General features: G+C 47.9%; 2 protein-coding genes and 3 non-coding genes across 12 annotated transcripts; 2 read left to right on the top strand and 3 right to left on the bottom strand.

Moving 5' to 3' along the window:
- The first annotated feature begins 14,924 nt into the window (after positions 1-14,924).
- On the top strand, positions 14,925-41,885 carry LOC122375705 (endoplasmic reticulum resident protein 44-like). Its single transcript, XM_043355205.1, has 10 exons — positions 14,925-15,174; positions 16,947-17,022; positions 17,778-17,930; positions 37,097-37,275; positions 37,696-37,811; positions 38,219-38,369; positions 39,120-39,261; positions 39,556-39,689; positions 39,946-40,343; positions 40,786-41,885. The coding sequence occupies exons 1-9, from the start codon at positions 15,142-15,144 to the stop codon at positions 40,165-40,167; spliced, it is 1,206 nt and encodes a 401-aa protein (XP_043211140.1). The 5' UTR covers positions 14,925-15,141; the 3' UTR covers positions 40,168-40,343; positions 40,786-41,885.
- Positions 19,235-19,316, bottom strand: Trnas-gcu. The gene has a single exon. It is a non-coding gene; the product is annotated as a tRNA-Ser (tRNA).
- Trnas-gcu lies at positions 27,164-27,245 on the bottom strand. The gene has a single exon. It is a non-coding gene; the product is annotated as a tRNA-Ser (tRNA).
- A 594-nt stretch (positions 41,886-42,479) lies between the features above and the next one.
- LOC122375704 (kelch domain-containing protein 4-like) lies at positions 42,480-61,660 on the bottom strand. 8 transcript variants are annotated; one of them, XM_043355199.1, is made up of 10 exons: positions 61,496-61,660; positions 47,225-47,391; positions 46,868-47,038; positions 46,101-46,348; positions 45,684-45,853; positions 45,209-45,358; positions 44,733-44,855; positions 44,100-44,192; positions 43,572-43,841; positions 42,480-42,810 (listed from the first exon to the last, which is right to left on the bottom strand). In XM_043355199.1, the coding sequence occupies exons 2-10, from the start codon at positions 47,333-47,335 to the stop codon at positions 42,614-42,616; spliced, it is 1,533 nt and encodes a 510-aa protein (XP_043211134.1). In that variant the 5' UTR covers positions 47,336-47,391; positions 61,496-61,660; the 3' UTR covers positions 42,480-42,613. The 8 variants fall into 8 exon arrangements, with proteins under 8 accessions (XP_043211134.1, XP_043211135.1, XP_043211137.1 ...); XM_043355200.1 differs by having other exon boundaries at positions 47,225-47,433; positions 61,496-61,648; XM_043355202.1 differs by having other exon boundaries at positions 47,225-47,406; positions 61,496-61,648.
- Positions 51,787-51,868, top strand: Trnas-gcu. The gene has a single exon. It is a non-coding gene; the product is annotated as a tRNA-Ser (tRNA).
- Positions 61,661-71,270: the final 9,610 nt, after the last annotated feature.

The following is a 71,270-nucleotide window of genomic DNA, read 5'->3' as shown; positions in this document are numbered from 1 at the left end:
GCAGAACGACTCTTATCAGCTTACCCCGCCGCCGGGTGAGGTAACCGGACAAAAAGTCAGAGGACAAAAAATCAAAAGACAAAAAGCCAAATGCAAAAAGTCAAAAGGGATAAAAGTCAAATGGAAGAAAGTCAAAATGTATAAAAGTCAAAAGTCAAAAGTCCAAAAGAGCAAAGAGTCAAAAGAGCAAAAAGTTAAAAAGGAGAAAAGTCAAATGTCAAAAAGTCTAAACGGATTAAAGTCACAAGCAAAAACTCAAAAGCGGAAGTCAAAACAGATAACAGACAAAATGTAAAAAGTCGAAATGGATAAAAGTCAAAATGTAGAAAGGCCAAAAGTCAAAAGTCAAACTGAAAATAAGTCAAAGAAATAAAAGTAAAATGACAAAAAAAGTCGAAGAGACAAAAGTCAAATGATAAAAAATCGTCAAACGTCCCCTGTTATTACGTGTTTTTCAGATAATTTTTGAAAACACATCAATATACCTTTGCCCTTCAACGTGTGCATCATGCAATTGTTGATCGATTAATGCCTTCCACTCAGAGGTCAGATGAATGTCACAATTCGTCGGACTGGCAATTTTCATATAATCCTGCACGGTATTTCCACAACGAGACAACGCGTCTTATCATTGGCGTCGAAAGCAGGGGGACGGGGGGATACATTCCCCAGTCGAGGGATCCGGGGGGGACGTCCCCTCCAAAAAAAATCCCCATAAATGTGTTAACCCGCGCACCGACGGGGGCGGATATCCGCCCCCCTGAGGTTTTTCGCGAATAGCGGGAAAACCGCGGCGCGTAGCGCCGCAAAATTTGGTACGACTATTTCCTCATCAATTTTACACATGGTGTGCAAGTTTGAACCTCCTACCTTTCAAGGTCAGGTCACCAGGTCACTTTGAATGACCCAACCTCAAGTCACTTTTTTGCAACTTTGTCACCGTGCCAGAGCTATAGTAGATGTCGGAGGCCTTTGAAAGTCGCAGGATGTTATTAGGTCATTAGTAGCTACAATTTGCATATCTCGGAATTTTGATATCGGTGACCTAAGGTCAGGTCAATTTTGCGACCTCCCCATTATAGGTAAGTCAATGGGGGAAAAATCAACTCCCTGTTTTTACCACTAAAACGGGTCGGAATGGCCCCATATACCATACATGACTTCATATACGATCAACCTTCGCTACCTTGAGGTCTGTTTTGCTGTTGGGCAGCTGTGAGGTCATGTGACGTCATCAAAGGTCACCAAAGGTTTTTGGCCAATAACTCCGTTCAGGAACAAGATACAGACGCGTGGATGGTCTCATTGTGTTCAGCTCGTCAAAACGCATCGAATGATATACATGATGACCTCGAGGTCACGTGACCTGAGGTCAACCTTTGACCTTGACCTTTCAAGGTCAACATATATATCATTCGATGCAGATTGACAAGAGGATCACGATGATGCCCTTAGTTTGTTCCTATCTTGACTAATTCGAAAGTTATTCGAGAAAAACTCTCTCCATATCTAGCGCCGCCATTTTGACTTTTTCGACCCCTGCGACGTCATCTTTGACCTGACCTGAAAATGACTTGAGTAAAAATTGTAGATCTTGACCGTGCGTATCCGATGCCGTTTACCGCTTGTCGCTATCTTGCTTCGTTCTCGAGATCTCAGGGGGGGGGGCGGTCATCCGCCCCCCCGTCGGTGCGAAGTTGGCGCAGACCCCCGTCGGTGCGCGGGTTAAGGCTTATAGGTTAGGTTAAGTTAGGTTTAGGTTAGTTTAGGTCAGGTTTAGGTTAGTTTTAGGTTAGGTTTAGGTGTTAGGTCAGGCTAGGCTAGGTTAGCTTAGCTTAGCTTGGGTTATGCTAGATTTAGGTTAGGAATTACCATTCTTCATATTTCTGCTATTGAAACGATTATTTGTTGAATGATGTTGAGGGTTTCTGTAAAAATTGTGTTGAGCCCCATTATGATTAAAAGATAAGCAAGTAATAGCCTTTGGCTCATTGTATAATTGACAAAAGAGATGGAAAAGAATACATGTGCGATATTTCGTGTTCGACACTTTTTCATGCACTCATTAAGACACATAAGGCTGCATGAAAAAGTGTCGAACACTAAATATCGCACATATATTCTTTTCCATTTCTTTTGTCAATTATACAATGAGCCAAAGGCTATTACTTGCTTATCTTTGAAACTATTATTTGGCTGTGTTAACCCGCGCGGGGCTGGGGTCTCCAGCCGACCGCGGGGCTGGGGGGGGGTAAATTTTACCCCCCTGTTATCTCCCGAACTAATGGTCCGATTTGGAAAATTCAAACGCAAATCGAGAGCTCTCATCACGAACAACTAAAAACATGTACTTAACTGAAAGTTTGAGGTCAAGGTCAAGGTCAGGTCAAGGGTACAAATTGCAAGTTTCTACAGTATCGGCCTTGCACCGTAGTTGCCGAAGAATGGAGTCATGGACTGAGACTGATTGCCCAAAAATTGTTCTTAGGCTACCAAGACAATATTCGTTGCATACAATATCATTCAGAGGTCAAGTTCAAGGTCAGGTCAGGTCAGGTCAGGTCACCCAAAAACAAAATATAGAAAAGGGCAAGTGCGACACATGTTTTATGGGTCATTTTACTCATAGAATTCAATAGGCACACTCAATAAGTGATATGGACCACCTCTGGATGAATTTCAGGTCGAGGTCAGGTCAAGGTCAGGTCAAGTGAGGTCAAATTTTGAAGTTGGTTGTTAAGGCCTAAAAAGGTGTCTATCTGATGCAGTTTTTCACGGAGAAACGAATGGTGCTATTTTTGTTTCCGTACGAGGTCTAGAACTTCCAAAAAAATCATTTTTCAAAATTTTTGTGTTTCGTGACGTCATAAAATTTTGAATAACTCCCACATTTTTGAACCGATTCTTCTAAAAATTGGTATGTAGGTGCACATAGACCACTTCTCTGACATATATTCCGGTTTTTCGATACACCCAAAATTTTGGATTTTATAATTATTTCCCAAAAAAAATCAGTTTTTTGGAAAAAAAAAATTGGGCCAAAATCCAAAACTTTAAAAACAACCAAGATAGCCATTTGATAGACAAAGTAGAATTACGTATAACCTTTTTTGTTACGTCTTGATTCCTTTAAAAATGAAGATGTTAGCGGCGTTGGAAATTGTGCCGTTTTTGAGGCGAAAATGGCGAACATGACGTCACTAAAACGTCAATTTCTCAAAAAAAAATTGCGACGGATTTCGCTCAAATTTTCAGGGAACGTGTCAAATTGATGTAAGAAAAGGTACTGAAAGTTTCCCCCCAGCCCCGCGCGGGTTAACCCTCGCCGGCCGAGGGGGGGGGGCGGGTGCCGCCCCCCCCATAGGGTTTTTTTCGCGATAGCTCCGAACACGCTGGCGATAGAGAGCTGAAACTTGGCATACCTGACCTTTGATCCAAGCCAGATCTTTTGACACCAACCGCATTTTTGGGTCAGGTCAGGTCACTGACCTATGACGTCATAAGTGAACCTCTGCACGGTCTTCAGATGTCGCAACTTCGCAACGCCCTCACTGCCAGAGGAGATGTCACAGGGAAATGAAACTTGCAGGATCTAGTATCCATTATGAGTCCCACAACTTGTATATCTCGGATTTTTCCTAAAGGTCATATGAGGTCAGGTCATTTTCGTGACCTCACCATTATAAGTCAATGGGGAAAAGTTCAAACTGCTATTCTGGCGCCGGGAACGATCTCCAACTATCTCAAGCACACAGAATCGTGATTTGATGCACTCCTTGCAAGGTTAGATGCGTCACTTTTGCAATGTTGACCTTGCGTGACGTCATTTATGACGTCATCAAGGTCAAATTAGTTTTTCGTCAATAACTCTTGATCAAATTGAGCTAGCGAGTCGGGAAAGGCACCAATGGACTCAGGAAGGCCTGCCGAATCGAATGATATGCGACATGACCTCTTTCGACCAACTTCGTGACCTGGGGGTGCTGACCTGACCTTGACCTGAGGTCAACACCCAAAGTTGACCTGACCCGGACAAAAAGTATATCATTCGACGCGCCTGAGCGAGGCGAACACGATGCTGCCAAAATCGGCGCTCTGCGGCCGTTTGTTGCGAAGTTATTCACCAAAAACTGAACCGTACCCTGGGGCACTTGACCTGACCTCAGAGGTCACCGGTTGACCTAGGACCTTAAAATCGGGTACCAATCTCTGCGTCTCGTAACGGCGCACACGCTCGTTTTTTCCGCGACGCGCTAGCTCCACCAGGGGCGAAACGGCGAGGGGGGGAGTCGTACCCGCCCCCCCCCCCCTCGGCCGGCGCGTATGTAGAAAACCAATAGGTCCGGCGAGGGTTAAGTCTCATGCAATTAATATTTTTGTAAATGACTTTTTGTATTCGACTTTTTTCCTTATGACTTTTAGCGTCTTTGACTTTTTTTCGTTTGAATTTCTGCTTTTGACTTTCTGACATTTGACTTCTAGGTATATTTTTGACTTATAGCTTTTTTGACTTTTTTACATTTGACTTTAAGCTTATTTGACTTTCGTATATCGTTGAGAGCTGCTGCGAGGAGCATAATAAATGTAGGAAGTATCATTAGAATATATGTCCTCGGAAAATGAGCAAAGAAATGAAAATGATTATTTATTAATGAATTGATGATATTTCGGTCACAGACCTTCGTCTAAATCGAATTCGTTAAATCGTACAATTCATATATTTCACTCTTTGCGGTTTTGACTTTTTGCATTTGACTTTTTGCATTTTTGACTTTTGCTTATTTGACTTTTTCCTTTTTGACTTTTTGTCTTTTCGCTTTAACCCATTTACGCCCTTCGTTGCGTTTTCGCAACACAAGCAAGCGTCGACGTGATCAAATCTTGAGAAGTGTATAATAACGTCTCACCGATGAGACAAGTTTCAGCGCGTTTAGCATGGATCTGCGCATGATGCTACGCAGTTACAAGTCTGTGCGGCCGGTAACTTACCGTCCAGAGCTCCCAGAGGGAAGTCAAAGGTCCCGTCAGTGATGACGTCACGAAAACCAAAATAAGTAGATTAAGTGATTAATTATATCGTAATGAATAATGTGTGAACATATTCTGCAGAGTCCCTACAATAGCTAGAATATACATTTTATTAACAAATTATGCTGCAAATAGGGTTTGTGACTATTTTCAAATATGACTACAGTCGTGTTGCGGTAACGCAACGTTGGGCACATCGGAAAGACAGGGGTGTTGCGAAAACGCAACGAGGGGCAAATTGGCAGGGCAGCGGAAGTATAGGAACATCAAATAGACTTCACTTGAGATACGGTGTGGGTTCTTTCCTTCTCTCCCCAATCTTCCTCCCTCTCTTCCACGCTCCCCCAACTCTCTCTCCTTCCCTCTCTCTCTCTCTCTCTCTCTCTCTCTCTCTCTCTCTCTCTCTCTCTCTCTCTCTCTCTCTCTCTCTCTCTCTCTTTCTCGTTTTATAGTCGTGAGGGATGTGTAGGTATGTAAAGTGCAAGGTGCATTTGCACGTGAATGTTGCGACACGTTTCACATTAACTCACTTAACCCTAGAACGCCTAGGGGGGGTGTATCAACCCCCCCCCCCTGAGGTTTTTTCGAAGTGCACGCTAAACGGCTTGTCGTAGCGGGCTGAAATTTTCAATACCCTCTGGGGCAACCTTTGCGCATCTTTTGCCGAAAAAAAATTGATCGGGTCATGTCAGGTCACGGAGTTATGACGTCATAAGAGGTACAGCCTCCGGCCGACAGTTACCAAACGTGTGCGCCGAATCCCTAGGTTTTCTGCCGGTGATACCCACATTGTTTGATGGATCATGATGAAACTTCCCATGCATGTTGGGGCAAGCATTGACTATCGTGTGGTGCAAGAAAATTGACCGGGTCAGGTCAGGTCACGGAGCTATGACGTCACAAGAGGAACAGCGTCCGGTACTATTTTTGAAAAGCGCCCGAACCACTATTTTGCTAATTCTTGTCACCTCAATGGGAATATGCAGCAATATTAGCTTCTATAGGGAGCAAATGGACCTCCCAAATCAAAAAATACAATCAGATTTCAAAAATTTAAATTTTGATTTTTCGAATTTCTGCCGCCGACTGTGACCTTGCCGACTTCCGGCGCTCCCAACGCGCCATTTTTAGAGCTAGGGAAACGAAATACATACCAAACGATAGAGAATTGATCAAGGAACACGATAGTGAAGGTTTCAAGTCGATATCTTCTACCGTTTTGCCGCAATCGCCGCAGAAAGTTGAAAAAGTTTGATTTTTTCGGAAAATTTGACCTTTGACCGGTCATAAGTAGGTCAAATGTTGACCTAGGACCAAAAAATATACCACCAATCGCGAGATCTCGTTGAGAGCAATCTGTTGGTTTTTTTCCGCTAAGCTCTACGACCTTCCGTTTCGAAACGCCAGGGGGGGGGGGCGTAACAACCCCCCCCCCCTGGTCGTTCGTGTTATGAGAAATGGCCTGGTCGTGCGAGGGTTAAACAGCTATCAAACACTCATTTCTTTTTCTCGCAGATTATCGGGCTATTCGAGCAATGGGTTTTCGAGCATCTGAAAATCGCATGGTAGGAAAAGGACCTGCATCAAACGCTCGGCGATGCTAACGGAGCTGAGAGATAGCCAGGTACTTTGAAAATTGGATCTACTTTGTACGAAATAGGGGAGAGCGGGGCCAGTTGAACCACTTTTTATATATTGACATGCACAGCGAGATCTAGTTGTCATATCGAAAAATGCCCAATGCCATGAAAAAATATGCTCTTTTGGCTTTATTTTAAGATATGTAAAATTATGTTTCAAACATATTTTGCTGCCAAACGCATGCTTATAAAACAGCTCTACGCCCGTTTCAAATGACCCCGATGCGAGGGTCAATTGAACCAGCCCATGGGGTCAATTGCACCTATCCTTAACAATGGGATGTTTTCCTCTTTAAGGCCACTTTCTTAAGGAGATATTTTGTCCGGTTTACTTCTCCAAATGCTACATTCAATAGGTCGTTGGAAAGCTAAAAGTGCAAAGTTCCTCATAATAGGTGACATAACGTACATAGACTATGGTAAAATGGGCGGATGAGGAAAATGAGAAATATCTCAGGCTATAGTGTGCTTTCAAGCAAAAGGCTGGAGAAAAAGGGGTCAAAATTGAGCTCTATTAAACTACTATTTCAGTTTAAAAGCTCACGGGCGTAGGAACGTCATGAAAAGTGGGTGGGCCACCCTGTCAAGGGGCCTCCTTTTCCAGGGGGCCTCCTATTTTCAGGGGCCTCCAACTTTTGCCTCGTCCTGCTCGCTGCTTTCAAGTATGACCTCCAAATCTAGCTTCTGAGCTCGGGCAGATGTACCCAGGGGCGTAACCGCTTAAGCGAACAGTGCGGAAAGTCCGCGCACCATTTTTAAAACTTATTCCCCTCCGATTTTTTTAGAATCTATTTGCCGCAAACGGCGCATGACCCCTGAAAACCCTTACACAAATGTCTTCCTCGTTTCCCAGGTGCCCCCATTAGCTTCATAGGCGCCCTCTTTGGCATATAAGCGCCCTATGTATAGTCATCAGAGACATCCCTATATGTCCCACAGTCGCCCCGTTGTCGCATACAATGTGCGCTTATCATAGACGTCTCTCTTTTATGGACACTTGAAGGCGCCTCTCTTTGCCATGCCGGCGCTCCTGTTTCTTATGAATGCACCCCCAGGCCCCATGGCATTGATCAATTGCAGTCTGCAGATCTCTATTGCATGTGGACGCCCATATATGTAGGCTTCAGAGGCGCCCCTCTTTCGCATTGAGGCGCCCCTATGGGCTTCATAGGCGCCCCTCTATTGCACGTAGGTGCCCTACTGTCTCAGAACCGCTCCCCTTTGGCATGCAGACGCCCATCTTTCGTACGGAGGAGCCGCTGTGGTTCTTAGAGATTAGACTTAGAGGTGCTCCCAGACGCAGATGGGGCTCTCGGAGTCGACAGTGTGGGACCTTCAGTCGCTGATGGGTGCCCACCAGATGTGGACCCTCGGAGACGCCGGTATGGGGCCCTCAGAGATGCCGGTATGTGGCCCTTAGAGACACCGGTGTGGAACCCTCAGATACTTCAGTGTGAAGCTCTTACAATTGCTGGTGTGGAGCTATGAATGCGCTGGCTTAAATCGCTCAGAGGCCGGTACATGGACATTAGAGCTCAGTGAGAGCTTGTGTGGTGCCTTCAGTGGCCTTGTGGAGCCGTTAGACATCAACATGGTGCTCTCAGGAGCCGGTGAGTCCTCGGAGTCACTGGGGGCCTTCAGAGCTCCGAGATACTGGTGTGGGGCCCTCAGAGGTGTCGGTGTGGGTCCTTCAAATGTACCTATAGAGCCTTGAGATGCACAGGTGTGGTGGCCCACAGAGGCGCCGGTGTGGGGCCCCCAGAGCCACCGATATAGGGCCCTAAGAGACACTAGTATGACCCTCAAAGGCGCCGCTGTGTGGCGCTCATAAACACTGGCGTGGAGCCACCACAGGCGGGTGGAGCCGTTAGAGGCCGGAAAGGGCCCTTAGATGCCTACAAGGAGCCTTCAGAAGCCGTCGTGGCATCCTTATGGGGATAAGCGTGTCTACTTAGGAGCCCTTGAGGTGCTCTCATGAGCTCTGTGGGGCCCTACCGAGCCGTAATATGGCCACGGCCAGTTGCCGCCGCATGGCTCTTCGGACTATCATTCTCAGGGGCCTCATCTGCCTAGTTTGAATAGAAGGGCCTCTCAGACCATCAGTCTCATGGGCCTCCTCTGGCTAGTATAAATAGAAGGGCCTGTTAGACCATCAATCCTAGGGGCCTCCTCTGGTTAGTATAAATAGAAGAGCCTCTCAGACCATTAATCTCAGGGGGCTCCTGTGGACAGTATAAATAAAAGGGCCTCTCAGACCATCAGTCTTGGGGGCCTCCCTAGAAAAGTGTAAATGTGGATAGAGGGCCCCCTCAGATTCATTAGGAGTGGACCTCTCTGACTATCAGTCTCAGGGGCCTCTTGTGGCCAGTATGAATATAAGAGTCTCTCAGACCATCGGTCTCAGGGGCCTCTTCTGACTAGTGTGGATAGAGGGCCCTCCCAGACCACCGCTTTCAGGGGCCTCCAGTGGCCAGTTATATGAACAGAAGGGCCTCACAGCCATCAGCCTCAGGGGCCTCTTCTGACTGGTGTGAATATGAGGGCCTCTCATACCATCAGTCTCAGGGGCCTCCTCTGCCTAGTGTGAATATAAGGGCTTCCCAGGCCATCAGTCTCAGGGGACTCTTCTGGCTGGTGCCGGATTGAGGGACCTCCTAGACCGAAAGTTTTGGGGGTCTCCTCTGGCCAGTATGAATAGAAGGGCCTCTCAGTCCATCAGTCTCATGGGCCTCTTCTGCATGGTGTGATTATAAGGGCCTCTCAGGTCATCAGTCTCAGGGGCCTCCTCTGACTACAGTGTAGATGGATAGGCCTCCCAGACCATCAATCTCAGGGGCCTCATCTGACTATTGCGGATAGAGGGGCCTCCTCTGACTAGTGAGGGTAGGGGGCCTCGGCTAGACCGCCAGTGTCAGGGGCCTATTCTGACTAGTGTGGATGGAGGGGCCTCCCAGACCACCAGTCTCAGACACCTGACTAGTGTGGATAGAGGGGCCTCCCAGACTGCCAGTGTCAGGGGCCTCCCCAGACCAGTGTGGATATTGGGGCCTCCTCAGATCCACTAGGGCCTCTCAGGCCATCAGTCTCAGGGGCTTCGACTGACAAGTATGAACAGAGGGCCTCCTTGGATCCATCACGGCCCCTTGGAGTCCGTGCGTGGGGATTCGTGGAACTTATTTTTACGGAGTTTGTTTATTCTCGAAGGTGACGACGTCCTCTCAAATCGAGACGAGGGGCCTCGAGTAAAACGTGGGTGGGCCAAAACACATGGTTGCCCCCCCCCACCTCGAAAAGTGGGTGGGCACTTGCCCACCTGGCCCCCCCTGTTCCTACGCCTATGTAAAAGCTCATTTCAAAGGTGGACTATTTCCTTTAATGTTTACAGCCCCTGAACAATAACCATTGCAAAGGTCACCGGGGTCCATTGAAACGGCCTGTGGCCCTGTTTCAACTGACCCTCAGAGAAGCGTTTCAATTGACCCCATCCGCTCCCGCCATCTCGCACGCGCCGTAAAGCACATGTCAAACGAGCTGGAGGGACGGCATCATGCTGAATGAAGGGCCAAATAAGGTGTTATTCCGGAGCCAGGAGTTCTTCTTTCAGCAAACAAAGGTATATGAGATATCACAAAATATTCATAAAAACGATTTCTTCCAAACGCCCCTCAAAAACACAAAAACAAGTGTCAAATCAAAATTACCGTCCGTTTGCCGCCCAAACGCCGTTGACAAAGAAAGTGGTCGAGCGCGGATGCGCAGTGGTGTCGGCAACGCCATATGTTGCATACTGTTGAAAATAAAGCCATGTTTCATCTGACCCCGTGTTTCAACTGGCCCCGCTCTCCCCTAATGGGTACGTAGTCTGGTATCAGACGACAGATAGGCATTGTCATTCTCTGGATGCAATCCGCTGGCCCTTACGTTAGAAAAGATAACTCCCAGAAGCGGCAAATGTGGGATATGCCCCCTCGGGGGGGGGGGGGGCAACAGACCCCTTCGGCAGGAGTGATGAGGGCGTCTGGAAAATAATAGATTATTTTTAGAATTCATGGTTTGCACGGATTGATAAGGTGGTTGATGTGAAGCATTGCTTGTTTGTTTACTGAGGGTAGGCCTTTTGTCTAATCAGACCATTTTAGAGCTAGAAGCATTATTGGAATTAGGGAAAACATTGGTCTGAGCGGGCATGGTGAATCGTCGAGGCTGAGCCCATCCATCCAGGCCACCCATGAACCAGCCCCCCCCCCTTCCCAAGCACTTTCTGTATCCGGCTACAGACCTGTGCTCCTATGGGAGCTGCTCGAATGCGATATACTTAGTTGCCCGTCCAGCTCGAAACAAAGGTTGAGGCATGGAGAAGGATTCTACTATCCTAAAGATGGAAAGGACGGATTGACGAAACACTTGGAAAGTGTGAACTGCGTCGAATCACCAGTCTGCCCTGGCATTGTCTCGAGAAAGAGGTTACAAGTGTGAAGGTCGCTGAGAGTGGGACAATGAAAATTTTGGATTAGGTGTAAAAGTGATAAAATGGGTGCTGGGAGACACTTTAAGCCGAGTTGTTATGACGCTCTACGCCTTACGCAGGTAATTTGTGAAAGCCGGATAGGTTCATTTTTTGATAAGAGTGTGCACGACTACCCTGCATTTGAATTTGTCTTTACTCCTAGGCGGGTGGTTAACAATGGTATTGCGGATAGGCGCTTAGGCGAGGCACTGGTTGACTCCCAATCCTCGGTTAAATTGTTTTCAGTTTGGGGTTCTCGTATGAGAGGGTAATGGGCTAATGGCTCTGTCTAACTTCCAAAAAGAAAGCACCGCCCAGGGTACGTGCCGACCACTAGGTACTTTAAATGGACAATTGTTGTTGATAATGACCGTTTGTTGCCATCTCCCCGTTCGCGAACCCTTAAGTTATGCTCCCTCATTGAGGCTCTTAGGCGGGTAATAAAGCATGAGGGATGTGGGTTCCGCATTCTCAAGCAATATTTTTCAACGGTTGGTGAAATATATATTAAAACAAACTAGCATATACGGCGGTTTAGTGTACTTTATGTCCGTCTGATGTGCCCGTCGTTGCGTTTTCGCAACGCTGATGGCGCCCGGTGTGCCCTTCGTTGCGATTTCGCAACGCACGTTTTTTACGTTTTTCTCGAAAAACTTTTGCTGCCGGCAAAAATTATTTTCGATTCCATGCAAGGCCCTGGTAGAAGCGTAACATATCTTGATTTCATCGATTTTCATGATGGTCAATATTCCTGGGCATAAATGGGTTAAGCTGATTTGACTTTTTGCCATTTGACTCTTATCTTTTTGACTTTTTGTCTTTTGACTTTTCGACACTTGACTTTTTGTCTTTTGCCTTTTTGTCATGTAGGTGATCGCCGAGTGGATCCCCCGCCGCCGGGTGGATCCGCCGCTGTCCGGCAGTACCCAACTCCCAAGTGAGAACCAATTGAGTTCCAGAAGCGGCCCAAATGGTTCCGAATGTTCACATGGGCGGCGATGCATTTGGTACCATAAGAGATCGATTTGGAACTGTAGTTGAAACTGCCCATTGTGTTCAACATTATTTGGAACTGATTTGGTAGGTACCTATACTAGGTATATCTATTGGCTATTGGTTACTCCAAATTGAGATAAGCACTCTCTGAGATGAGTGCATTCACCGTGTTTGCGAACAGTTCATGAACGTTTGCAAACTGTAGCCACTCTTATAAAGAAAAGAACGGAGGGACGCTCCGTCATTTCTGAGATTAGACGGAATTTGGTTATCATAAAAGGACGAAGACGGAAGACGGAACCCGTTCAAAGAACGAAGCCAGATTGACGCTACCCCCACCCAAAAGGACGCGTTTCCGTATCATAAAGAGACAAAGACGTCTCTGGCGACTTAAGACTTAACGTTGTTCGTGAAAAATAACGCATCAGAAATAGCGCTGCTCTTCAGCAGCGCTTTTTATGGCATTGGTACGACGTTTAGCTGTTTGCGAAAGAAACTTGTGCGAAATGTGTTTCAGGCTGCATGTTCTGTTCGCTTTTTCACTCAAATCACTCAAAATTGGCCGATGGCGTCATTTGTTCGCAAACACAATTGTTCGTGAATAGTTCGACTATGTTTGTTTATTTGGAAAAATAAACAAACACCAACCCCTGTATGGTGTTTTACTAGGGTCCTCGGCATGATTGAGGATATTGTCGGCAAAGAGTGCGTTTATGTTTGATGATTATCGGGTTTGCCTCGGCGTGACATCTGTTCACTCGCTAAACCCGACGGGATGACATCAGACAGGCATCGGCAGGCACATACAAGGCTGACATCGGTACGACTACTACGACATCAAGCCGCTGTAGACAGGCGGCGGAGGAATCGCGGATGGATGTCGGGCGGTCGTCGGCAAACCACCGGTAATCACAACGGGTGACTGTAGACGGACACAGGGTTAATGGCGGGGCTGCGTCGGGCCGGTGTCGGCACACGTCCAGCATTTATCGACCCGAGCTCTGAGTAACGGCTGGTGAACGTCGATGAATGAGGCTTGATGTCGGGCCCACATCGGCCCATTGTCGACTCGGAGGGCTCGCTGGTCTTCCATGCGGAGATACCGACGTTGGCACAACGTACCCGGCTGTATGTAGGTACAGCGGGGTGGTCTAACGCTAGGCGGACACCCGTAGATCCCCCTCATTCGAGGACATTGCCCATAGGCGGCGGGACGGGGAGGGCACCGGGGCACAGTGCCCCCTTTGATTTTGGCATTTTAACATTAGCCCTATGGGTGTTGCATGGAAAGAATGGGACCAAAAGTCGGCGGTGCCCCCCCCCCTTTATTGAAGGTGTTCCGCCGCTACTGTTCGAGGATCGCCGATAGCCATCAGAGTCTTAGCCGAGGTCGGCTGGCTGTCGGGCCTGTCGGGCCGACAGCGGCATGTTCATAAGTTGGTGATACTATATATTCAGCATTTTACTGACAGATTCTGGATCTAGACCTGAACACTCTGTAGAACTGGTGTCACAAATAGACAAATTGAGCAAGTTTTATTTATTCATTTGCTTATTTATATACGGATACCTCATCATTGATAAAATAGGGAGCATCATAGGCGCGGAAGCCGGGGGGCAGTGGGGGCAGCTTGCCCCCAAACTCTGGGGCCGTGGGGGCGATGCCCCCACAGCTTTGAGACGGAATACCTACCACACTTTTTTGCAAATGTTGTCTTTTTTGTTGAAAAAGCCAAGGGATGAAAAATAAGTGGCCTAAAACCGGTGAGAAAACTAGATTTGGGGGTACCCTAGGTTCATCTCTATTATGGTGTGCCCCCCAGGCACTGGAAATGCAGTGTAATTTAGCCTTTAGCTTAACAGTGTAAAACCCGCAGTATATGCGCAGTATATATGCGTTGTGTTTTGTATTACGTGCGCTACTTTCACCTAAGTGAAAAACTGAGACTTTTGTTAGATTTCTCTAGCTTGAGATTTAAATCTGCTTCACTTCACCTGGCGTTGCTGTGAGAAAAATAATTGGCGAAATTACAATTCGTTATTATCATTGTATGCATAGCTCTTTGACAGTAGAGTTGCAAAATTTCCCTACCGCACTACCGGCATGCCGGTAATTTTTCACTACCGCAGGTTTTTTCGTGGTATCTGACATGTCTTGCCGGTAGCATGCCGGTATTTTTGATTTTGCACACAAAAAAATTATCAGCATATGATTCAAACTTTGGACACTAAGAGGCTATTGAGTTGTAATAACAGCAATCTTAGCCACTGCAAAATACATTTTGTGGTAAAAGTTCCATATGCCGTATTAAAATTACCGCCAAATTACCGGTATGCCGGTAATTTGGCGGTTTTTTTTGCTTGGGGCGTGGTAGCATGCCGGTATCCCAGAAAATTTTTGTGGGGCGGGGCGGTGCCGGTAGCAGCCCATTGGGAAAACTTTGCAACTCTATTTGACAGCCCTGCGTAAAACCAGTGTGATAAGTTCCCGCTGACTGCGGGGTAATGCCGAAACTGGGTTAGGAAATACAGAAAATTAGGCATTGTCTTTTTGTTTCGTTCAAGATTGATCTATAGGATTACGAGTATATGAATATGCATTAAAACCGCGTTAAAACTGATTTCACTTTGAGTTCCTGATAGACTGACTGACTTGTATTTGGGGCTGGAAATTTGGTGTTATTTTTATATCTGGCTAAACATAACGCACAAATTACATCACTAACAGCATGAGGCAAGATTTACATCTAGGGCGAGCAAAATGTCGCTAGATGCAGAGACGTTTCTCTTGACTTCTAATTAGTAGCTTGAGATTTCATTTTGTACTGATGTGAGGTAGCCTTTAACTTGACCCAAATTTGTGCATTTCGATGTCGTGGCGGCTGGCTGTCAGTAACATCAGTCGCATCCGGTGCCGGCATCATTTTTTTCGCGTTATCACGCATACAATACTTTCGATTTATACGCAAAATGTTTAATACTTTTCACATCATCATCTTTCTGGTAAGTCGGATATAATTTTTATCTGTAAAACTTCAAAGCATTCGATGATGATGAAGGTCCTGGTACTTGATTGAATAATTTTCTTAATTATTTTTTTTAACGCTCATTCGAATGCCGCTTACCGTGTGTCACTACGTGGCCCAGGAGCTGAGTTAGACGGGGAGGGGGGTGTTGAGACATCCCCTGCCTGGCGAGGTTGGCGCCTCGGCGCGGGTTAAAGGTTAGGTTACGTTAAATGCAGGCCAGCTGGTAGCATGTCTGTTTCCTAACTTTGTGCCCAGTGGCAGGGAGTTAGTAGCATGTAAACTCACAAGTTGTTTGACCCACCCACCTTTCTATTACTAGCCAGGTAGAATCTGGCAAGAAAAGATCATGCTAAGCCTGCTAAAAGGTCATGCTTTAGACCTGGGAGGATCATGCCACCATCTACATTTGGTAACATAAATGTTTGATATAGCTTATCACCAGGTAACCTGATGGTCCGGTAGTTGGTTGGTGTCATTTGCAACAAGCACTGCTTAGGGGGCATCCGAGCCCAAAGCCACCGATTTGACCATATGTACATTTTTTCTAAAGGCTATGATATTTTTCAAATTTAATCACAGCCATGGATTAGGTATTCCTGGATTGGACACTCCGCCGATTTTCCGACCACCCGGCGGCGGCGGCGGATTTCCCGACGGCGAGGGCGCTGGCGTTATTTTAGCATTGCGGGCTATGGGCGGAGCGTGTCTTTTTGTATACTTTTGTCGTTTATTACTTACCTGTAACCGATTTTGATGAAAATTTTTGTGAACCTGGTAGAACAGGTGTTGAGGAATGTCATGGAAATATTCTTTTCCCAGTTTTGATATAAGAAGTTGCTTAAATTCTGCTGACAAGTGAGGGTTCGTGATTACAGCCGAAGAGCCAATGTTAGAATAAAGTGAAGTTTTATGCGATAACATGAAAATAAGTTGATATTTGTATTAAATCATCAATAGGAACTTGTTTGACTGCCGAGGAACGATGATATTTGATGATAAATTGCATCGGCAAGTCAAGAATACCGGCTCAGTTTATGGGCATCAGGTAATGATTCCGTATGTGATAGTGACTAAATGGAGCCATAATAATTATAAGAAAGAACTTAAAATATGTGTGAAGTCTCTTAAATCGTGTCTTATGAGCTAAAGTTCGCTAATTTCACCATCCATTACCGCGTTTTTAGCACGCACGCCAATGCGGCGGCCGCCGGCGCACTCGCCGCCGATGTTTCGGAGCTCCGCCACCAGGGCGGCCGCTTGGTCGCCGGCGCTAGTGTTGGGGAATAGGGAGTGTCCTATCCAGGAATACTTCATCCATGTCACAGCCATGCACCAGCATCCAGCAGTGCGAGCATTTTGCACCCTTGCAGATAATTAGTCACTTCTGAATTCTGACAACAAAAAGTCCTCTGGATTAGGAGCAGCTGGATGCTCTCCAAAGGACTGCTTTTGTTACTAGACTTCTAAACTTTTCTGGACTTTTTTTAATGAGATAAGACCATATGGCAAGTTTTTGGGAAATTGCATCACTGAGAGGTCACCAATGTGTGTGAAAAAGAACATTGACAAGAGTGGCTCCCTTGGAATACATATTCTGGTGACTAATTCATGTAAAGTAGGTAGCCAACACGTACTGATGACACTGAACTGATTAATTAGCTACTGTTTTAATTTTTAAAAGTGTTAAATGTCATGTAAAATGCTGGCAGATGCCACCCTGCTATAAATTGTTTTCCTTCTTTGCAGCCCCTGCTGGGACTGTTGAAATTTGCAGCTGGTGGTGCCCTTCAGCTGACTGCAAACAACTTTGACAAAGTTGTAGGTAAGTCTGATCACTGTGCACGTCTTCTCACTATTTTTTAGTTGGGTGATATACCTATGGTAGGTGCATTGAATAGGTATATAACTTCCACCTATGTTTTTTGCAGCTCAGGAAATTTTTTTATCCACTCAGGTTCTTTTCGAATTACTTGTAAATTTAGCTCATTGTTTGAATGGGCAAATTGACAGCACCCAACTTATGCTAAGCAGAACCATAGTTGTGTAGGTCCGATCCCTGCCTGATCGGCAATCCGACTATTCAAGAATATTTAGATGCTAGGTCTAGAGTGTCCATCAACTCTGGGCACAGTTCATCCTTCTCAGCAGACTTCAACTGGCTGCGGCTGCTCCACCAACCCCATACTATTCTCATCAGCACTCCTCGATCTTTAATGGCCGAGCGAGTCGAACTTTGGCCCTCACCACTGGCAGTCCAAGTCTCTACCAGCTGAGCTACTGGACTTGCATACATTCACACATACATGCATAGTTACATTGGGTCTGTTCCAGTCGCACTTCCTAACACCTCTAAACACCTCCAAGAGCAAGATAGAGGAGGTTGGAGCAGGGCCCTCTTGGCTTTGTAGGGGCTAGAGCTGCCACTGGAGCAGGGAAGCAATCTTGGAGGAGTTAAGAGGTGTTAGGAAGTGCGACTGGAACAGACCCATCGATACATGCAGGATGGATAGGATATTGACTGAGCTCCATTGAGCGTAAGTCTACAGCTGGCCACTGACGAGTGCTGCTGGCGTCCAGGGTCCACAGATCTGGTGTTGATCAACTTCTACGCCGACTGGTGCCGCTTCAGCAACATGCTGGAGCCCATCTGGGACGAGGGCGCCGACCTGGTGGCCAAGAAACTCGACTCCAAACGCGTGCTCATGGCCAAGGTGGACTGTGACAAGGAAGGTAAGCAGAAACTAGTGCTCGTGCATTTACCTGTCTTGCAAGATACCATGCCATATTTTTTGGCGAATTGAATGTCCGGAATATAAATATATTGGTATCGTGCTAAGGAGCTGTTATGTCTGATCTGGTGTTGTTAGCCACAAAAATGTGCATGGATCCGAGTGATAGATCTATGATCTCAGTGGATCTCACCTTAAATGATAAGCTAGGATTATATGATCCAGCGGGATCCTACGTGCAAAATACATATCCTGGATCTATGATCTCATTGGATCTGACGATAAATCAAGAAGAGGGATCTATGATTCGAGTGGACCCCACCATATGCAACCTGTGAAACCATGTTGCTATGTGATTCCATGTAAATATCTGCCACAAAACCATGAATTGTTATGTGCAATCACATAATATCTCTGAACAGAACCATTACGATTATGGTTACAAGTGTTCTCTGAATACTCCTATGCTGACAAAAATTTAGTAAGGATATGTGATCTTACCGGATATCTAGGCAAAAACATAGGCTCAGATCTATGATCCCGATGGATGTCAGGACAAATGAGAGTTGGATCTATGATCCCATCGGATCAAGGATCAAGATCCATGGGGTCAGCTCCGAGATCTATTTTCTCGGATCCGTGCACATGTCTGGCTAGCCATTGTATGAAAAAGGTGGCCGACAAATTATGATGCTATCCCTGTTTGTGTCTGACAACTGTCAAGTTCACTTCAAAAGAAATGACGCTCTTATTCTTATTCATGATTCATTCTTATTTTTATTCTTATTGCAAGTCAGTCTGTACCATAATGTATTTGTTATGTTTCATCGGTACGTTGTCGCTCGTGCCGCGGAAACTGTCGTGTACCTCTTAGTAGCTGCTCTCTTGCTGCGGCAAAAAGTCGCCACGATGCCGACTGCCAATGCCAACCGGTCCCGTTCGGTGCACCGGCGCGGGGGCCAGCGTGGCATCTCCCCTGTCCCGTCCAACCGGCGGAACCGGTCCGACACCAGCGAATCCGCCTGACCCGGCGCGGCTCTCACTGACCGATCCTGCGGGATGTGACCCCCCCATCCCCCCGCCTCAGTCGGTCGGTCATCCCCCCCCCCCCATTGGGTCTGTCAACCTATCCTTCCGGAGTGTCTGGCTTCGTCAAACCCACAAGCTGGGGCTGTCACAAACCCACAAGCTGGGGCTGTCACTTCTCCCCAGAACGATTGTCGACTACTATCAGTATGTGGGATGTGGATGCCCAATTATTGTCCATGTTTTTGTCTTGTTTTAATTCGCCTTGGCAATCAAAATCGACAAGGATGAGATTCGAACTCACGCGGGGAGACCCCATTGGATTAGCAGTCCAACGCCTTAACCACTCGGCCACCTCGTCACATACCAGGCTAGCGACGGGAATCACGCCGCCGGCAGGCGTTACTCCTTTCTAGAAATTTTCGCGTCACGCCCGGGTATTGTCCGCCGGTTCACGGTCACGATGGGGCTCAGCTGGTCTTGAGACCCCCGGTGAAAAAAGTGGGGGCGTTTAACGCCCCCCAGCAACTCGCGGGTTAACCCGCGCCCCGTTGTGGGGGGGGGGGCGGAACGGCCCCCTTTCCTTTTCATACGGTATAGCAGACATAGGCGGCGGAACGGGGGGGGGGCACCGGGGCACCGTGCCCCCTTGAATTCTGCAAGGGGGGCACCAATAGCAAGGTGCCCCCCTTAAATTTGATGTATTAGTACCAGGGGCGGATTCGGGAAAACTCCAAGGGAGGGTCATGAATCGAAGTGATGCTCCTACCTATACCCAAAGTTAAAACCTCAACGGATTTCGGCCACTTAATTTTGGTGGTGCCCTATTTTCAGTTTTTTTTCTTTCTTTATGTTTGGTTAGTCATGTGATGACTGGTGCCCCTGCTAGGCCGCTGGTGCCCCTAAGACTGTGGTACCTACCTACCCTGCCCCTGACAAGCCTACGGTGAGCCCTGACATGATTTAGGTGCCCATGGGCCCTAACAGGCCCGTGGTGCCCCTGACAGGCCTGTGGTGTCCCTGGGCCTTGGTAGGTCTGTGGTGCCCCTGGCGAGTCTGTGGTGCCCCTGTTAGAAGGCAGGTGCCCTTGACAGGTTTGTGGTGCCCCTGACAATCCTTTTTTTATAAATTTAGTCCGAATGGGTGGATTTGAGGAATCAGAGCCCGCACTAAGCATAGCTTGTTGTGCTGACCCTGACCCCACCACCCGATCGCGCAATTCCAGTTGTAAGGCAGATTTTGTCCGAACGTTCAACGTGCCCGAACGACTGGACACGGTCCCCTCCGCTCACTCACGTTACCTGGCTTCTGTGCGGCCACTGCCACAGACACGCACGCCATTACACGTAGGAGCTAAATGTGGCCGCCCGCACCGGGGCTTGAACCGGGCTCTCATTTCCGGCTAAGCGTCGAACTCCGGCGCTTTTATCCACTCGGCCACGGAGAAGACTCCCTATAATGCCAACGACAGGCTTGTGCTGCCCTGGCGAGGCCGGTGATTCCCCTGCGAAGCCGATAGTGCCCCTGGCAGGCCTCTGGTGCCCCTGGCAGGTCTGTGGTGCCCCTGGAAGACCTGTAGTGCTTTTGCTAGGCCGCTGGTGCTCCTGAGTCCTGACAGGCCTGTGGTGCCACTGACTGGCCCGTGGTGCCCCTGCTAGGGCTGTGGTACCCCTGGCGGGCCTGTGGTGCCCCTGTCGGCTGTCAGGCCTGTGGTGCTCCTGGCAGGCATGTGGTGACCCCAGGCCCTAAGTCATGACCTATGTGACCTCCCCCTGGGATTCGCCACTGATTAGTACTGCGATGGCTTCTTGGGAATTTGATACATGTAGGATAAATGGAATTTATCAAACGACAATAAGGAAGAGACAAACACATAGGTACTTGAGGATCAGCTTAAAGTTAACCATACATACGGGAGTGAACTGCCATTTTCGTTTAGTAAAAAAAAAAATCATCGTGTCAGGGCTGTGACGAAAAATAAGTGGCCTAAATCCGATGAGAAAACAGGATTTGGGGGTACCTACCCTAGGTTTGGCTCCTTGAGCTGGTGCCCCCCCCCCTTGTCTCAAATCGTTCCGCCGCCTATGATAGCAGATATAGCCACGAAACTTCCACGACCCCTCTGGGCCTCAATCAGGGGCGTAGCCAGGATTTCCTCCAGGAGGGGGCCAAACTTAGTTACAGGGGCCCAAGGTAAACCCCCTCAAAATAAAAAAGTCATCGGATTTCATCCACTCTTTTTTGGAGGGGGCCCAAATAAATAAAAACAAATATTTAAAAAATGAAAAGAATTGTTAGAACTGAGGGGCAAGCAGTCCATGGGTCCCCGCTAGATAGGCCCACGAATAGCTTCATAGAGTCACTCAGCCGGTTCTGAAGGCGGTCTTGAGGGCCCCGTAGGTCATTGAGGGTCCTTCAGACCGCCAAAGGCCCCTACAGCCCATGAGAGCCTCGTAAGCCCTGATAACTTGACGAGGGCACTCTAAGAAACAGAAAAACCCTCTGAATACACGACAGGGCCCCCTGAGCGCATGGAGGGGCCCCTGATCGCTTCACGGGGCCCTCTAAGCCACAGAAAGGCTCTCTGAGTACACGACAGGGCCCTCTAAGTGCATGAAGAGGCCCCTGAGCGCGCGTGACGGGTCCTCTGATCTACAGGAAAACTCTCTGAGCATGTTAAGGACCCCAAGGGGCCCCTGAACGCCTGACAGGGCCATGCGCGTAGCCAGGATTTTCCTCAGGGAGCCAATCAGACCGAAAGGGGCCCATGTGAGCGAAGGGGCCCAACATTTTCCTAATCTCATGACGTAGTTTTTTGCTTAACTACCTTCAAATTACGAAGGGCCCCTGCGAACCCAATGGAGAGGGCCCCGAGGGGCCCAGTGGCAAAGCCTCAGGCCCGAAGGGCCCTTTTATAACCAATGAAGAGGGCCCTAGCGGCAAGGTCTCAGGCCCGAAAGGCCCCCGCGAACCCAGTGGAGTGCCCCGAGGGGCCCTTACGCTACTTTTATTGTGCCCCTTACCGTACTTATGACACCACGATGGGGGCCCTTTGGGATCCAGGGGGGGGGGGCATGGCCCCTATGCCCCCCTTGGCTACGCCCCTGGCCTCAATTTTACACCTTGAAACCAAAATTTGTTCCAGAGCCAGTGATAGGTTGGCCGCAAATGACATCAGAGTGACGTCATGTTCTGCCATTTTCGACCCAAAAAAGGTTTTGCGGGACGAGCTGTCACGCCTACAGTTTTAGAGATACAGAAAAAAAGATATTAGGATAAAAAAGTGTATATCAAAGCTACAAAACTGCTATCCCGGGTTTTCAAAAATTTTGGATTTTGACCCCCAAAACTAAAGAAGGTGTTTTTAATTCAATACCCCAAACCAGGGCTGAGGAGTCGATGGATTTTAGGGTGGCTCCGACTCCGACTCCGACTCCGGCTTCAAAAATCGACTCCGCTCCGACTCCCGACTCCGGGCGGCTGTATAAAAATTCATATCATGATATTGAAGTTCATTATGGAGATGTTTTTATCTTGCCCGAAACGATCCTTTATGCTTTCCAATGCTTTGCGTTGCAAATCTATATTATGAATTATATGCATTAAAAATAACATGCAGAATTAAAAAGAAGGTTCTGGGGCATTCACCCACCGTCTTCTGCTTCTTTCCCTGAAAACGTTCGTCCAAAACAGCAAAATGGATTTTTTCGACATAATCTTATTTCGAGTGTAGTATCGTCAATCAAACAGGTGCGGTGCATGACGTTGAGCCATGCAGCGATAACTCCGACTCCGGAGTCGGAGTCAGCTGGGGGGATCCAGAGCGTCGTAAGCCTCGTCGTAGCTGCGACGTGTCGCAAGTTGTGTAGTAAGTCGTTTTTGAAGGGATCAATCGATGAGTAGCGTTACTTAACCCGCGCCCCGCTGGGCTATTCAGCCATACGCGCCCTGCTGGGGGGGGGGCATATTCTGCCCCCCCTGTCTAACTTCCGAACCGATGGTCGTAGAAAGACGGGGAAAACGGCAATCGAAAGCTCTCAACGAGGCGAATCTTTAGAGCTTAAATTTTTTTGCTTAAGTAGGTCAGAGGTCAGGTCAGGGTCAGGTCAAGGGTACAAAATGCAAGTTTCTACAGTATCGGCCTTGCACCGTAATTGCCGAAGAATGGACTGAGACTGATTGCCCAAAACGTGTTCTTAGGCTACCAAGACAATATTCGTTGCACACAATATCATTCAAAGGTCAAGGTCAGGGTCAGGTCAGGTCAGGTCAGGTCACCAAAAACAAAATATAGAAAGGGGTATATGCGACACATGTTTTATGGGTCATTTTATTCATAGAATTCAATAGGCACACTCAATTAGTGATATGGACCACCTCTGGATGAAGTTCAGGTCAAGGTCAGGTCAAGGTCAGGTCAAGTGAGGTCAAATTTTGAAGTTGGTTGTTAAGGCCTAAAAAGGTGTCTATCTGATGCAGTTTTTCACGGCGAGTCGAATGGTGCTATTTCTGTTTCCGTACGAGGTCTAGAACTTCCAAAAAATTCATTTTTCAAAAATTTTGTGTGTCGTGACGTCATAAAATTTCGAATAACTCCCACATTTTTGAACCGATTCTTCTCAAAATTGGTATGTAGGTGCACATAGACCACTTCTCTGATATACATTCCGGTTTTTTCGATACACTCAAAATTTTGGATTTTATAATTATTTTCCCAAAAAAGTCGGTTTTTTGAAAAAAATGGGCCAAAATCCAAAATTTTCAAAAAACCGAGATAGCCATTTGATAGACAAAGTAGAATCACGTATAACCTTTTTTGTTACGTCTTGATCCCTTTAAAAATGAAGATGTTAGCGGCGTTTGAAATTTTGCGATTTTTGAGGCGAAAATGGCGAACATGACGTCACTAAAACGTCATTTTCTCAAAAATTTTCCGACGGATTTCGCTCAAATTTTCAGGGAACGTGTCAAATTGATGTATGATAAGGTACTGAAAGTTTGACGTCGCTGGCGTAACGCGTTTAGAAGTTATTGGCGAAAAACGGGAGGGGGGCAGATTCTGCCCCCCCCCCAGCGGGGCGCGGGTTAAGTGACCTCTATGATGACCCCAAGCTAACCTCTGTGACCTGACGTGTCCCAGGTGACCCTCATGACCTCCAATAGAGCTCTGTGATGACCCCAAGTTGACCTCTGTTACCTGACGTGTCCCAGATGACCTCGATGACCTCCAATTGAGCTCTCTAATGACTCCAAGCTGACCTCTGTGACCTGACGTGTCCCAGATGACCTCCAATTGAGCTCTCTGATGACCTTTAGTTGACCTCTGTGACCTGACGTGTCCCATATGACCTCTGTGACCTCTAAGTGACCTCTCTGATGGCACCAAGCTGACCTCTGTGACCTGACGTGTCCCAGATGGCCCCAATGACCTTCAATTGAGCTCTGTGATGACCCCAAGTTGACCTCTGTGACTTGATGTGTCCCAGATGACCTCCGTGACCTCCAATTGAGCTCTGTGATGACCCTAGGTTGACCTCTGTGACCTGACGTGTCTCAGATTACCTCCGTGGTCTCCAATTGAGCTCTGTGATGACCCCAAGTTGACCTTTGTGACCTGACGTGTCCCAGATGACCTCTGTAACCTCCAATTGTGACCTCCATCTACAAATTTCTTACCTCTCTGTGACCTCAAACTCTCGGAACTCATTTCTTCTAAAGCATCGATTCTAGATGCCCTATAGCCACGAATCTCCTGTGATCGATCCCAAATTTTATGGCAAATCACGTGAGCGTTAGCAACCACAAGTCACCCAGTTAATACAAAGCTTCAGAATCAGAGAACTTGCTTGACCTTGCTGTTTCATAAGCTCGCAAACCAGGAAGGCGAATGTTCCTTTATGCGTGATAGAGTTTTCGACCTTACTGACGTTTACTACGGGATCAGCTGATCGTGTAGCATTTTAAATTCTCGAGTAAAGCGGGTATTTAACCCGCGCACCGACGGGGGGGGGCGGATATCCGCCCCCCCCCCCCCCTGAGGTTTTTCGCGGATAGCGGGAAAACCGCTACCGCCGCGGAATTTGGTATGACTATTCCCTCATCAATTTTACACATGGTGTGCAAGTTTGAACCTCCTAACTTTTAAGGTCAGGTCACCAGGTCACTTTGAATGACCCAACCTCAAGTCATTTTTTTGCAACTTTGTCACCGTGCCAGAGCTACAGTAGATGTCGGAGGCCTTTGAAAGTCGCAGGATGTTATTAGGTCATTAGTAGCTACAATTTGTATATCTCGGAATTTTGATGTCGGTGACCTAAGGTCAGGTCAATTTCGCGACCTCCCCATTATAAGTCAATGGGGGAAAAATCAACTCCCTGTTTTTACCACTAAAACGGGTCGGAATGGCCTCATATACCATACATGACTTCACATACGATCAACCTTCACTACCTTGAGGTCTGTTTTGCTGTTGGGCAGCTGTAAGGTCATGTGACGTCATCAAAGGTCACCAAAGGTTTTTTGCCAATAACTCCTTACAGGAACAAGATACAGCCACGCGGATGGTCTCATTGTGTTCAGCTCGTCAAGACGCATCGAATGATATACATGATGACCTCGAGGTCACGTGACCTGAGGTCAACCTTTGACCTTGACCTTTCGAGGTCAACATATATATCATTCGATGCGGATTGACGAGAGGATCACGATGATGCCCTTAGTTTGTTCCTATCTTGACTACTTCGCAAGTTATTCGAGAAAAACCCTCTCCATATCTAGCGCCGCCATTTTGACTTTTTCGACCCCTGTGACGTCATCTCTAACCTGACCTGAAAATGACCTCAGTAAAAATTGTAGACCTTGTCCGTGCGTATCCGATGCCGTTTACCGCTTGTCGCTATCTTGCTTCGTTCTCGAGATCTCAGGGGGGGGCGGTCATCCGCCCCCCCCCCCGTCGGTACTAAGTTGGTGCAGACCCCCGTCGGTGCGCGGGTTAAAGGGACCCTCCCACCTTCAAAAAAGTTAATGAATTGGCACGAAAGTGATGTCGCTCGGTTCAGAAAGAGCGAAAACGAATATCTACCAAATTTCATCGAAAAATATTCACCGGTTTTCAAGATATTAGACTTTTACTTTTGTTTACTTTTTGGGATCTCCGCTGTTCCTAGCGACTTTATTTGAAAGTGCGGCATTTGTTGCGCGCAAAGCAGCATATACCACCGCGTGCTACCAAACGTTTTAGTAAAAGATTTAAAAATCGTTAGATCCCCGCTGACGTCACAAATTCTAAGGGGGCATACCAATGCACTAGCCCCTTAGAATCCGAAAACTGCAAGTTTGAAATTCCATATCTCCGAATTAAAGCATTTGTCGATGTTGTGAGTGCCCAAACCGGTATTTGCAGGCCATGGCCACCAATTTGGCTATCTCAACTCAAAACTAATGTTAAGGTGGGAGTGTCCCTTTAAGCCTCGTCGCAGCTACGTTCTGTCGTATCCTCCGACAAACCCCTCTTTCCTCAACATCCCTCCTTTTCCGCTACGACACAACGTGCGACGCCCTGGATCCCCCCGGCCGACTCCGACTCCGGGCACTGGGCAGAACTGTCGACTCCGACCGACTCCAACTCTGACTCCGACTCCGACTCCGCAGCCCTGCCCCAAACTAAATTACATGCGGCACCCCGAAATTGAAACGATCTGACGAATAATGTGCGCTATGTCTAACATCCCTGAACCTGGGCCACTTTAACCTGCACTACGACGAAATGGCTGCAATATGACGAATATCGTGCCGCGATTAAACATATGAATGCACTATGCCGTACTTTCGAAATCGCCTGCACTATTACCGAAATGTGTGCACTGCCGCCTAAATTGGGCGTTTTCATTAAATTCATAAAAAATTAAGTTATTTCATTAGCAGTAAAATTTCAGTAATTCAGTAAAATTTTATTAGCAGCTTGTTTCAACGGCACTACGCTACACTTGATGAACAGCAAGAGCGTTGTCAAACATATTTTCTAGATGGGGCACCGAATTCACCTGAAGATTAACTAAATTGTTTTGCGGTCCGCCGAATACCAATGCATATGACGAAGCAATGCACTCTGCCGAAACTGAAATCAAAACTACTGAAAATGAATGCATTACTTTTTATGCTGTTGCGCGCTGCAGGTCATGTGCTCTATCGATTGAAAGGAAAAAGGGTCGACGAGGATGAGATTCGAACTCACGCGGGGAGACCCCATTGGATTAGCAGTCCAACGCCTTAACCACTCGGCCACCTCGTCACGGTAACCTCCTCGTGAGGCCTGTTTGCAGCTGACAGCCGGTGACGGCTCTTTCCTAAAACTGTCACGTCACGGCCTGACCGTTCCCACCTCATTCGACACTGAAAGTGGAAAAGTGAAAATGGAAAGCTGAGATATACAGTATACAGATTTTGTTTATTTTCATTTTTTTCATATCGGTGACCTGAGGTTAGGTCACAGTTCACGTTAGGTTACGTCACGTGCGCCTTTTTCCAATAGCTTCTCATTCTAAGAGCATAGAAGCTTCTGTGTGCCATCAATAGGTCTGTTTTGACTAGAATGATCGTTGATTAACCCAGCTACTATTTGACCTACTTGGGTCAATATTTGACCTTGACCTTATGTATATTTGACATCAGCTAAATAGGGTCATCATGGGTATCATGAGAACCGTCTCCTTGAGATGAAAATGATCTTGAGCTTACATTTGCAATACCTATCTCATATCGAGGACTTAGGGTCAAGTTAGGTCACTTTTTCTGATGTCATGTGATCATAATGTGTCTTTTGCACATTCATCATAGATCCCTCTTGATAGAACTGCGATAGAGACTTGGGACAGTTGTCAATGGAGCTGTCTCGTCAAGGCGCGTCATTTGGTCTGCATCACGATCTATGTAGGTCACTTCAGGTCATATTTTAACCCTCGCCGGCACAGGCCATTTTGCGTCCTTCGACGGCACAAGGGGGGGGGGTACGCGCTAGTAAGGGCCTCGCTCGCATTTGGCCCTTGATCGAGCTAGAGCTTCGCGGAAAAAACGAGCGTGCTGCTTGTCACCAGAGGAAGCCGATGATATCCAATTTTAAGGTCCTAGGTCATCGGGTGACCTTCCAGGTCAGGTCAATGTCCCGAAAATCGAAAAAATCGGGACCTGTTAGAAAGTCGTAAAGTGTGGCTGCTATGGGTTTTTCCGGGGTGCTGATCACGAATATCGTGTTAGTTTTGATTAGAGATGATGTCTTTAAGCATTTAGACCAGGTCGGGTCAGGTCAGGTCAGGTCAACCGGTAGGGGTCGTGACGGGTAGGGGAGAGTGGGGCACATTCGTGCATGGGGCACATTCGTTTTCAGCAGTTTATGGGAACACGAGTGACTGCACGAGCTCAAGGTAAATCATGGAAATATGTCTATCATTGCCGCCCTTCGTTCACCGTAGAAGACAACACTGTACGTACCTGCTGTCATGCTTGATAAAAACGCAAATCTGTAATATTCGTGAGCTTTCCAAACTTTTCTCATATCATCCATTTTCGTGATCCTGACTCGGAAATGTGGTTCAGCTTTTCAAAATTGGGAGTGAAGAAGCCCACTCTATTCACGGAACTGTTGCAAACTTGTTTGTTGAAAAAGTGTCATTTTTTCAAAAAGAAATTTTGAAATATATTACTAATAACGTTGTGGGGCAGGTTCGTGTACGCACTGCCTGGGGGCACATTCGTGCATATTTTTTTTTTTTAGTTTTTGCGATTTATGACTTTATCTGTAGTACCGGGGCATTCCACGTCAAGTGGGACAAAAAATGATCATTTTGAACCTCACCTCCTCCGATTTTTGCGAAACTTTGTGAAACTACTCATCTATATGTGAAAAGAAAGGAGACATATTCTTGTCAAAATATGACGTCACGTTTCCGAGATATACGTCATCAAACATTGACATAGGCAAGGCACATTATCATCTTTAAAGCGTCATAACCATTGAAGTTTTAGACATATCACCACGAGACAAAGTGTGAAATGGAGGGAATAGGTCAGGCTTTAATTTGAGGATAACAATATTGATGTAATTAACTAATTAGTGAACCTAATTAAAATTCAAAAAATAGATTTTGATTTTCCAAAAAATGGGTACCCTTCGATTTTGCTGATTTTTACATATTTTATTCTCCTATACATTAGCTACATCATATAAAAAATCCAGAATGGGCCGACGTCTACGTAACTGTCTTTTGGACTTCGTAATGTCTGGCACTCGCGTATTTCGTTTTAGCAACCAAGGAGAGGCGCTACCCGGAGATGCTTCTTTCTACCCCAAACCAAAGCAAACAAACCTAACCTGACCTGACGAGACCTGACCTAATCTAACACGCGTAAATATGTAACGCCCTCATGGCAGTTGCCGACTGTCCAATTTCCAAATGCTATACCTAGATACGAACATTAGCCCTCACGACAGTTGCCGGCTGGCCAGATGCTACTTAAAAAACAAATGCGTGTTAAACACTTGAGGCTGACCCGCTGCGAGTCAGCGACCTTTATTAGATTTCGAGGTGGGTACACTCGGCACACTAACTACTAAGCCACGAAGATACCTGGTCATCGTAAGCCAGTTTTTTAATGATGAAATTGGGCATTCTCCGGGCAGCGCCTCTCTTTGGTTGCAAAAAGAAAATACGCCTGACTCTCCCAGCGCTAGGGGAGAAAAGCCCGGTTTAGCCAAAAAAGGTATGAAAAAACGGAATTTGAATTGTAGATGGGGCGGTGGGGAACTTTATCGTGTGCCAATTTCATGCCCTAGATCAATATATTCAAGATCAAATGAGGTTAAACGTGATCAAATTTGCTATAGTGACTATTTTGCGTTTATACGCCTATAGCTCTAAGAGATACTGGCCGATTTTCCATACTGGCCGATTTTCCTATTTCTTCCTTTATATGACATTTGTAGTGTTATGAGAATCTCAAGTTACCAAGTTACAACTTACCATAGATTTGGCAGTTAGTGGCTTGCTAAGAGTAAGATGTCGCCGGCAGAGGCCGGGATCGGCCGACGCGGGAAACGTCATAGTCACATATTGTGTTTGCACCCTAAAAATTTAATTTTACCAGTTGATTTTCGTATTTATTTTAACATTAGATTGCCTGTACATTTTTAAGCCTTCACACAAAATTTGACACGAATCGATCATAATCAGCGGTAAGAAGCGCGGTGCAAAGATGGAACCGTCCCGCGCCGGCACAGTCTACCATTCAGGCGGCAACGGCCGGCGCCGGCCGCCGAGCCGCTCCGGCAGGAATGTTTGACTTTACACCGCTATTACTAGAAAAGTTGTGGACTGATTTACCTATTTCTTGCACGGGAGGATTTGCAATTCGATTCTGGACAGATACGTAAAGTTTGACTTTAATATAATAATTATGGCGTGAGTTATTGGCGATAAACAGGTGGAGTTGGCGAAATCGGCCCCTTCCACCGCCCGTGCTACGTTGCACTACTTGTTGCTATAGGTATCATCCGAAGTTATCGTTGGCCCACTCTAATTTTCTCAGCACGTGTGCCTTACGTCTAGTGGAAGACAATATCTAAATTTGAGCAAAATCGAAGGGTACCCATTTTTCACAAATTACATTTTAAGAAATAAATTCAAAATAAAATAAATTCAAAATCATCAAAAAATGTAAAAATTGTCAAATTTTACTAGCATAACTCCTTATGTACACGTTTCAGTTTGTTTGAAATTAATAGCTTCAAAAATGTTGAAGCTATAGATCTTTCAAGATTGCAATACACGTCCAATTCTGCTAAAAAAGCAGAAGTTTAGCGACTTGTATCTCTGTAGCCCGAGGGCATATGACAAAATCCTTTCACCCTCGGAGGTTTCACCCAATAGCCAATAAGTATACCAAGTTTGAACAAAATCGCAGAGGTGGCCGATTTTGGCTGTCCCGGTTGACATGGAATGCCCCTACCTAGGTTTCTCTAATGACGCTCGCCTGACTCAGTCTCGACTGCTTGCGACGTCGTGACGAGCAATTCACCCGAACTTGGCGAGGTCACGGAGGCCGGCAGTTGGCGCATTGTTGTTGGCCAGCCCATTCTTTCTACATTTGTTGTGCAATGCATTCTTGTCGAAAGGAATCAAGTGAAATGACCCCCTGCCAATTTCCTTTGGTAAATTTCTGGTAATGCCCGGTAATTTCTCGAATTTTGCCGGGTGAACGGAAGTGCCCCATCTCTTGAACGAATGTGCCCCATAGGTGGGGCAGTTTCGTGCAAATGTTCAGAGTTAATAAAAGTCATTTTTTCTAATGGAAGCAATAATTTTATAGGATAACTTTTAAAGAGGAAAACTATCTGCAATAGTTCCTTTCCATACTACAATCAACAATTTTGCCATTGCACTAACCAAAGAACAGATATATGGGTTTATCCATTTTTTGCACGAATGTGCCCCACTCTCCCCTATTCGTAATACGTGTCAACCGCCTCTGACAGCTTCGTAACATGTTACGAAGGCACCAAAACTGCTTCGTAGATGTTCAAATGTTTGCTAAATTCGAAATCAGCTCCAAAAACTAGCTTAGAAATATGTAAAACTCGAAAAAGTGAACCAAGGTCACCAAAGGTCAATGACCTGACCTGACCTTCAGGTGACCTTAACATCCACCCTAATGCATGGGAGCAATATCAAATCACATGTTTGAACGTTTGAAACCACGAAAAGCTTGCAAACGCGCGGCTAATGCGAGCCGACATACGCCGAATCACGATTCCGGACAAACATGGTCTCGGAAAGTAGGTCACAGGTCAAAGGTCATTTGGGTCAGGGTCATGAAATCTTCAGGGTAGGTGTAAAATTGATCAACGTGAGGGTACTGAAAGTTTTGTCGCGATCGGCCGCTTTTTACGCGAGTTATTCGCGAAAAACCTTAGGGGGGGGAGGGTCATCGACCCCCCCCCCTGTGCCGGCGAGGGTTAAGGTTACATCTTAAGGTCTTCTTACACATTATTCGTTTCGGCTCGACGAGAGGAACACGGTGGTGCGAGCATCGCTATATTTGAAAAGACGTCGAATTTATTCGATAAAACGTTGCTGAAAATACACCATCTTTGATGACCTCTGGGTCTCTAACAGTTGACCTGACGTCAAATGTGACTGCAATAGGCAATTGCATGGGCTATCCTATCCTAACGCTTTTTAGTCTTGCTATTTATATTAGTGACCGAGCTAATTGAAGTTCTCTGAATGAAATCATGTTGGTTTTCTTTTAAAAAATGATGGGTATGTTTACACTTTTTTGGACCCTTGGGCTCTCAGTTTTGATTTGGGGTGTGTTTTTGTAGTGGTCGTCACGATCTACCAAACTCTGTTCTCCGCTTGTCTAATCTGCCTAGTCTTCGAGATCATGGGGGAAGTCGAGCACCCTCCTGCGTTGGTGCTCGGCCAAAACCACCGGGTGTGCGCGGGCTTATGCGTATTGCGTAAGGGTTTGTTTGTCTGTTTGTTTATTTGTTTGTCTGTTTGTTTGTCTGTTTGTCTGTTTGTTTGTTTGTTTGTTTGTTTGTTGTTTTTTTGGTCGGACTCCTCCTCCATCCTAAAACCATGGCACAGTCCCTAAATATAAATATGCTCTTTTGTAATTTGACCTGATCTTGACCAGTCACGTGACCAGAAAATTCGAATTTAAGGATGCTTCAGATGTGTTGGGCCTTTTACTATAATGCTTATTTTTGGTTTTGTTGGGATCAAGCTCTTTCTACCTATTAAGACCATTTTAAAGCTATGGTATAATAGAATAGGGCGTAGACATTGGGCTTTGCGGGACACCGACTGTGATCCGCGGAGGCGAGGCCGTTCCGGTAACGGTGGCGTATTCCCCAAGAGTAGCACACAAGTATCCCAACCAACTGGTTGATGCCACAATGATGTCAAAGGTAATACACTTCGGGAACGCATGTCCCGTTGGGACGGTATTGCCCCGTGGGGACAGTCCGCCCGCCTCTCAAACGGTCACCCCGGAGAGGAATTACAGGTCCCGGCGGAGACACGACCTCATCCACCCGTTGGCAGGCGGGGTGACCGCCAGGGAGCGCAGGGGGGGGGGGGGCGGATGAGTTGACCCAGAGAATGCCGAGGACGAATGGTATGTTATAATACAGGGTATATTGCATTAGGGTATACCTAATGCTCATTTTGAACAGGGGCTCCGCCACGGTTTTGGGATTGGGGGGTCCGACCCAAAACATAAAACCTCGCTGGCGGATCCATGGTGGGCATAATGGGCGAATTCACCACCCCCACCCCCCCCCCCCCGCAGCTCCCGAAATCGATGAAAAATTTCCTTTTTATCTAAGAAAACTTAATAATTTTATCGGGAGAATTTTGCTTCAAATCGAAAAACGAAGGTTCAATTTGCACAAGGAATCGAAAACCGAGAAGCGGAGCCCATTGACACCGACATGGTGGCCTCTCAACTCAACGTTCTTGAGGAATGGAGGCCGCTGTTTCGCGCTCCAAGGGCGGTGTTAGCCATTAGACAGCGCATGGGCTTTGGAATTCAGGGACCTTCATAGGCGCTCAAATATTTATGTAGGCTCTTAGGCCAGAGTCGGGTCCTCCAAGGCCGTAGTTAAAGGAAAGCGCAGGGCTTTAGGAGTCGTAGGGATTTGAAAACCCTGCCCTCATATAGCAGTATGGGGTCCTTAAAGACTGACACTCAGTCTCTGTGATCAGGGTGTGACCTACCTTGACCTGAAAATGGATATCAAAACGCTGCCCTTGAATCAAAGGTCAGGTTATGGGGATACTGTAAGAGTTGTGACTTGTAGATGTCCTATCTCTACCAACCTGCATGGGCGTAGGAACGGCTGGAACATTGTGGGTGCATGGGTGCAGAAATCCAGCCATGGCCGGTGGAGCGGGGGGGGGGGGGCAGGTAGGCAACGGTACCCCGGGTAGGTATCGTGTTCTCTCCCGACTTCGGTATGTATCGCCACCGATATGAGAAAACGGTTTCAGGCGGGAGGCTCATGCGATCTTCGAGGGGGTGTGCGACGTCGAAATGGCACCGAAAATTGCACTTTGAAATATACCTTACCTATGTCAATACCTAATTCACGCTATAAAAGCGGCTGCCGTGGCCTTTTGGAATTGGTATGGCAAAATGTCTCGAACTCGTCATGCTGCATGGGAAGTTAGCGTTGATGAGAAAAAGGGTTTTTACACCAGATTGTTGTGGGTGCAGAATACATTGCCTGCACCCACTGGATAATCATTGTGGGTGCAGCTGCACCCACCCCACTGCACCCATGGTTCCTACGCTTATGCCAACCTGCATTCAGAACCCTGTGCAGATTATTGCAGACTACCTCAGAACGGTGTGAGGCTGCTTAGACTAGTATGGTGCTCGAATGACCGGCTTGGACCCCCCCCCCCCCCCCCACACACACACACACACTATCGGGTGACCTCCCATGGAAAGAGGATTCTCAGATCGATTAGAAGTTCTTTTTTGGGGCGGGTATTCATGTGTTTAGGAGGTGTCTTGCAAGCTGGACCACTCTCACGAAATTATAGCCCAATTCTAACATGCTTAGCTAATCCTAACAATCTTAAATGCATTCATAGTAATAACAAAATGGTAGAATAAACTCACGTACATATAGGTTGGCGAGTGTTGAGCAATTCGTGTGTCACAACATTTTAAGGGTTCCCTACATTACATTTATAGATCCTAAATCCCTTAGCTTTGCGACTGTCAACACGTTCTAAGTTATTCAACACATTCTGTGAATGATTTAGTCATTCTTACGCGAAAACAAGCTGATAGGTATTCGGAATATTGGGGGGTACTGTACCCCCCAGGTAAATTATTGGGGGGTCCGGACCCCCGCGTACCCCCCTGTGGCGGAACCCCTGATTTTGAAGGTGATTTGGGATTCGTTAAACGCTCTCCTTTTTACGTTCTGCAAAATGCTCTGTCAAGCTTGGGCTGCAATATTTCGTGATTCGTGAATCGTGAATGGCAAAATATGGATGGCCGCGCAGCGTATTTGTTAAGTCACATGTCAAGTGACGTGCCCCAGGGCCCAGGCCAACTCAGACTGATCCCAGCCAGCCGGCTATCGCTCCATTGAGTGTCGAATGAGGTGGGAACGGTCGGGCCGTGACGCGACAGTTTTAGGAAAGAGCCGTCACCGGCTGTCAGCTGCAAACAGGCCTCACGACAAGGATACCGTGACGAGGTGGCCGAGTGGTTAACCCGCGCGGGGCTGGGGGGGGGTAAATTTTACCCCCCCTCGCGAATTTTTGCGATATCTCAAAAACGGCGGCGCGCAGCGCCGCCAAACTTTCAGTACCTTTTCTTACATCAATTTGACACGTTCCCTGAAAATTTGAGCGAAATCCGTCGGAAAATTTTTGAGAAATTGACGTTTTAGTGACGTCATGTTCGCCATTTTCGCCTCAAAAACGGCAAAAGTTCAAACGCCGCTAACATCTTCATTTTTAAAGGAATCAAGACGTAACAAAAAAGGTTATACGTAATTTTACTTTGTCTATCAAATGGCTATCTCGGTTTTTTGAAAATTTTGGATTTTGGCCTAAATTTTTTCAAAAAACTGACTTTTTTGGGAAAATCCTTATAAAATCCAAAATTTTGAGTCTATCGAAAAAACCGGAATATATGTCAAAGAAGTGGTCTATGTGCATCTACATACCAAATTTTAGAAGAATCGGTTCAAAAATGTGGGAGTTATTCAAAATTTTATGACGTCACGACACACAAAATTTTTGAAAAATGACTTTTTTGGAAGTTCTAGACCTCGTACGGAAACAAAAATAGCACCATTCGATTCGCCGTGAAAAACTGCATCAGATAGACACCTTTTTAGGCCTTAACAACCAACTTCAAAATTTGACCTCACTTGACCTGACCTTGACCTGACCTCGACCTGAAATTCATCCAGAGGTGGTCCATATCACTTATTGAGTGTGCCTATTGAATTCTATGAGTAAAATGACCCATAAAACATGTGTCGCACATGCCCTTTTCTATATTTTGTTTTTTGGTGACCTGACCTGACCTGACCTGACCTTGACCTTGACCTCTGAATGATATTGTATGCAACGAATATTGTCTTGGTAGCCTAAGAACACGTTTTGGGCGATCAGTCTCAGTCCATGACTCCATTCTTCGGCAACTACGGTGTAAGGCCGATACTGTAGAAACTTGCAATTTGTACCCTTGACCTGACCTTGACCTTGACCTCAAACTTTAAATTAAGTACATGTTTTTAGTAGTTCGTGATGAGAGCTTTCGATTGCCGTTTGAATTTTCCAAATCGGACCATTAGTTCGGGAGATAACAGGGGGGGTAAAATTTACCCCCCCCCCCCAGCCCCGCGCGTTCGGCTGGAGACCCCAGCCCCGCGCGGGTTAAGGCGTTGGACTGCTAATCCAATGGTGTCTCCCCGCGTGAGTTCGAATCTCATCCTCGTCGACCGTTTTGCCCTTCAATCGTTCGAGCTGTAGAGCACATGACTTGTGCATTGCGCAATACTAGCACATGACCTGCAGATGTCCGTCAACTGGCAAGACAGCCACCCAGGCTTGGGATATCTCAGCTTGACTTGAAACACCTCAAAACAGTGTAGAGAATTCGTGGAGCGTTCCGTTTGGCGTGGGCTCTCCCGGCCGTTTGACCTAGAGAGGTCAATGAAGGTCACGGTCGCCGAATTAACAGATGGACCTGATAAGCCTGCACCCGCTACCCAGTAAAACCACATGTATGTAGAGTCCAGTATATCTTATCTGGTCTGGTCAATCTTTAATTTGGCATCAAAAGACTCAACATGACCTGAAGCTACTTCCCCATCATCAATTTTAGCTACAAAGGTCACGCGATGACCTCAGGTCAGGTACGGATCACGTTAAAAAGCATGTTTGCACAGCAGCAGTTATTGAAAGTACGAGTCGGGAAAAGCTGCGTTCAAAAAGTACGCAATTCGATACCACATTGACCACAGTCCTAATTTTATCCGTCAACGTCTTTGTCTGTCGTGAATATTATCACCCTACAAAACACCACCGACGTCACGTCTTCCCACAGATAAGCTGTCGTCTCGGTTTCACATCACCAAGTATCCGACACTGAAGCTGATTCGGAATGGCCACCCTGCCAAGAAGGAGTACCGCGGCCAGCGCAGCGCCGAGAGCTTCCTCAAGTTCCTCGAGGAGGAGATCAGGGACCCTGTCAGATTCATCAACTCGACCGATGACCTCAAGGAGGTGGGTGTGCTCCCGAACTGAGAGCGAGCGATCGAGAGTCGCCGGACGGTCAGAGGCGGGATGGAATGACAGTTATGGCTGACAGTTGATATGCGGGCTGCTACTCTAACGGTTTAGAATATCCGGTATTCTTATCGTAAAGTAAACTGGTTTATATGCAGTTTGCTGTGGAACGCTTTGATGGTTCCACGCTATCACGGATAGTAAATACATGATAATGTAAACTAATACTATGAAGACCGAAAAAAATACATTTTCATGTATCAGTCGCGGTGGCTTTATTTACTGCTAACGGCTGTAAACATTCGGTCGCGTGTGTCCCGAGACCCCCTGCGTCAAATCTCTAGCGATGGACCGTTGGGAAACGAAGCTAACGCAGTCTCTCTGGTCTGGTCTGAAGGTCTGGTCTGATTTCCACAGGAGAAGAAGGGTCAGGTGATCGGCTACTTTGAAAGCCCCAACTCGTACTCGTACCAGTCCTTCATGAAGATGGCCTCGTCGCTCAAAGACGAGTGTGTCATCATTGCCGGCTTTGGGTAAGTGATGTTGAGCGGAAACAGATTTCTATCAAGTGAAGGGCTCAGGGCAACAATTTGGTTTTTATCACCCCATGAATTTTGAACGGCTGAGATTCGTATTTACGTAGCGTTACGCTCATTTATTGAGCGTTGCAAGTTCGTCCGCGTCTCAGTACCCCGTCGATTCTAGTGCGTTCTGTACTAGCTGACGTTTGGAATCCGCTCGATAGGTACTAGGTGTTGTGCTGGGTCCGTTATATTTCGAGTGCTGTGTCGCGTGCGTTCTTTACTGAACGCCGTGGTGTATCAGCCTTGTGCCTCCTTACGTTCTTTTTCCGTTCTGTCTCTCCATTGACTTTGATCGACTCCATTGTCCATAGACTGACGTCCGGCCGTCTGACGCCCGCTCTTCGTTCCGCCGGCAGGCCCGAGTTCCGCGCGTTCATGCCCGGCGGGGAGGACATGGTGATTGTGCGGAAACCGAGCTCGCTGGACGATATCGCCATGCCGCCCGACGTGCCGGTGACCGACACGGCACGGCTCACCGACTGGGCACGACGCACCTGCGTCCCACTGGTGGGTGATATGGGGAGCCCGGCGTCCCACTGGTGGGTGATGGTGGGAGGGGGGAGGGCGCGCGGGCTCACCGACTGGGCGTGACGCACCTGCGTCCCACTGGTGGGTGATGGGGGGGAGCTCGGCGTCCCACTGGTGGGTGCAGGGGGGGGCTCGGCGTCCCGCTGGTGGGTGCGGGGGGGGGCTCGGCGTCCCACCACCGGTCGTTAAGGGAGGGGAGGGGGTTGAAGGCACCTGAGGCCGCCACAGTTGGTGCCAGAGGCCGCCATGAGTGGCTTCTATATTATAGGTTCAATAGCGCTGCACGTCTGGCCGAAGTCGCGACCTGACGGTTTACTCACTTGTGATTTGTGATCATTACTTTGTAATTTGGTCTCAACAAAAGCGAACTAGTATTATTTTATCCCCCTTTTGTCGAGTGTGATAATGACAAGACGTCTTTCGTATGTCATTGCCATTCCTGTCAATAGTCTGTCGGTCACCAACTCAGTTGTTGTCTCAGCAGTCTATCCCAGACGGCTCTGTCGTGCCGCCTATATGACACCGTGTCCCCACTGTTTTTCCCTCTGTGTGACAGTTTGTCCCCTCCGTCGTGCCGCTGTCTGACGCCATATCCCCACTGTCTTCCCTTTAATCTGTCTGGCAGTCTGTCCCTCTGTCGTGTCGCCCATGTAACACCGTGTCCGCTCTGTCTGAGTCTGTTCACTCTGTCGTGTCGCCTATGTGACATCGTGTCCCCCGCCGCCCCAGGTGCGGGAGATCACGTTCGAGAACGCCGAGGAGCTGACCGAGGAAGGCCTGCCGTTCCTCATTCTTTTCCACCTGCCAGAGGATACCGAGACGCCCAAACGCTTCCTGCGAGTCGTCGAAAAGGACCTGTACTCGGAGAAAGGTCAGTGTTTGTATTTGAGGCCCAGGCCGAGGGTGTTCACTGTGCATGCTATGCCGTGACGTGGAAGCATGCTTGTCGGATATTGACGTTTCTAGAGAATTTAATGTTCGCAATAATGCGTGAATTAGCTAGTTCAGGGCTCAGATGCATTCTGAGGACAGCGGCGAAGGCAAATTTAGAGGCCCAGTTTATCCGAGGCGGCTGACGTCTTTTGACGCCTCTATCCCGAGCGCCGTTGTTTCACTGACTGTCTCTGTGCGCGCTGGAGTCACACGTGCTCTCTGCGCCCCACAGACGGTATCCAGTTTCTAACGGCGGACGGGCTGACGTTCGCCCACCCTCTCCATCACCTGGGCAAGTCGAAAAAGGACCTGCCGCTTATCGCCATCGACAGCTTCCGGCATATGTATGTCTTCCCAGACATCAAGGTAAGAAACAGAGACTAAGAAACTAAGAGACAGAAATAAAACTTTTTTCTTAGAAACTAAGAAAAGGAGTTCAGATAGAGTCCAGATAAGAAGCAAGCAGAAAAAAGCTACGCTACGCTGATACGCTACGAACTACCGGCTACACTGAGACATCACATGCTCTAATTATGTCCTCCCATACGTCATAGTAAGATAAAGACAGGCACGGAGACAGCTCGTATTGACCCTTTCTGACCGCCGCCGGCCCTTCCAACAGGACATGGAAGACCCGGTGAAAATGAAGCAGTTTATCGCCGACCTGCACTCTGGCAAACTGCACCGCGAGTTCCACTACGGGCCGCAGCAGCCGGCGGCGGCCGCGCCGGCCCCCACACGCGACCAGCCGAGCACGGCAGCGCCCACCTCGCCCCCGGAGTCTGTGTTCAAGAAGCTGGGCCCGTCGGGGAGCCGGTACAGCCTGCTCAAGGATGAGCTGTGATGGCTGCGGCCGCCGGGCCGGGCCGGTGCGCGCGATGGACTGTCCGCCCCGCCGCTGTCGCCAGCTCACCGGCCCGGCGCCCGAGCAGCGACCCAGTGTAGCGGCGACACACTGCTAGCAATCCAATGTTGTTATTTTTGTCAGAGCGAGATTATTGTGGGGTTGGCGTGATACCACACCGGCACAGTGCTGGAAATGAGGCCGCTTTCTGGTCCCGGCGTTTTATTCTCCGGGTGAATTAGCCCCGTCTAGCGCTTAGCCTTTCGGGACCCTCTCAGAGCCGCGGTTGTTTTTGCCGCCCGGCCCATTCGAGATGCAAAGTTGATAGTCGCACGAAGTTTATTTGGGGCCTCTGAATATACGACTTCGAAATTAATCGATTCTACAAAACCTTTTTCTTTCATCTATATGCATACATTTAACAGTAACTCCAGACTAGACTGGTTTGGCTGGCCCTGAATAAGCTTCGTGTGACTTTTAACTTTGCATCTCGACTGGAGCGAGCGGCGAAAACAACCGCGACCCTGAGTGGGTCCCGAAAGGCTAAACGCTGGACGGGATTAACCCGCGAGGAGAATAAAACGCCGGGACCAGAAAGCGGCCTCATTTCCAGCACTGCACCGGCAACTGAACTAGAACCTGGAAGGGGTGTGGACGATGTGCGAGGTAGGTGTCCCTTGTTTATTGAGTTTTATGATCTGCAACTATTTATACCCGGGAATCTCACAGTTTCCCGAGCTCAGCGTAATATCGGTCCCGTTGCATTCCAGTAGAAACGTCGGTCGGTGGCCTGCCGCGATGTTGAGGCATTGAATGCACCTAGGTGACGATGGAAACTGTTGTGGAAACTGTTTGACAAAGTGGCTGCTGTTTCGGTCTTGCGAAACGGCAGGCGCTTTGTGCTTTTTGATGACCGCCTTTCTTTTAGATCACGTCGTGATTTGCGTGAAGTATTTGTTTCAGTTACAACTGTCTATATTTACACCTATGATGGATTATGGCCTCATCTTCCCTGTTTAGTGCATATAACTAAGCACCTGAGCTGGTGCACGCATTTTCTCCCTTTGCTCTTGCGCCCGCCGTAATTCATATAGAGCATATATGAAGTGTGGAGATTGAACAATTTGGAAAGCCAAGTGTTTTACTGCTTCTACTTGTTCCATGGCTCCAGCCAGCCGCCCCTCAGCATAACACTGTTTTCCGGAATGGTATGCTACTTTATAATGTCCCCGTAGTGGAGCGATTTTCCCCCACCGGCATCTGCGCAAAAGGGCTGGACGGGGGGGGGGAGGGCAATGTCTGTACGACCGTGTTGGAGTGTTGGCCTGAGGAAACTTAGCACGTGAAAAGGATATTTTTTTGTACGGCTTCTTCAAGATATTTTGGTGATACTCGGAAGAACGTTAAAAAGGATGGTTCCGTATCCATAGTGTAGAGTGTAGAGCCTGATTAGAAATGAATATTTATATTTGTACCTCATCTGTATCAACTAACGGGCAATTGAAGTCCCCCGACGCACTCTTGATGAGCAGAATTACTCGTTTTGCGTTTGAAGTGTTCTGTCTACTAAAAACTGCATTTGGCGAGATAGCCCAAACATAGCTTGCATTAGCGCGAATGCCAATCATGGACGAGTGAGGATCGATTCTATGGACCGAGAGTTTGGAGTGCGAAATGAGAGCCGTTTCTCAGACCCGCAATAAATCCGTTTTCTTAAAGGTTGTTCCTTTCCACAGTCGGATCGGTCGTTAAACCTGATTGATCATTCGTCATTTAATCATTCGTCATAAGCACGGACTATCAGGTCATTGTCCTCATATCTTCGGATAAAGCCACATTGAAGACCTCACTTGCAAGACATTCATTTCTACGTGATAACAGAACCACATATCCCTAAAAAACGGGCGGTGCGGGCGTTTTTTTTCGGCGGCGGCGTTTGCGTTTTGCGGCGGACGGGCGTTTTTCGGCGGTTGGCGTGCGTACGATGCGGTTGGTTTAGATTTTTTGCGGTGTTTTTGCGTTTTTTTCTGCGGTTTTCGGCGGGCGGGCGATCGTTTATTTTTTGCGAAGTTTGCGTTGGCGTTTCGGGCGTGCGTTTTGCGGTGTTTACGTTTTGCGGCGGGCGGGCGGTTTTTCACCATTCAAGTCCGAACTTTCGAATCCGCAGTGCTGTTCGACAAGCACTGCCCGGGCCTATCCCTAAAAAATGAGCTGTAAATCTGTTATTACCTCTAAGCATCGAAAGTGGAAACCGATTAAACGGCGTCGAAAATTAAGGAGACACACCAATGGTGACACCAAAACGTCAGAACTAACCTCTCCGCCTCACAAGGCGTCCTTTATTCGTAGCTCCAACATATCTTATTTGCGTGAGACATGGCAGCTCCCCATAAAAGCAGCAATACAAAACCCGCAGCATACGGTCAGTACGCTAACCTGAGCACGGTCACAAATCTTCATCTTCCATGTCGCTGTCCTCCTCCTCCTCCCCTTCTTCATCATCATCTTCATCATCATCTTCGTCATCGTCGTCGTCGTCATCATCTTCGCCGTCTTCGTCCATGCTCTCGTCGTCTGAGCCCTGCCAGTCGACGTCCTTGGGCTGCTCCACCAACGTCTTCCACTCGTCCATCTTTGACACGTCTGCAGAAACAGTGGGGATCCTCGTTAGTGCAAACAATATGGATAGAAGACAATATGCTAAAAATGACTAATTGTTAGCGAAAGATACATCATTCAGGGCGTACAACTATGACCTAGTGTTGCAAAACTTCAAGTGGGTATTGTTATTGATTCCGGTAGACGTTGTAACTATCATTTTGCTCTTAATTTCACTGTCATGTACTAAACTATGTCCATATGTCCTCTGCCGGTCACTCACTGAACTGAGAGCGGCCCTGACTCCTGTCTTCTGATATCAATTCACCGAGCTGGTAGAAGTCTGAGAGCGGTCCTATGTTTCCTGTTACTCACCGAGTTGCCAGAAGTCGGGGAGCGTTCTCTGATAACTCACCGAGTGGCGAGCTGATAGAAGTCGGAGAGCCTCTGATAACCCACTCAGCTGGTAGAAGTCTGAGAGCGGTCCTGTGTTTGCTGTTACTGAGCTGGTAGAAGTCGAAGGGCGGTCCTGACTCACCGAGCTGGTAGAAGCTGGAACTCACCGAGCTGATAGAACTCGGGGCGAGGTCCTGTGTTTGCTATCAACTCACCAAGCTGGTAGAAGTCTGAGAGCGGTCCTGTGTCTGCTGATAACTCAACGAGCTGGTAGAAGTCTGATAGCGGCCCTGTGTTATTCTGATAACTTACCGAGCTGGTAGAAGTCTGAGAGCGGCCCTGTGCTATTCTGATAACTCACCGAGCTGGTAGAAGTCTGAGAGCGGCCCTGTGTTACTCTGATAACTCACCGAGCTGGTAGAAGTCTGATAGCGTCACCTCCACACTGCCCCGCTCCACCTGACCGCCGTACAGGAACAGCTGACTGCCGCGTGCGGCCAGACCGGCGCGGGCGCGCGCGCACGGCCCCGCCGCCGGCGCCGCCTCCTCGTCCTCGGCTATGGCCATGGCCTCCAGCTCCTCCGCCGGGTCGTCCTCGGCGCCGGCGGCCGGCGGCGCGTCCTGGTCGGCCCGCCGCCGCCGCCGCCGCCGCGTCCGGTCACGCTTCCCGGACAGCGACACTGGGAGGGAGAAGGGCGTTAGAATCGTGCTGCTGCTGTGTACTTACCTTCCCAAATAACAAAATTTACAGCCCTTGTCATGGGCTCATGTGACCATTGTATCTCAATCTAGCTTCAGAGATGAGTGAAAAGGAGCATATGCTGACCCCCTCAACGTCCCAATGCATTCAATCGGTGCAGCGAATTCAATACTACGGAAAAGTGCCACAAAACCAGGGATAATGTTATCCACACCGGAGCGCCCCCAGCTGTACTGACCGGTGCGCCAGACGCCCTTGGCCACGTCCAGCGAGTACATGTCGTTGAAGAAGGTGCCGCTCAGCGCGTCGTCCTCCTCGTCGTCCTTTACACCTGTCGAACGGAGAAGTAACATTGGTCAGGACACGGCTCGCACAATGCGATAGCCGTCTGACTGGGCGGATTAGCTCAGAGTGAGTGGGTAACAGACGATACCACAAGTACTCACGCTGCCTGATATCAATTACAATATGGCTCTCCTGAACTGTGTTCTGTCATTTAACAAAGTTGGTCTCCAAAGCCAGTCAATGGGATCATTGACAGGGAGGTCATAAAATGGACCGAATAGTAGGAAAGTCGTCAACTACCTATGGCTCGTAAGACGCTGGGGCAATCTAGCACATCGAACACTGTTGGAAGTGGCAGCACAATCGATTTGACGCTATGGCAGAGCATTATAAGGGAGGATCGACGGGAATTGCGTGCCATTCTGTGTTTAATCTGTTTGTATTTATGATATCCAAAGGACGGGAAAAGATGATATGATATCCGTCTATTAAAATCGCTCCCGCGCCCGCAGAACAGGACGGGCCAGACCCTCCCCCTTCCGAGACCGCCCCCCCCCCCGCAGGTACGGGAGTAGTCGACTCTCACCTCCGAAGAAGAGGGCGCTGTCGCCGCGCACCAGGCAGCCGCTCATGCCGCTCCGCTCGGACGGTTTGACGCCGCTCTGTTTCACGGCCGTCCACCGCCACCGGGTCAGCGTTAGGTCGTGCTCTGAAACAGGGGGTCGGCGCCAGTTCATGCGGTAGCAACCGCGAGTCAGCTCAGAAACAGCTCTGGTCGAGCTCTCAAACAGAGGGCAAGGGTCAGGGGCAGGGTTGGATAGTGCTCTGGAATACAGCACACATACAGGCAGAGGTCAGGCTGCAGTCAGCACAGCCACAGACTGACAACCAGACGTGTAATTAGACGAAAACAGAACCCAAACCGGCCAGCACAAAAAAAAACAGACAGCAGACAGCTGCACTCGGCACTCAGCACAGATGGATCACATCCTCGATATCTGCGGCCATTGCCTTCTCATTATGCTGTGTCCACCGACCAGTTCCGCGACCCGCTCTACTCACTGTCCGGCGTCAGCAGGTACATGTCGCTGAACGTCGTGCCCCGCTCCACGTTCTTCTTCACCTTCTCCTTGCAGTAGCCGCCGTACACCAGGATACGGCCGTCGGACAGAGCCAGCATCGTGACGCTCGAGCGCGGCGACGGGCCCTGGCCTGCCGAGCATCAAACACAGAACGGTCAGGGGAACGGGCCGCCAATCACAGAACATAGAAGCATGTTAAATACGGAACACACACGAGTGTAAAATAAATTGCCTTCTTGCCTATGAATAAGTTATCAGCTTAAAGTTACATTAACTTGAAATGTGCCTAACATAAAACACAATATTTAATCTACCTACAAAATAGTTAAATCATTTCAAATCACGATAATTTCCAAATTCCAGCTCCTTTTCATAGAAAAGGTCATGGGCGAGGCAGAGTAGAATAGTCAGTCTGCGTGGCGCGCGCCATCACCCGCAGTCCGCCGGCCACTGACCGGTGACTTCCAGTTTGCGCCACTGGCGCCGCTCCAGATCCAGCGCGTGCACGTCGTTGAAGTACTGGAAGCTCTGCAGGTTGTCATGGAAACCGCCAAACACCACCAGGTGTTTTTGAGCGTACACCATCCGATGTCCGCTGCGGGCCGACGGGGCGGCGCCCTGTGCACTGCCGACACAGGGCACAAAGCACACATGGTCATACGCGGGCAGAGCTGCAGGCTGCACACAAGGCACACGGACATGGTCGAATTCAAATAGTATTGCTCTGCGTGATTCAACGTCAAATTACGGTTAGCAGATAGCTAACTAGGTTGAATAAAGAGTACCTGGCGCAGCACGACGTACCTGACCTTCTCCCAGTGTTTGTCGGCAATGTGCAGACGCCAGAGGTCGTCCGATGGTCACTAACCTACCTGACCTTCTCCCAGCGTTTGTCGGCGATGTGCAGACACCAGAGGTCGCGGTAGTGGTGGAACTGCTCGCCGCTGGGCGCCGAGAACTCGCCGGCGAACATCCACATCTGTCCGCCGCCCAGCGGCACCGAGACGGCCGCGTGGCCACAGCGGGGCGGCGGGCCGCGCGGGTACTGCAGCCGCCGCCAGCAGGCCGGCCGGCCGGCCGCCGCGCACCGGTACTGGTACAGGTCGCCGTACACGGCCGTCTGTAAACACACACCGGTACTGGTACCAGACATACACCGGTACCGGTACAGATCGCCGTACACGGCCGTCTGTAAGCATAGAGCGGTACCTACTGGTAGAGACAGCACCGGTACTGGTACAGGTCGCAGTACACCGCTGTCTGTAAACGTACACCGGTACTGGTGGAGTACAGACACACACCGGTACTGGTACAGACATACAGCGGTAATGGTAGAGTACAGACACACCGGTACTGGTACAGACATACACCGGTACTGGTACAGAGTACAGACACACTGGTACTGGTACAGAGTACAGACACACTGGTACTGGTACAGCTCGCCGTACACGGCCGTCGGAAAACACGGCGGTACCTACTGGCACAGACACACACACCGGTATTATAAATCAATACAATCAATACAATAGCAACGTTCAGCGGCCGTTTTGAGATGTGTAATTGGCCAGGTCGGGGTGTGCCCCGTGTGTGGGAGGTGGCCGGACAGGTCCCGGTGCCCGCCGCTGCCTCGCCCCCTCACCTGTTTTCCGTTGTAGTACTCGCCACCGTACAGGAAGAGCTCATCGCGCTCCGGGTGCGCGCACAGACTGAAACTGGAGCGCGCCTCGGGCGGCGGACAGACCGTCTCCGAGACCTCCTTCTGGAGCTCGTGCTGCGCCGCCAGACGCACCACCATCTGCTCGACGCTCTCCTGCGGAAGGGGTACGGAGAAGGGACGAGGTCAGGAGTCGGCGACTGTTGTCAGAATCTAACACAGACTAGCCGATTTTACAGTCTCTGAATCTCCACTCGGAGTCTATAAGTAAAATCTTTACTTCCTTTGATTTTTTTCGAAATACGCTGGCCTATGGCCAAAAAAAAAAAATAATTCACTCACCTCACCCTTTTTCTTCAGTGACTTTTTCAACTTCTTCGTTAGATTTTTCTCTGTCTTTGCGGCAGTTTTCTCCATTCCCTGGCCCTTCTTCTTCTTATCCTTCTTCCCCATGGCTCCGTTTCTTTGGGTCAGGACTTCCTGCTGATAGTTAGTTCCTGTTGCCGAGCCTTAAACGGAGCGACCAAAAGGCACGGTAACTGAGTTGAGCTCTGAAGAAAATAACCAGGTTTGGCTAAGCACTCCGGGAGATCAGAGGATTTAGCAACAGGTGCTCGCAGTAAAACTGCATTCCTGAGCGGATAGGGCGATATGTCCATATGTAAAACAGTGTAAAAAGGAAACATGCTTTACAGTTTACCGATCAGCCCAGTTCAAGTTCAACCCAGTTTAAGCAAATAGGTATTCGGCATCAAATGTGACGTCATCACTCATCATTCATTTGTAAATGTTGGCAGGGATTCATACACAATGCACATATCAAGCAGAAGTTTAAATTAAAGCAAATGGAGAAACTAGCTTTGTTAGGATACCAAATATAATAGGTAGGGAAGGGATTGATGCAAAAAAAAAAATGATGGGAACTTTCCAATCTACAGTACAACAAAACTGACCAGCCTAAAGCCAGACATTGATGGCATATAAGTGAAATAAATAACCCTTATCAAACCCACATCACAGGAAAGAACCATTAATTTCAGAGCATTGAACAGCATTAGCATAGAGCATTTATCCTTGTAGCACTGATCTGTTCTGTTGAGTTCGTGAATATTCATCGGTGACTTTTCTGAGAATCATCGAAACGTTAGGATTCGCTGAAAATGCCTGTTTCTTTGGCCAAGGGCCGACGGTCACTGGGGCCTATCGCCAGGACGACACTGGCCATATTCAGGCACATCGGTTGAGCCGTGGTAACACGAAGCAGCCCATCAATAAAACTAATAACAACTGAATACAAAAAAAGAAGGCAGTGACATACCCAAACGGCAGTAGCGATATTAGCCCCCCCCCCCCCCCCGCCGTTCGGTCTCAGGCCAAGGCTTCGCGAAAAAAGACGAGCGTGTTCCCTGTGATGAGAAAAAAAAAACGATGATACCGAGTTTTGAGATCCTATATCATTAGCTGACCTTCCAGGTCACGTCAATGACCCACAAGTCGGGAAAATTGGGACCTGCTGAAAGGTCTCTTAGGGGTCCTGATTTCGAATTTCATGGTAGTTTTGATCAAAGATGACGTATTCATGCAGTTGGGGTAGGTCAGGCCGGGTCAAGTCAGGTCAACCAGTAGGCGTCCTGATGGCTATCCATACTCTATAGTCTATACTGTCAGGAGTTGACCACCACTGACAGCTTCGTACCTGATGTTGGATGGGCACCAAAACTGCTTATGTAAAGTTCGAATGCGTGCAAAATTCTAAACCAAACTACCAACAACCATGTGAAACTCGAAAAAGTGAGCCAAGGTCATATGAACTCAATGGCCTTGACCAGACCTTCCCATGACATTGAAACCCACCATAATGCATGGGACAAGCAGCGTTTTACATGTTAGCATGTAATTGTATATAATCACAAAAGTCTGAAAACGCACGGATAATGTGCGCCGACATACGGATGCGCCGAATCGCAATTCCTGCCTGACATTGTTTCGAGAAACAGGTTACAGGTCAAAGGTCATCTAGGTCAAAGATACGAAAATTTACAAGATATGTAAAATCGATCAACTCGAAGGCAATGAAATTATCGTCATAATCGACCACTTTTTACGTGATTTATTCGCGAAAACCGAGATGAGTCCATCCGACCAACCCCGTGACGCGCCATGCCGGGAGCAGTGTTTGAACACTCCCAGCCTCCCCCCCCCCTCCTTGCAGTTTTTCACGAATACATATCTTAAATACCGCCGTTTTGGCAGACCTTATCATACATCTTGTCTGCACAGTGAAAATTACGCACTGCTCTTTCAAGGTCAGGTCACCAGGTAATGTCGTGACCTTCCCCACCCCAAAAGTTTTAATGTTTGCCGATTAACCGATCGTTTTGAACCTTTTAACGTAATGAGGGTAGTGGTATGTATGGGATGTATATCCCAGAATACTGTTATCGGTAACCTAAGGTCAGGTCAATTTTGCGATCTCTCCATTACAATTCAGTGGGAGAAAAGCGTGTTTTGCTCTTTTGGACCAGATTCACGCCGGACACTCTCAAACATCTGGTTCTTAAGGCCGCACCACACTGGACCTCGCATGCGGGTTGCGAGTTTTTGGGTTTTGCGGTTTCTTCAAAATCAAATAATATAATCTAAGCTGAGTGACCCACACTACCATCTAACAAGCGAGTCTGCATATTTTTAACTTGCGAGCGACCTTGCATCGCATTCCAAAAGTTGAATTTGAGTCAATTTTCGATTTCCCTCGCAGCGAGGTCTGCGAGTTCTGCGAGGTTTGCGGGTTTTCGTTGAAGTCGAATTTTGGTTCGGTGCGCTGGTGTTGCGATTATATTGTAAGTTTCTGAAGGTTCATGACTTCGCTGCATTCATGAAGTTACCACAAGGGAACGGTCTAAATCACTCTGTGAATTAGTATTATGCCCGCAAACTCAAAACCCGCAAACTCGCAACCCGCATGCGAGTTCCAGTGTGGGGCGGCCTTTACGAGCGAGCAAGCGCAGCGAGCGAAGCGAAGTCTTTTCAATATAACGGAAAAATCTCAGTATGAGCGGCCCGGCCCGGCCTGTAACGCTTTTGAGAGGCTTATATCTCAGCAACCGCTGGACCGATTGGCCTGCGGTCTTTTTTCCTGGGTAGCTCCATCCCTTCTACCCCATAATTGACTACTTTTGATACATCTCAGTGACCGTCGTGGCACGTGCCACGTGAAAAGTCAAGGGTGTTCAAGCAGTTTTGCAAAAGTAATGATTTTGAGAGGCCCATATCTCAGCAGCGGCTTGAGCGATTGTCTTGCGGTAATTTTTATAGGGTAGCTGCATCCCTTCTACCAAAGGTCGGATACTCTTGATCTATGTGAGTGACCCCCACTGCACGTGCAAAATACAAAAAGAAGAGGTGCCAAATTTGTTCCCATTTCCAGGGCTGCGGAGTCGGAGTCGGAGTCGGAGTCGGTCGGAGTCGACAGTTGTGACCGGAGTCGGAGTCGGAGTCGGAGTCGATTTTAGAAACCCGAGCCGGAGTCGGAGTCGGAGTCACCGAAAATCCGTCGACTCCGCAGCCCTGCCAGGTCTGCGGAGTCGGAGTCGGGAGTTGGAGTCGGTCGGAGTCGACAATTCTGGCCGGAGTCGGAGTCGGAGTCGGAGCTGGTTTTTGAAAGCCGGAGTCGGAGTCGGAGTCGGAGTCGCTGAAAATCCATCGACTCCGCAGCCCTGCCCATTTCAGTAACTCGGTAATTGCTGGGGCGATTTCGCTGAAACCTGGCATACAGGTAGGCACCCACCAGGCAATGCATCCCCATGTGTTGCGGTTAGGGTGCTACTGCACGTGCGCACGTGCAGGGGGCGTTTCTAGATCTCGAGAACGGCTGGGCCGATTGCGCTCAAATTCGGTACACGGTTGGCCTTGGGGACCGGTTAGTAGGGTGCCGTGCAAAAGTCATTTTGGACCCCGTTTGCACGTGCGTACGTGCAGAATCCCGCTTCCAGATCTCAGGAACGGCTGGGCCGATTGCGTTCAAATTTGGCACACCGCTAGCGACCGGTTAGAAGGCTGCTTTGCACAAGTCCGTTGGAAGTACCCTCTCGCCCTTCCGCAGGTGTAGGGCTCACTATCTCGCTCGCTCGTTCTTCGCCCAAAAGGCGTTTTACTGGTAGCCGGTAGGTAAACATGAAGGTACTCATTCGCAAAATTACACCCGTGACTCCTCTGTATACCCCTAAGATCATCTAAGGTCACGAAAATTCCCAGTAGTTTTTCGATAATTTGTGATAGACATGCAATTGTTAGGTCAGGGTCATGGAATTTTCAGGGTAAATGTATAATTCATCAACTCGAGGGTACTGAAAGTTTTGTGGCGATCTACCGCTTTTTGCGCGAGTTATTCGCGAAAACCGTTCGACCTTCTCCCCTCCCCCCTTTACCTAAGCGCGAGGGTTGAAAGGAATATCCAATGCGCTCAGCGCTCTAGCTTTATTCGTTCTCGAATTATGCACAGATTCGTCTAAAATTGTCGAAATAGGTCAAATTAGACTTTTGATGACGTTTCGTGACCTGACCTTTGACCTGAACTAAAAAATGACCAAGTACTTTCCAAAAAAATGCTAACGGCATAGAAAAAAAAACGCTCTTTCGAACGCCGCTTGCCGCGTGCCGCAAAGTGGCACGCGGGCGGAGTAAGACGGGAGGGGGGAGTCTGTTCGATCCGACCCCCATCCCACCCGCCCGGCGAAGGTCGCACCCAGCACCCCGATACTCGTAGCTGCGGCCGCGGGGTCCCCAGACCAGCCGAGCCCTATCGTGACAGCGAACCGGCGGACAATACACGGGCGTGACGCAACAATTTCTAGAAAGGAGTAACGCCTGCCGGCGCCGTGATTCCCGCCACTAGACATTTATGTGACGAGGTGGCCGAGTGGTTAAGGCGTTGGACTGCTAATCCAATGGGGTCTCCCCGCGTGAGTTCGAATCTCATCCTCGTCGACCATTTTGATATTGCCCCACTTGCGGAGGTTCACAAAGTCCGACCAGGATGGTGCGTTGATAGGCCCATTTGAGAAGGGAGGGGTAACAAACCGACCGCGCAAGTCGCTACGCGGCGAGGACCCGAATTAGAAGGGGATATTGTTCAACCCCAGCCCCCCCCCCCTCGCAAGGTGAGGAAATTCGGGAGCCCAGCGGGGCGCGGGTAAATGTAGAAATAGAGTGGGTAAATAACACGAGGTTTTTGCCCTTTAAAAGCGTAGAGGAGCATATTACTGTCTTTTACGCACATTTTATAAATCCACTCAAATATCAGGAGTTATAAAGAAGTTCTAACCTGACTGAGCACCCTGCCAAGTGCCAACAAACTTTCAGGACAACTTACGAAGTCTTACGAAGGGCACCTCTGTCACCCACACTGTCCACAGACCACATTCACAGTTGGCCACTCAGATAGGGGTCTGGAAGCAGTAAAAAACAGAAGAAGTAAAAAATAAGATATTTGTGGCAACATTGTCAATGGGCTGGGTGTGGGTACCAGGAGTACACCCAGCCCATTGACAATGTTGACTACTCTATCACTAAATGAAGTTATCAGCTAAGCATCACTTCCCATGCTGGAGATAAGCAAAAAGCATTATTTACTTCTCCAAATGAACCTGAAGGTGACAAGTGGCAATTGTGTCTTGCCTTATCTAGGAGAAGAGTGTACCTCAAACAGTGTAACAGGATTGCTTATGAGCCATGGTGTTGAGTGGATAATTCTAACATCAAACACTAGAATATTACCTAATCACAGGGCTGCGGAGTCGATGGATTTTCGGCGACTCAGACTCCGACTCCGACTCCGGCTTGCAAAAACCAGCTCCGACTCCGACTCCGGGCAGAATTGTCGACTCCGACCGACTCCAACTCCCGACTCCAACTCCGCAGACCTAGCAGGGCTGCGGAGTCGACAGATTTTCGGTGACTCCGACTCCGACTCCGGCTCGGGTTTCTAAAATCGACTCCGACTCCGACTCCGACTCCGGTCACAACTGTCGACTCCGACCGACTCCGACTCCGACTCCGACTCCGACTCCGCAGCCCTGCATCAAGCATGAAAAATGCATTTCAACATAAGATTAAGCTTAACTCATATTTTCATTCATTCATGTCAGAAGCAGGCAGCAGACCTAAAGGATTTCCTGAACAATTAGTTTGAACTCTAACTTCGGGAAAATTAGCTTTCATTCCATAGGTAACAATACTTGGAAAATAAGTTTAAATGAATAAATACATGCATTTCTTAAATACATCTTAAGATATTTTAGCTCTACTTCTGGTAATTAGTAGTTTAGCAATAATAAATGATATTCTTCTAGTTTTATGAGTGGGAAGTTATGGTAAAGTAGAAAAAGAAAATGAGTGGATAATTAAATATCCACAGCTGGATTTCATTCTTGATCCAAATATTTGACTGCCAGCACAATGCACATGAATGCAGTGCCAGGCTTGTCGCCAGCTCTGCACTTTAGCCTAGACTGCAGATCATGACACTTTTGACAAGATTTTGTCAGTGCAGAGGCACTCAGCACTCAGCAGCTGTGCTGATGTCCTATACTGAAACTGTCGTCTCATGGTGTAGATTTTGAGTGGAGCAGTGCAGCCTCCAACAAGGATGAAGGAGCCATTGTGCACCACTGCGCAAGGGCAGCATTGATGAGGAAAATGATATATATGAAAGACACAATAGGGTCAGCCAGGGAGCATTCATCTCTTTTGCCATGAGTACTCCAAATACATACATTTTGCAGACATAGGTGGAAGATTATGCCGAGCTGGGGTGCCCAAACTCATCCAATTCCAAGCCAGCTTGGCTTTGTAGCCATAACAGCTGGACACCAAGGTCGCCACTGGGGCAGCAGCAGATTTGCTGAGCAAGGGCAGTTCATGATGGGCACCCCCAGCTCAGCCAAAGCTACCAAATATGTTTGCAGATTTTACCACATGGTCTTGTTCAATGCATATTGCTGCAACCGTGTTGATATTGAATCCAGTTAGTGGGTGGAATTTGAAAACGAGGCACCTCGGGTGATTTGGTCAAGGCTCTTGAAATTCGCTTACACAAATCATGTCACAATTAGCCTGTGGAAGGCAGCAAAAGGGGAGATTTTCTTGGCAGCCACATGACTTAATATACCCTCTGTTGGCCTGTTTTCACATTCCACTCAGAAGGTGCGGTCTGGAGCAGATGCATCGCCAAAATTGGTGTAGCTTGTTGATTCTGTTGCAATGTTAGTCTGGCATTCAGCTGCATATTATCAAAGCATCTGGTGGTGCAGGTAAGAAGCAGGTTAAGAAATGGGAACCACTTTACCTTCCATTAAAAATGAGTTATGAGTAGTCTAGCTATATCAAAAAAAAAAAGTTTCAATTTAACAACTTGAGTTTACCACAGTCCATCATCAGTCGCTGGACCAGACATTGGTATTAGTATATATAAGGTCCGAGTGGCGAACCGATTATGAAAAGCATACTATACGATGTATTTTGACCTCCTCATTTCATATCTGATAGTTATTCCTTCTGGAACCAAGTATCAAAGCACCTATGAAATACTTACAGTTACCGCAAATCGCTACCGCACTCCACACCAACTCCCACAGGGGAGCAATGCCGCTTCAACCCTATTGGCCGTAGTGTCTAACGGTGGCGGCCATATTGCGCAGACCAGAAACCGGCTGCCGCCTGTGTTGAGGAATAGGGAATTCGGGACCTCGATTTACGTTTGCGGCCGCCGTATCCGTTACGTTCAAGTTACGTAGATACGGAACCCGGCATCTTACGCAGAATTTAGTGGGGAACACGATCGTATCTTCAGAATTCTTCAAATTCACTCGCCTGACCTACATTTGCCCCGGCCGAGGGGGTTGATTGAACCCACCTCGCTAATGCACCGCTAATTAAACTAGAATTAAGCGGTAAAGTGGTCGTATGCGGCAAAGTATAATGCAGAGTGACTGGTAGGAACCCGCTGTAAGGGTCTCAGGTCAACCGGTGACCTCTGAGGTCAGGTCAAGTGATCTAAGGCACGGGTTCGGTTTTTGGTAAATAACTTCGCCAAAAATGGCCGTAGAGCCGCGATTTTGGCATCATCGTGTTCAGCTAGCTCAGGCGCATCGAGTGATATACTTTTTGTTCGGGTCAGGTCAACTTAGGGTGTTGACCTCAGGTCAAGGTCAGGTCAGCACCCCCAGGTCACGAAGTTGGTCGAAAGAGGTCATGTCGCATATCATTCGATTCGGCAGGTCTTCCTGAGTCCGTTGGTGGCTTTCCCGACTCGCTAGCTCAATTTGATCGGGAGTTATTGAAGAAAAATGGTGACCCTTGTGACGTCACAAATGACGTCACGCAAGGGCAACAATGCAAATATGAAGCATAGAACCTTGCAAAGAGTGCATGAAATCATGATTTTATATGCTTGAGATAGTTTCAGATCATTCTCGGCGCCAAAATAACAATTTTCATATTTCCCCATTGACTTATAAGGGTTTAACGTATTAGTTCCTTATAGCTGATGATTTTTTAGGATTTCATCTTGTTCTCCACTCAATTCTGCGTAAGATGCCGGGTTCCGTGTCCACATAGCTTGAGCGTAACGGATGCAGCGACCGCAAACGTAAATCGAGGTCCCGAATTCCCTATTCCCCAGCACAGGCGGCGGCCGCTTTCTGGTCTGCGCAACATGGCGGCACCGTTGGACACCATTTGGCGGCCGATGCGCATTCCACATTATAGAGTTCAGTGCCAACTCCACACGAGCGCAATGTGCCGGGCGGCAATTACTTGCGCGTTTTGCGCAAAGCTGGCCAAGGTCAAGTAAATCAAGGATGATATCTAACAGTTGCTATTCAACTGTGAATAATGACGTCATAATACTTCTCGCGGCGAAGCAGCGCAGTGCCGAAGGCAATGCCTTAGGAGAGATTACAGGCAAGAGTAAATCAAATATTTTTAGGTTAAGTGGTTGTGTATCTGGCTTCAGGCCGAAGGCCTGAAGCCTGATGCATGACCACTTAACCTAAAAATATTTGATTTACTCTTGCCTGCAATCTATTCCTGCAAGTAACTTTTTCCTTATCCCCGGTAGGCAAACATCAGTAGGTTAGGTTAGGTTAGGTTAGGTTAGGTTAGGTTAGGTTAGGTAAGGTTCCTTTTTTGTAATTATGACGTCACTTTCATCACACCATTCGTATCGTTTTCTTTTTCCCCGCCCAAAACCCCTGTTCCTAAAATTTCCCCTGAAATGGCAGCAATCCACATATGGCAGCGCTACAACGCCCACGTTTTTCATTCGTCGCGTGTTAAAGGTATTATCAGGGTTTTTTCCAAAATTTCGGACTTACTCAGTGAAACGTGTAGAAGAAGGTGACTGAAGCCCCAATCCAAAGTCATTCGTCTCAAAATTGCCTAATTTTCCAATGGTGGGCCTCCAAAGTTTTCGCGGCTGCCAGCCGCGTAAACTTGCGAGTACTTGGTGGTCCATCTCTAAACGCCCATAGGGTTTACACTAGCGGAGACTTTTCTAAATATTTCTAGGGAAAATATAATGGATCTAGGGAAAATATAATGGATCTAGGGAAAATATAATGGATTACATGCTCCATTATATTATATATATTATATATCATATATTCCTCCATATATTATATATCAGTGACCATATGCGAACATGTGTATTGAGAAGTTTCGAATCACTCTTCTTATTCCCAACTTGTTGCAGTTGGGCTGTGTCGAGCTTATTCATCTTTGTTGTCATGCCGTCCGCCCTGGCGCTGCCGGCTCACTAGTCTTTCGCCAAACGACCTGATTATAGCTGTTTGGCAGTTTCGAGTCACGAGTGTCTGCAACATTAATAGTCATCATTGTTTGCTGTTTGACGGTTGACCGGCTACTTGCTCAGGATACGGTGTTGTATATAATCCTCGCAACCAAGGCTATGTAAACCCTCGCAACATAGGTAGCTAGATATGTGCCATAAACTGTATAGTAGTACCTATTTAGTACAAACTTTTCATGTGTGTATAGTTGTTGTGATTCAAGCACCGATGTTCTTTCCCTTACCCCGACATGGGGTCGTGGAACAATACATTCATTCATTCATTCATTCATTCATTCATTCATTCATTCATTCATTCATTCATATTTTCCCAAGACAAAATAGGGAAATATAGCATAGGTCCGTAACACAACGAACACAACCTTCTTCTCATTCTTCTCAGCTTCTCATTCTAGATATCCTGTGGGTTATCAAAATAATTCAAATTAAAAAATTGTGTTGTGTGCGTTCAAACTAAGCTCATCCCGAGTGTAATTCAAGAATGTCTTAGTTCAAGTAATTAAACTTGAAAGTGATATAGCTCAAGCAATGAAGAAGCTTGGATGGAACTAGTGTTGAATCAAAGTTACCTATCATTTTTAATGCTAAGTGCTGAACGTTACCAATAATTCGAGACATCCGTTGTAAGATGTATGACGCAGATCAACTTTGATCAAGTGAAGAAAATAGATTTCAGATGAAATAATGTCAATGTTCAAGGCTGAGCGACTGGCAGATTTCGGAGTGAGCACGAGTGGCCTTGAGACATTCTGTTTCTGTAGGTACTCAAAATAAATAAATTATCATGTTGTGTGCTTTGAGGTTAAGTGTTATCAGTGGTGCTTCATGGTTGTGCTTTGTTGTTGGTGTATAGGCATGTTTTGAGCACATTGCAGCATGATATTGGTCGTGTGTAAAGCAACTGATCTCCGCAGACTTTGCACTTACTTGCAAAGCCTGCGGACTGACTTTGCAGACTTTGGCTGACAATGAGCAATGCATTGCTGACTGATATCATTTATTCTGTGTTTGTAGCACAAAGTACAGAAGTGGCACATACATTGTTACATTGAAAACCTGATGTGAATTTTGATGTAGAAAATTGGTGGCTGACGTTGAGTCCTGACGTATTGTGAGTAGTGTACATCTGGTGCATTGAGCGCAGACTTGAGACCAGTGACGTTTGTATCAGTAGACTGTGTTTGAGTCTACTTATATGGGTAGTCATAAAGCAGGCGTCACACTTCTTTTTGCAACCAAGGAGATGCGCTATACCCAGAGATGCTTTCTCACCAAACCTTACCAAACCAAACCTAACCTACAGCGCCTCTCTTCGTTCGTTCATGGTTGCAAAAAAACAAGTGTGACGCCTGCTATACTACTACCCTTATATGGCCTTGGTTTGAGTGTGGTGACTGAGTAAGCTGGTGTGTATAGCCATGCAATAAGTGTTTTGAAATATATTTTTGGGACAGTATTGAAATGGTGTGTTTTGGCCATCTGGCATGGATGATGGAAAGCCACTAACTCAACTTCAGGAACGCTTCTTCATTATGCTCATCTAAAGCACAATGATCTATTTTCTCTTGGCAAGGATTGATTCCTAATTCACTGTCAATTATAACCTGGGCCAGAAGGTTTTGCTGAGCCACAGGGTTCATACAGATTCATCCACAGTGCTCAGCAGTGTATGTTTTCAGATTTCAACAGACTGTATTTTTTTCTGTATGTACATATGCATCATGCAAGGGTACAACAGATGCGGTATTTGGTAAGCAGTTGGCAGCAAGGTGGTGTTTGTACTTATTGGCAGAACTAGTTGAGCAGGACTAAAACTATCCTAGTTTCTCTCCAGTTTACTCAGATCCGTCTCAACACATTGAACATATTGAAAGCGTTCATCCATGAAATGTCTGCATGTATACTCATTTCCGAGAAGGCACGCTCGTCGCTCATCCATTGCCGAGCAGGCACGTGCGTGCCCATCGCCGGCGCGCATTAGCGCGCGTCCATGGCTGGGGCGCACGCGCGCAGCCATGGCCGGCATGCACGCGCGCGCGCCCATCGTCGGCACGCAAGCGCGCGCCGCGTCCTTACCCGGCGAGCACGCCGCGTCCGTACCCGGCGCCGGGCGCGCACCCGCGCGCGTCCACAGCCGGGGCGCACCCAAGCGAGTTCGTACCCGGCACGTACCGGCGCGCACCCGCGCGCGTCCGTACCCGGCCCGCACCCGCGCGCGTCCACTGCCGGCACTGACAGACCCTGACAGACGGGCGTGCTGCCGTCGGCGGTCCTGACAGATGAGCGGCGGGCCCGGCTCCCGCAGCTCCGGCAGCGGGCGGCAGCCATGGTCGGCATACACGCGCGCGCGCCCATCGTCGGCACGCAAGCGCGCGCGCGTCCATAGCCGGCGCGCACCCGCGCGCGTCCGTACCCGGCCCGCACCCGCGCGCGTCCACTGCCGGCACTGACAGACCCTGACAGACGGGCGTGCTGCCGTCGGCGGTCCTGACAGATGAGCGGCGGGCCCGGCTCCCGCAGCTCCGGCAGCGGGCGGCAGCTCCGGTGACTGTTCCGGCAGCTCCGGCAGCGAGCGGCGTCTCCGGCAGCGCTCAGCAGCGGCGCCAAGCAGCAGCAGCGGCTGAGCCAACAGGCGGCCGCGGAGGCACGCCCCCCCCCTTTGCACATTGTTCGTCCATGGAGATGTCTGCAAGCACGCCCATTGTTGAGAAGGCACGTGCATCCATGGCTGAGCACTGAGCAGGCACGTGCGACCCCTTTGCACATTGTTCATCCATCCATATCAATATAATTTACCTTATGATTAGTGTGAGTCTTACAAAATCTTAAACTCAGAAATACCACAAGGCAGGCTGCCTGGGTGAGTTGCTAATATGAACATAATGAACATTATACATTAGTGCAGTACCTATAAGCATCCATGCTGTGTGAAGGACTTGGCCCTCACGTTCATTCGTTTGGTGATTGCACATGGTGGCATGTGTACCAATTGTTCTCCCTAACCCTTCTTACAACTTTGACTAGCAAGTAGAAGCTGGCAAAATGCAAGGAGCTTACAAAGCATGCCTATATGTAGATAACTGAGGATGATTCTCTCAATTGAAGCATGATCCGCACTCAGCAGCTTCTTCTGTTCTGTTCCACAAACTTAAACTGAAATGCCTCAATTTTCCTCAAAATGTATTCATTTATCACTCATCAACAACAAAAATATACATTAAGTAGGTACCAGGGCAATAACAAACATACAAGTTACATATTTTTTCATGTACCGTCCTTTCACAGCAGCAATATGTAGAAACGCACCAAGACGTTCACGGAGAGCCCACCCATAACAAACTATAGTTGAAGCCGGGGCTCTGCTGCAGCAGCAGGGGAGACGTACAGGACACAGAGGTCATGTCACAACATCATGTTGTACAACCTGTTGTTCGAAAAAACAGATCAACATAGATCTTGAAAAACTGTAGGTAGCGCTTTCTTCAGTCACTTAGGTAAGCTTTCTCGCAAGACGTTACATTAGATTGACCACTCTTGACAAAATAATCAGATTGAAACTTAGCTCTTGTGCCTGATGCACTTACATTTCAATTTATTGAAATAAAACACTCAAATTTACCCTTGAAAATTGTTGACATTTAAATGATATTAATCAAGATTTGATGATCAGCAAACAAGCTCAAGCTATTCAAATCACACCCAAATCAAAATAATAACTTTGGCAATGTTGATAACTCTTGCTGTCTTATTGAAAAGCAAATCTTCAATTTGTTCATATCCAAATTCAATGCCAAGCACTGAAATCTTGTTGCAAGGCCCTAAAAACAACAGACAAAAACAAAACAGACAAGACCCGTCTTCACGGTCATAGAATACTACCCGTCTTGTGGAAATCGACAGTGCGGTGCGGCGGCCTTGGCCCTGTTTCACCGGTGATAGCAGCAAGCTGCTATCACGTTTCGCGAGCTGACGTCATGTCGTGACGCCATACTGTTGTCGTAATGGGTAGTTCCGGCGCACGATTGCCGCGACCTTGGCGGCGGCATTAAGTGACGTATGAGCCTAAAAGTAAGAGTTAACGCAGTCATGATAGTATATATATTTTTGATATATATTTTTTCAATATGATGTATTTAAAAGAAGTTGGGTTTAGGAAAAATTTGGACATTAACTTCGAACATTTAGCTGATGACGTAAAACAATATTGCGGCAATCGTGCGCCAGAATTGCCCCTTACGTCAGCAGTATGACGTCATCACATTACGTCAGCTCGCGCAATTTGATAGTAGCTAGCTGCTATCACCGGTGAAACAGGGCCCTTGGCGAAATTTCCCAAGGCTGCTCTTTGTTTACATTTTAGTGATGGGCCAACTTGGCCGCCCAAGTACTTGTTTTGCGTGAGTAAGTACAATTTTGTCAATTTTGAAACGGCTATATCTCGCAAATTTTGGTACCGATTTACATTTTATGCATATATTTAGAATCAGCAGAGTCTGGGGAGTTCATTGATTGGAAATTTATGCCGATTCCTTTCAATTTTTAAACCCTGATAATCCCTTTAATGCCGCCGGGTGGTATTGCAGTGAAATGGGTTGGTGATTTGGTGTTTTTTCCACGTTTCCAGTACATGTAAGTATCATTTTTGGATTCAGGATGTCAAATAATGTAAGAATGTGAAAACTTTATCTTATAACAGGCACTCGGACCTAATGTATACTTTTACCCAGACATTTGCCAACACTTACCTGGCAGAAGTTGCAAAAGAAGCAGACTCCCTCCTTGGTTAGCTAGTTTTCTAGAATAGTAAGGTGTCCGTTTATGAATATCGCTAATGAAACCACGACAAAATGGACAACATGACGCCAAATTACTCCCAGAAGTCAAAGACAAGCCGGCCTGCAGCGCTTCACACCAAGGTGGTTCTGTTCGACATCCGTATCAGCATACATCGTACGCAGAACTCATGCAGGATAATTTTGCTTATTAATATTCCCTGTGAACTGTATGGATCAAATTGGAAGGTTTTTGTAAAGTCTGGTAACAAACGAACATAAATAATATAATTGTCCATTATTAATCTCTTTAACAAAAATATTACGTTCGGCCAGCTTGCATTCGGCAGGCATGGTTTGTTCTGTTGACAAAGTAATAGAACAAATTTGGTGTAGTCACATGTGCGGCGAAAGTGGTGTGGGATTGCATGTCCGTCAAACTAGTAGCATCTATAGGACTCAAATTTAGATAGGATAACACAGGCACCCCAATTTTAACATGTTTTCATAGCTTGGCTAATGGCTATCGAGCAATTAAGTCAAAATAATCTTGCAATGATATAACTTTACAGTGTGATATGAGTTTTACCGTTTACGGTCCGATCCCTACCATAACCCTCGCCGGCACAGGGGGGTTGATACACCCCCCTAAGGTTTTTACTTTTCGCGAATAACTCGTGTAAAAAGCGGCCGATCGCGACGAAACTTTCAGCACCATCGTTTTGATCAATGTTACACATACCTACCCTCAAAATTTAATGGCCCTGACCAAAATGACCTTTGACCTGTGACCAGTAGCGGCGGAACACCTTCAAACCAGGAAACAGGAAACCAGGAAAAGGGTCGCCTTTAACCCGCGCGGGGCTGGGGGGGTAAATTTTACCCCCCCTCGCGAATTTTTGCGATATCTCAAAAACGGCGGCGCGCAGCGCCGCCAAACTTTCAGTACCTTTTCTTACATCAATTTGACACGTTCCCTGAAAATTTGAGCGAAATCCGTCGGAAAATTTTTGAGAAATTGACGTTTTAGTGACGTCATGTTCGTCATTTTCGCCTCAAAAACGGCAAAAGTTCAAACGCCGCTAACATCTTCATTTTTAAAGGGACCCTCCCACCTTCAAAAAAGTTTATGAATTGGCATGAAAGTGATGTCGCTCGGTTCAGAAAGAGCGAAAACGAATATCTACTAAATTTCACCGAAAAGTATTCACCGGTTTTCAAGATATTAGACTTTTACTTTTGTTTACTTTTTTGAGATCTCCGCTGTTTCTAGCGACTTTATTTTAGAAGTGCGGCGTTTGCGGCAGATGTTGCGCGGAAAAAGCATATACCACCGCGTGCTACTAAACGTTTTAGTCAAACATTTAAAAATCGTTAGATATCTGCGCTGACGTCACACATTCAGAGGGGTATTCCTAAGCATTAGCCCCTCTGAATCAAAATGCTGCAATTTTGAAATTCAATATTTCCGATTTAAGGCATTTCTCGATGTTGTGAATGCCGAAACCGGTAATTGTGAGCCAGGGACCCCATTTTGGCTATCTCAACTCAAATCTAATGTTAAGGTGGGAGGGTCCCTTTAAAGGAATCAAGACGTAACAAAAAAGGTTATACGTAATTTTACTTTGTCTATCAAATGGCTATCTCGGTTTTTTGAAAATTTTGGATTTTGACCTAAATTTTTTCAAAAAACTGACTTTTTTTGGGAAAATCATTATAAAATCCAAAATTTTGAGTCTATCGAAAAAACCGGAATATATGTCAGAGAAGTGGTCTATGTGCACCTACAGCGTATATTCGGATGCAGTATGAGCAGAGCATGGGTCCCGAAAAATTCCTCAGAAACTAGAGAAATTCTCGGACACACACGACGGGTACCATATGAATGCGGGTGAGACTAAATGCTTACTTCGAAATTTAAGCTGCGTTGCGGCATTGGCGGTTATGTGCGGCGTGTATGCCGCATGATTAGTAAGCGGCGACCACTAAATTAAAAACTCAATAGCTTTGACCTGTTTTCAATGGATAACACTGCATACCAAAAATGTCCATCGCTCTCGTCATAGGATATTTAGTTTTAAATAACTAACTTATCTACATCATCGTTTTGAACCAAATTAATACTTTCAACTTGACCCTCGCCCGTATAGGTGTTTTTTTCCAGCCGCGAACGTATAAGGTATAACCCCTTGCCGTTTCGCTCCTGATCAAGCTAGAGCTTCGCGGAAAAAACCAGCGTGTTGCCCGTGACGAGAGGAAGCCGATGATACCCAATTTTAAGGTCCTGGGTCATCGGTTGACCTTCCAGGTCAGGTCAATGACCCAAAAGGCAGGAAAATTGGGACCTGTTAGAACGTTGGACGTGGTGAACGTGGGACCTGAAAAAGTTGCACCTCTATGTAATATGTGGGTTCGATATACTGTGTGACGTTCCAAGAACTATTTGGGAAAAGTTGCACCTCCGGAGAGACGGACGGACGGACGGAGAGACGGATGGACGGACGAAGAGACTGATGACGGACGGACGGAGAGAGTGACTGATGGACGGACGGATGGAGAAACGGACGGACGGATGGACGGACTGAGAGACGGAAGGGCGGACGGACGGACGGACGGACTGAGAGACGGAAGGGCGGGCGAACGGACGGAGAGACGGACAAAGAGATGGACAGACGGACGAGAGAGAGAGAGAGAGAGAGAGAGAGAGAGAGAGAGAGAGAGAGAGAGAGAGAGAGAGAGAGAGAGAGAAGGGTGGTGAGAGAAAGGAGGATCAGATGAAGGAAAAGACTTAGAGACATGGATATTACTTGTCAGAGACTCAGGGAGGACGGGAAGGAGACTGATACCTAAAGAGAGGAAAGATGATCGTGAGCAAGGGGTTTGGGAGATAGGTAAGGAGACAGGGGAAAATGAGATTTTATTGCTCCGGTCCCAATAACACTTCCCAAAATAAAATATAATTGGTCGTAATTATCGAATAAGAATCGGAAATTGTCAATTGAACGTCTGATTTGCTTACATCGATCCGCCCTATACCCTGTTTGGCATGTTTGCACCAAAGCCAACTTGCAGGCTATACATTGAGCCAGTGGTATATACTATACAATAAATACATCTCTCCCGGTGGTACCTATACCTGCATAGAGCCGAGACCTCCGGGCTCCGGCTGTATTTTCCCACGATCAGCCGGATTGCAAAGCCGTGTATTTTTCGTCCGTTGCAGGCGGCCGGCGCAATCTCCGTGAAAGAAGCGCTCCAGTGACAAAAGCACGAGCAGATCGCCTAAATGCCGGTGGCCGCGAGAATTTCTCTAGTTTCTGAAGAATTTTTCGGGACCCATGCTCTACTCATACTGCATCCGAATATACGCGCACCTACATACCAAATTTTAGAAGAATCGGATCAAAAATGTGGGAGTTATTCAAAATTTTATGACGTCACGACACACAAATTTTTTGAAAAATGACTTTTTGGAAGTTCTAGACCTCGTACGGAAACAAAAATAGCACCATTCGATTCGCCGTGAAAAACTGCATCAGATAGACACCTTTTTAGGCCTTAAGAACCAACTTCAAAATTTGACCTCACTTGACCTGACCTTGACCTGACCTCGACCTGAAATTCATCCAGAGGTGGTCCATATCACTTATTGAGTGTGCCTATTGAATTCTATGAGTAAAATGACCCATAAAACATGTGTCGCACATGCCCTTTTCTATATTTTGTTTTTTGGTGACCTGACCTGACCTGACCTGACCTTGACCTTGATCTCTGAATGATATTGTATGCAACGAATATTGTCTTGGTAGCCTAAGAACACGTTTTGGGCGATCAGTCTCAGTCCATGACTCCATTCTTCGGCAACTACGGTGCAAGGCCGATACTGTAGAAACTTGCAATTTGTACCCTTGACCTGACCTTGACCTTGACCTCAAACTTTAAATTAAGTACATGTTTTTAGTAGTTCGTGATGAGAGCTTTCGATTGGCGTTTGAATTTTCCAAATCGGACCGTTAGTTCGGGAGATAACAGGGGGGGTAAAATTTACCCCCCCCAGCCCCGCGCGTTCGGCTGGAGACCCCAGCCCCGCGCGGGTTAACATGGGGTTTGAAACTGAGATGGCCATCTTGTAGCCCGTGTCCGAAAACCCCGAGAGTGTCCCACCTTACGGCCGATTTCGGCCTCCATTTGTAGGTATCGGCAATTTTAAAAGAAAATATGCCAGGAATGCGTCCTTATCCCAGGAATGCGTTCTTATCTTGTAATACAGCCACCCGCGGCGAGGCTTTGGTTTTTAACCAATCAGCTCCAATCAGCTCAGCTTTAACCAATCAGCTAATCTGACACAAGCCGACGAGACTGTCTTCTGAAGGCTGATTGGCTTGAGTGTGATGTCATCGCTATGACATCATACAGAAGGTGCGGTAGAGAGTACAAACATAGTACCAATATGTTAAATAGTTCGACATACTTTTTTGCGAATTATGCACTTCTGGCACCAGATTTAAAAAGAACATGAAAAATAATAATGTCAAAATGAAAAGCAACGATATCTTCATATTTCACGAAGGTGGCACTTTTCCACTGCCGACTTTTAGTCCCATTCTTTCCATGCAACGCCCATAGGGCTAATGTTAAAATGCCAAAATCAAACGGGGGCACGGTGCCCCGGTGCCCTCCCCCCCGTTCCGCCGCCTATGGCGGAAACATAAATTTGCAATAAGGTTGTCGTTTTCTAAACTGCAAACATCTTCTACCTAAATTTCATAGATGCTTTGTCTCTCCCGAATCCGGAGTCTCATCAAAGCCTGATCACCTGGCATGTCTACCTCATAATTAAATCGGCTAAAATGGCCCGCCATTATGTTGCAATTCCGTGCTGCTGCTGACGGTGAGCTCCCAGTCCCGGATGACGGAGAATGTGCGGCTGGGTCACGTTCGGTGACCGCGGCACGCCACCCGGGCGGCGCTGTTCCGTGCACCGCCGGTCACGACCTGCGGCCGCGGCGCGGCGATAGTGCACGGCGCTGTGGAGTCTTCGACTGAGAGTCGAGCCGAGTCGCATCTGCCCGACTTTTGAATTCCGTGTCGATGCATGAGTTGTTTTATAATTGCATGTCATTTGTGTGTTCGAGTCACGCAAGAAAAATGTGTTATGTTGCAATTGTCGAGTGAACGACTGGGAGAACAGGCAGTGGCGCAGCCAGGGGGGGGGTTAGAGGGTCAGCTGACCCCCCCCGAAATTTCTGTCAGGGGCCCGCTCGAGAAAGAGAGGGAGAGAGAGAGAGAGAGAGAGAGAGAGAGAGAGAGAGAGAGAGAGAGAGAGAGAGAGAGAGAGAGAGAGAGAGAGAGAGAGATCCTAATCTACATAATCGGACGGGTCCGCTTCGAAAAGTAAAGTGCCTAGGTACTGGGACATTACGGGTGAGGGGTAGGCCTGAGGGCCCCGGTGGATGGGTCCGGGCCCCCGGGAGAACGGGCCCCGGAGCCCCGGGTGGACGGAGCCCGGGCCCCCGGGAGAACGGGCCCCGGAGCCCTGGGTGGACGGAGCCCGGGCCCCCGGGAGAACGGGCCCCGAGCCCCGGGTGGACGGGGCCCGGACCCCCCGGTGGATGGGGCCCAGGCCCTCGGGAGAACGGGCCCGGGCCCCGGGTGGACGGGGCCCAGACTGCGGGTGGATGGGGCCCGGACCCCCGGGTGGACGGGGCCCGGGCCCCCGGTGGATGGGTTCGGGCCCCGGGAGTACGGGCCCCGGGTGGACGGGGCCCGGGCCCCCGGGAGAACGGGGCCCGGACTCGGAGCCCAGGTGGACGTGGCCCGGGCCCCCGTGGGGATAGGGCCCGGGCCCTCGGGTGAATGGGGCCCGGACCCCCGGGACCCGGGTGGATGGGGCCGGGTCCCCGGGAGAACGGGGCCCGGGCCCCGGGTGGATGGGGTCCGGCCCTGGGTGGACGGGGCCCGGGCCCCGGGTGGATTGGACCCGGGCCCCGGGAGAACGGGGCCCGGACCCTCGGGTGGACGGGGCCCGGGCCCCAGGTGGATGGGGTCGGGGCCCGGGTGGACGGGGCCCGGACCCCCGGGAGAACGGGGCCCGGGCCCCGGGTGGATTGGACCCGGGCCCCGGGAGAACGGGGCCCGGACCCTCGGGTGGACGGGGCCCGGGCCCCAGGTGGATGGGGTCGGGCCCGGGTGGACGGGGCCCGGACCCCCGGGAGAACGGGTCCCGGGTCCCTGGGAGAACGGGCCCCGGGCCCCTGGTGGACGGGCCACGGAGCCCCGGGTGGACGGAGCCCGGGTCCTCGGGTGGACGGGGCCCGGGCCCTCTGATGGACGGACCCCGGAGCCCCGGGTGGACGGGGCCCGGAGCCCCGGGTGAACGGAGCCCGGGCCCTCGTGTGGACGGGGACCAGCCCCCTGTGGATGGGGCCCGGGCCCTCCAGGTGGATGGGGCCCGCTAGGGTGACGAGAGGAAGCCGATAATACCCAATTCCAAGGTCCTAGGTCACTGGTTGACCTTCCAGGTCAGGTCAATGACCCATATGTCGGGAAAATCGGGACCTGTTAGAACGTCGTAAAATGTGGCTGCTATAGCCCGGCAGTTGCTGGGGTATTTCGCCACCCACCGTTTGCTGGGGGGGGGGCGTTAAACGCCCCCAGCCGATAACTCGAGAACCAATAGGCGCAGCGAAACGCACGAGGCGGCAAACGAAAGAGCGCGACGAGACGCTTCAGATGAGTACTTTAAAGTTGAATTTTGAGGTCACAGGTCGGGTCAAGGTCAGGTCAAACACCTGAAATCGGTCTTTCAGTAGCATGGACTTCAGGACTTCGCAATGGGCGCCTCTCGCCATAAACTCTGTCAAAACGGTGCACAATCCATCTTATAAGGCCTACAAGAGTGTCAGCTGCATGTAGAGGTCAGTCAAGCAAAGGTCAGGGTCAAGGTCAGGTCAACCAGGTAGGTACATATCCCCGAAAATCAAAACTGATATTCGCAGCCTGTGACACATGTTTTATAGGTAATTTGGGGCGTAGAACACGATGGTGACATTCATTTCATCATATGTGTACGTGTTTGGCTCAAAAAGTTCAATTTAAGAAATGCATGTATCATGGTCGTGAAGTAGTCACGAAAAATTGCCAAGATTCAGTTCAAGATTATGGAAAATGCGGAACGATAATCAATAATCGAAGATAGCCATTTGATTGATCATGGTATTGGCAGTCTAATGGCGTTTACGGCATGTCTGTATGTCTATTCTGTGATTTTATATGATTTTTTGAACATATGCCAATTTTGGTCGAAAACTCAGAAATCATGACGTCACTAAAACCTCGATATCTCAAAAATTTTCCGACCGATTTTTTTGAAACTTTGTCACAATAAACCTCAATCAATTCCCTACAGGTACCCAAAATTTGGCGCGCCTGCGGCGCGCCGTTTTTATGCTATGGCCCGGCGAAAAAAGTGGGGGCGTTTAACGCCCCCCCCAGCAACTCGCGGGATAGGTTTTTTGTCGGGGTGCTGATCACGAATATTATGTCAGTTTTGATCACAGATGATGTCTTTATGCAGTTAGGCCAGGTCGGGTCAGGTCAGGTCAGGTCAACCAGTAGTGGTCCCGCCGGGTATTCGTAGTACCTACGTGTCAACCGCCTCTGACAGCTTTGTAACATGTTACGAAGGCACCAGAACTACTTCTTAAATGTTCAAATGGTTGTTAAAGGGAAATTATGGCCTTTTTCCACAAAATCTGAGTTAGGACCATTTTCTGACAAAACACAGCAAGTTATAATGTAAATTAAAACCATTTTGCTCAATTCGGTACCTTGCCGCAAATATCTCAACTTGAAGTCACGTTAGCGGGGAGCGCTGAAAATGACCGTTGAATAAGTACTTACATCACTTTTTGGTACTTGCATGTAATTTTGTAAAATGAGCGTATTCATTACATTTGATCTTCATCACATCTAGTTAGTTAATGGTCGTCTATAGTGCCTTCAAAAGATATTCATGGTTTGGGGGTGGTTTATGTCTAAATTTACGCAACTATTTTTCCTGTTCATCATCTGTCGCCATATGCTGCTATTTTAGTAGCAACGACTCAATTTTGAATCGGTCCCGCCGACTGCACAATAAAAGAAGATAGATACAACACTTTTGCGGCATCACTGAAAAACTTATGCAGTACTGTTATCAAAATTCTCATAACACCGTTCGACAAACCTGAAGTCTTTTTGAAATAAATATGCTTGTATTTTTCGCTTCAGGCTCTGAGGCCAAAATAATGAATTTCGTAGTCGTAATCGCAAGATTTGGCTGCGTTTCTGGCGCATGCCGTTCATTTGTGGCGCAAAATAATACTTGGAAACAAAGAAGAGTAGGCACTATGTACCCCCGAATTAGAATCTAATTAATTCTAAACCGAATTAACTCTAATTCAAATTAGAATCCTTACAACCAAGCAACGACAAGGCGATAACATAAACAAAAACCCAAGCGTCGCTGTTTGAAACAAAAGCGCCATATACTGCGACTTTTTTATAGAGAAGGACAACGCATTTCGGTGGGTGTTACAAATACTGCAAGTACTGCTTCTTTTTTGCAAAAATAAAAACCTTTTTCACATACGAAAATGTGCTAAGAATTTTTCATATTTTATAGACACTACAGTAGAAATAGTATAGATGTCGAGTAATTTTTATTTAAGAAAAAAGAAAGCTCATTATCTCCCTTTAAATTGGAATTCAGTTCCAAAAAAGCTAGCCTAGAAACATGCATAACTTGAAAAAGTGTACCGAGGTCATCATAGGTCAGTGACCTGACCTGACCTTCAGGTGACGTTGACATCCACCCTTATGCATGGGAGCATCATCAAATCACATGTTTGAACGCTGGAATCCACGAAAGGACTGCAAACGCGCGGCTAATGCGAGCCGGCATATGCCGAACCGCGATTCTGGCCAAACATGGTCTCGGAAAGTAGGTTACAGCTCAAAGTTCATTTGGGTAAGGGTCATTAAATTTCTAGGGCAGGTGTAAAATTGATGAACGCGAGGGTACTGAAAGTTACGTCGCGATCAGCCGCTTTTAACGAGAGTTATTCGCGAAAAAAAAACCTTAGGGGGTTGCATCAACCCCTCCCCATGTGCCGGCGAGGGTTAAAACTTCTTGTGAGCGAATTCACGTAATGAAGAAGAATAAAGGCACAATGCTTTGTCCGACAGAGGCAGGCAACAGTTCTGATTGCATTATATGCTATGCATATTGCGGAAAGGGCACATTTCGGCCTCGAAAGATACGAATACATACGTCATAGTAACATATTTCTGTGGTGGTCAATTTGCCTAAAAATTGAACACCGGGTGATTAACTACCGACCTATTGTTCTATCCAAATTTTCTGATTCAAACTCGCTCAGGGTTATCGTGCAGGTAAAGGGGGCCCGCTCAGCAGAATGCGTATGAAATATGGAGAGATTCTGAAAAATGGGTGGGGGGCCCGTACACTAGGGGGCCCGCTTTGGAGGCGATGACCCCCCCGAAACGAAATCCTGGCTGCGCCACTGAGAACAGGGAAAACAATAAATATAGTTCTTCTTCTCGGGATATGATGTGTCCTCAGACCTCGTAGTGTGTCCACTGTCGTTAGTAACAGCAATCAGTTGGAGAAGACGGAACATGATTTTACTCTGGACATGGGCTTGGAGGTACAGAACAGGAAGCATAATCATTCACCAGGTTCTGA

The sequence above is a fragment of the Amphibalanus amphitrite genome, unplaced genomic scaffold (genome assembly GCF_019059575.1).
Source record: "Amphibalanus amphitrite isolate SeventyFive unplaced genomic scaffold, NRLGWU_Aamphi_draft 001900F_arrow, whole genome shotgun sequence".
NCBI lineage: Eukaryota > Metazoa > Arthropoda > Thecostraca > Balanomorpha > Balanidae > Amphibalanus > Amphibalanus amphitrite.
Note: the sequence above shows the minus strand (reverse complement) of the source record. Positions and strands in the feature narration are given on the sequence as shown.

What these genes read in the sequence shown, in the direction of transcription:
- LOC122375705 (XM_043355205.1), top strand. Translation starts at nt 15,142, where the DNA reads ATGTTTAATACTTTTCACATCATCATCTTTCTG. An exon ending in GGTGGACTGTGACAAGGAAG is followed by an intron (nt 17,931 to 37,096) that starts GTAAGCAGAAAC and finishes GTCTTCCCACAG; the next exon opens with ATAAGCTGTCGTCTCGGTTT. An exon ending in GACGCACCTGCGTCCCACTG is followed by an intron (nt 38,370 to 39,119) that starts GTGGGTGATATG and finishes CCGCCGCCCCAG; the next exon opens with GTGCGGGAGATCACGTTCGA.
- LOC122375704 (XM_043355196.1), bottom strand. Translation starts at nt 53,707, where the DNA reads ATGAGTTTGGGCACCCCAGCTCGGCATAATCTTCCACCTATGTCTGCA. An exon ending in TCCACCTATGTCTGCAAAAT is followed by an intron (nt 47,392 to 53,655) that starts GTATGTATTTGG and finishes GCTCCGTTTAAG; the next exon opens with GCTCGGCAACAGGAACTAAC. An exon ending in CAAGGGCGTCTGGCGCACCG is followed by an intron (nt 43,842 to 44,099) that starts GTCAGTACAGCT and finishes TCTCCCTCCCAG; the next exon opens with TGTCGCTGTCCGGGAAGCGT.